At 44.1% G+C, this 72,089-nt stretch overlaps 1 protein-coding gene across 1 annotated transcript; it reads left to right on the forward strand.

Moving 5' to 3' along the window:
• Positions 1 to 5,444: 5,444 nt before the first annotated feature.
• On the forward strand, positions 5,445 to 55,062 carry LOC146829662 (galactose-specific lectin nattectin-like). The gene is made up of 5 exons (XM_085608333.1): positions 5,445 to 5,635; positions 16,616 to 16,785; positions 22,651 to 22,782; positions 44,647 to 44,752; positions 54,478 to 55,062. The coding sequence occupies exons 1-5, from the start codon at positions 5,578 to 5,580 to the stop codon at positions 54,585 to 54,587; spliced, it is 576 nt and encodes a 191-aa protein (XP_085464459.1). The 5' UTR covers positions 5,445 to 5,577; the 3' UTR covers positions 54,588 to 55,062.
• The last annotated feature ends 17,027 nt before the right edge of the window (positions 55,063 to 72,089 follow it).

The raw sequence follows: 72,089 nt of genomic DNA on the forward strand, positions 1-72,089 counted from the left end.
TTAACAGGAGGTGATTATTCAATACGTACATAAAGAATCTGTGATCATACTGCTATATTTATTGTGTTCCTTTGTACTATGAGCTTGCAGTACCAGGCTGTGGCTTCTGTCTTTTTATCTGTTTTTAGTGTGAATATTTGTATTGTAATCTCTTGCACTGTGTTACTGGCTTTATTTAATCCAAATACATGTGGATCTAGTATGTGATTATTAACTGTTTTACTTTGCTTTTATGGATTTTAATACAAATCTGAATAAAGAATTTTGACTCACTTCTTATTTCAGTACCAAGTCCTCTATGACTGAGGAAGGCCGTACTCAATGGAGAGCTCCAGGGACTTCTGTCCAATCAGAGCTGGTGCTTGATGACAGCCAGCTTCCCAGGGATCAGGGGACTTCACCTCTTACCTTGCATTGGTGGAAGAAGCTGTTTGTTAAAACGAAGAATGATGCGCAGGCAAGTCTTGTAGAAAAGGTAATAGATTTATTCTTGAGGTTACTCCATAGGTTACAAGTTACAGGAGGATGTTCTGATCCATAAAAGTGTCCCACCAGGAGCAGCCTCCTCGCTGCTCAGCCCTTCCACACCAACTGATTCTCCCTTCAATCCAAACACACTGAACATTCTATATGACCTCACCATAGGCTGAGTAGCAAGGCAGAGAACCTCTGTAGGGAGAGTGCATCCCCAAGCAGACACCAACTGCGTGAATACAATCACGTCAGAAAAAGGAATCCAACTGAGGCATCACAGCAGGGCTCGAGGCACAGCAGGTAGGATCGCATTTGTAGAGAATCACGCACTGTGTACTTTTTAAATCGCGGGAATACAGTTAAACTGCCGATTGCCCAACTTGCTCAAATTTCTGCTTATTGATGCCCCCAACAGCTTCACTAATAACTTAAACTTACAGCATACTTAGCGGTGCAATCCAAATGCCAAGGGTCAGTCAGTGTGAATAGAATTATGCACAAGATCAAACAGCTCACACAATGAAATATACTGGGGTGAGTTCTCCTGAGGCGGAAAGCCGGGAGAGTGTGTGTTGTGAAACCTTTTAAAAACTTTGAGAGGCACGTATTTTTCTGTGCTTTTATCCTCACAATCCCCCCCCTCTTGGCACTTTGATCCTGGGCATTAGGCTCACCTGGTCAGGCTGTGCAGAGGAGTCGAGCGCTGCCGCCATTCCGGCGTGCAGTGAGGCCACGCCCTCTTTCTCCTACATCCGCAATTATAAATCATGTGCCTCTTCCGGCAGCGCAGCGGACGAGCGCAGCGGGCGCGCCGGTGGCGCGCCGGAGTTGCGCCAGAGGTAAGCCCGTCTGCGCCCGTCCGCGCCAGACAGAGCCAGGAGCAAGGCACTGGCGAGAATTCGAGGCTTACATACTCCAGAGAACACCTACATCATCTCAATCAGCCTCTTATACACTCTGGCTCACACTTATTGAGACCAGATTCTCACTGTACTAATTGCCCCCACTGTCCTTTTAATTTTACCCCCTCGATAAACGAGCACAACCCTCAGACGACTATAAATATGGCTCTGCTTAATTGCAGATCACTCCCCAAACATGCCCACGAAATACATCTGCTTATTGAAGAACATCATCTAGAGATTCTGTTTCTTACCGAAACATGGCTCGCCCCGATTCAGATGCGGATATCGTGCAGACATTGCCCCAAGGTTTTTCCATACAACATCTGAACCGTCCGAAGGGCAGGGGAGGGGGAATAGCCGTCATTTTTAAAGACTTCTTCTCGTGCAGATTTCTCGATAGCCCAATGACGGACTGTGAAAACATCCATTTCACTATTCAAATTTCCCCCTGTAACTCCCTTTCAGGAGTTCTCATTTATCGTCCACCAGGAGCCATGGGACAGTTCCATAATTCACTTTTGGAATGCTCCGTGGCCCTGGCTAGCACTCGTCCCAATTTCCTAATTTTAGGGGATCTTAATGTTCAGTTTGATAACACCAAGGATGCCACTGCCGCTGACTTGATTTTAGATCTTGCTGCCCATCAACTTCACCTATTAAACAATCTTCCTACGCATAATCTGGGACACCTGCTGGATCCTATTTTCTGCAATTTCCCTGATCTTAGGGTGGGAATACCTATACCAGTGCCCTGGACCGACCACCGACTTATTCCTTTCAGCTTGCAGATTAAGATCTACTCTCCGCCCAATCAAGCACCGGGCAGACTCTCTCGCCCCTGGCCGAAACTTGACCGGGATAAATGGATGCATGTACTAGAACGCACCAGGCCACGGCCCGATAGTAATCCGCACTTTGCGGACGTACAGTTTATGTCCTGGATTGAAAATTCCCTCGATGCCGTTTTGCCAAAAAAACCGTATTTAAAACCTAGGAAAAAAGCCTCCTCTCCGTGGTTCTCCCATGAGATCCGCCTCCTAAAAAAAACCTGCAAGAGAGCAGAAAGAATATGGAGGAAAGACTTTGATCCTAACAGCAAAAGGGAATACAAAGGAGCTATTCTTATCTACAAAAAAGCCCTCAAAAATGCGCAAACAGTTTTTTTCAATGATAAAATTAGCAAGGCATCCTGCTCGTCTAGAGAAACGTTTCAAATCATGAAAAAACTTTTAAAAACTCCAGAGCCACCTCTTACATTCAATTTCCCGGATAACCATTGCAATGAGTTAACTGCGTTTTTTGACCAAAAAATTAAAAATATCCTCCTACATCTTCCCCCCCCTTCCTCCCAATGATCCGGCATCCACTCATTCAGAGCAGATTCAGAATTCGCACATAGAACTTGATATGTTCCTCCCCATTTGTGAGGAAACCTTACGGCCCATCCTCCAATCCCTTAAAAGCGGTTCCCCGCTTGACCCAGCACCAGTCAGACATCTTAAACAAGTCACTCCCACCATTCTGGCACCCATGGTGAATTTGATAAACGCATCCATTGAAAGCGGCTTTGTCCCACCAAGCTGGAAGAAAGCGATAGTCAAGGCCTTACTCAAAAAGCCTAATCTCGACCCGAATAACTTTGCCAATTTCAGACCTATTTCCCTGCTCCCATGCGTGAGTAAGATAGCTGAAAAGTTCATCAACAGTCAGCTATCAAATTTCCTGGAAAGCAACAAATTGCTAAAATCTACACAGACAGGATTCCGCCCGGGCCAGGGTACGGAAACAGCGATGGTGGCGGTTGTCGAAGAGGCGAGAAAAATCATTGACGCAGGAGGATCAGTGGCAGTGATCCTTCTGGACCTCAGTGCGGCCTTCGACACCGTCAACCACAGTATCCTGGCCCAGAGACTCCATGACCTTGGTATCTCTGGCCCGGCCCTGTTGTGGCTAAAATCCTTTCTTCACAACCGATCTTTCCAGGTGGCGGAGGGTGATTTCCTCTCCAGGGAGACTCCTATACACTGCGGAGTACCTCAGGGCTCATCTTTAAGCCCTACGCTCTTCAACGTGTATATGTCGCCATTAGAAGGTATTGTCGTCCCGTATGGTATTAAACTTCTGACCTACGCGGATGACACCCAGCTGGTTGTCTCCCTCAGCCGGCAGGATAACCCCGAAATAGATCTGCACTCCTGCCTGAGGGACATAGTCAGCTGGATGAACTTATCCCATCTTAAACTCAATGGCGACAAAACGGAGATTATGGTGATAGGCAACCAATCCCATTTCCGGCCGGAGTCTTTATGGCCTCCATGCATGGGCGCACCTCCAATCCCCAAAGCTGAAATTAAAAGTTTGGGGATTTGGCTCGATCAAAATCTCACCTTAAGCACCCAGGCAAGAAAAACGGCTGGAATATGCCTTGGTCTGCTACGCACCATCCGCAAGATTCTTCCCTTGCTCCCATTCCAATCAAGGAAACTCCTCTTACAGGGTCTTATCCTTTCCAGATTGGATTATGGTAATGCTCTCTATCTCGGGGCTCCAAAAAAAGTGACTGCCAGACTACAGGTGGTGCAAAACGCTGCTGCTCGGATTCTCACAAACACTAAGACCCGCTGCTCTGCCAAACCAGCGATTAGAGCTTTACACTGGTTGCCCGTAGAGCAAAGGGTACATTTTAAGGCTATGTGCCTAACACACAAAATCCTCCAGGGAAAAGCGCCGTCCATTTTAAAGGACCTTGTGGTTCCATATACCACTACCAGAATCCTCCAATCCTCGCACGCCCATCTGATTCAAATTCCCAAGATAAGGAAAGCTCGTTCAGGAGGTCGACGTTTTTCTTTTCATGCGTCCAAGCTTTGGAATTCCCTTCCGCCTGACCTCCGGGCCCAACACAATCTGCTTCCCTTTCGAAAGTCACTAAAGACATGGCTGTTCCCATAACCATCTGCTTCGCTATCGGTTGAACTCTCTGATGCATCTACTAGCGCTGGGACGCTCAAGGGCAGCCATGCGCTCTAGAAATCTCTTTACAATTACAATTACAATTAAGCTTGACATAATCCAACACAGATGGCACACCATACCACGACACTCCTCTTGTGTGTAAAGATCCTCCCAACAACGTGACGCAGTAAGCAAATCAACACAACTTGGCTGAGAAAGAGACAAGTGACAGTAACCAGGGCTGAGGCCTAGTTCCTGCTTGAACTGTGAACCCTCCCAAACGGGGTCTGACAACGCTCTTCTCTTTGTGCCCCTTCTGGATTTAAATCTTTTTTTCTTCTTGCCATTTCGCTCTGAAACTCTTCTTCCCGCTCCTCCAATTCTTTCCACATCGTTGTGCCTCTTTGAAAGCCCATCTTCGAGGTGCATATATCGTTACACTTTCAAATATTACAATTGGCGACGAGGGAAAACATCAAGTTGTTATGCGGGAACAAGATGTATGAAGTCTACACTCCCACTCTTCGAAAGACGATGTACATAACTATACGAAGTAACCTTTTATAGCCACTTAACTGCCACATCTTTCTAAATGTAATACACATACAACGATACCGAAATTCTAGAAGGAAAGTGCTGGAACACGGAGTTTCTTTCTAGGTGAAGTCAGGATCTTTTGAAAATTTAAATACGAAAACAGTGGTATATATTGCATGTTCTATACTTGGGTGCCTATTATATGGTCTATAGCAGTTTAAAAGTGAAACTTAAATTGCGAAAAAAAAATGCTGCAAAACAAATACTAAGTTAACGTACCCAGCTTTTTGCACTGCAAGATTTACACGTTACAGCGGAGATATATTTTTTCGATCACTTTCAGCAATACACAAGAAGACTTGAGCATTTGTCTGGCACCCTATCCTCAGATCTCATCAGATGACATTAAAGACATGGTGATTTCCCCACCATGCCCTGTCCTCAGCGAGGGCTTGAGAAATGCCTCCTGTTGACAACTCTTGGGTGCTTTCAGGGATTGCTCCATATTCAATTAAGCCTGGCGGTGAGGACAGTTTGATAAAGGTGCTGATAAGTATCATAGGTAGCACGTGTAAGTACTTCTGCAAAGTCCTCCTTTAAAGGGACTGCGCCAGAGCAGAGAAGAAGGAAGTCGGTGCTGTGCTTGGTTCAGACTGAGCTTCTGCAGACATTGGCTTTGGGTCAGGAGTCTCCAATTTCGGCCACGATGAAATCTCTGCTCATAGTCTTCTCCCTGCTGGGACTGGTGACCTGCAACGCTCTGGGTAAGTGACTGAGCCAACACATGGTTGAGTCTGAAGCTGGGGCCCTCATAGACATTATCCTGTACTGCCCTGTAAGGACTGAGAGATACTTGGAGGCCTTCCATGCACTGACTGAGGGATTTCTCTATGAAGATTTATGCAAGAGGCGTTGGGTTGTATCTGGTGAGCCTTGGAGGTACAGAGACACTCTGATGAAACAGTCAAGGGGCAGAGAGGGAGTCAATAAGGAAGATGCATGGAGGGGGGGGGATGTTCAGTACAATGTTGAGGTACACCAAGAGCACTGGAGAGAGCAATTCCAGCATGAAGGGCTATACTGAGCGAGCCATGCTTGCACAGAGGGGGTCTTCAGGGAATAAGCTGTGGCACAGTGAGAGTCAATGGGGAGTACTGTGCCTTCCCATATGCGGCTCCATATGGCATGCAATGTAAACACAGAAGAGTCTAGTATGAGACTGCGGTGAAGATACTGGGAAAGGGGTTAAAGGTGAGAGAACCAGGCTGGCAAAAAGAGGCAATCCAGTGAGCCCTACAGACAGCACGTGTTATGTATAGTGAGGGAAACATAAACGTAATGGGTGGATTGCTTGTATTAATCTCTGTGAATGGGAATTACTCTGGGCCACAATTCACTCCACCTTTTTTGCTCACCATGTTACCTCAGACACTAGCGATATGTAAATCAGCCTCAGTCTAGCCATAATACTAACAGTCCAGTCTGAACTGTAAGGCCAGGTCCCGTGTGAAATATAATACAAGCAACCCTAGACGATTTGGCCTTTCTGGACCCCGTCATTACGGCAACAATTGAGTCCTATGGCATATTGAGAATGGGGCCCGCGTCTGGGCATACATACCACACTTTGCGTGTTGTACTGAGAAAAAAGAATAAGCATGCCCAGACATGGGTTCTGTGTTCACTATGCCATGGGATTCAAGTACATTACTAATGAGACCCAACTGGAGTGACAAAGAATCAACAACAAACCTTGTGGTCCAGTCCATGACTTCTCTATGTATGGGGATTGGGCCTGGCTGCACTGCTGCAAAGCCCAGGAATTTAAGATGGGACCTACATTTGTGACTTGGGTCACTCTTCCAGTAATGAGGCTGGTAGACAGCCCGTCTTTGCCCTATTCTGCTCAGAGGATAAGGTACTTGAGGTCGTTCAAGTGGAATGCCAACATTCAGGAAAATGGTTGTTTGTGCTGCATGGGAAAAAGCTAGTCAAGCTTGCTGCAGTTTTCCACTGTCTCTAATGAGGGGTCTCTGGAGGACTTTAATGCACTCCATGCTGCCCCTATAGTCTCTTTGCAGTAGGTCTGGGACTACTCTCGGCCAGCATTGCAAGGCAGCAGACAGCACCAGGGCAAAGGGAAGAACTTCAGGCTCTGATCTCGGCAACCAAGCAGTCTGGCTGAATTTATCAGCCTATCTCCCACAGTTGAGAGTGAGAGATTGACTTGGACTGGATCACTTTGTGTGTCCTACAGCTAAGCCAGATAAGAGGAAAATAAAAGTTTCATCCTACCTTTCCAAGAATGGTAAGAACGGGACAGTCATTGGGCAGAGGATCATAAATGACCTTCTACCTACATTCAATCTTGTTTACAACAGAAGCAAAGTGAAGTAAGGCATGCTTGAATTAATGTTAGCCATTGGCAGTCGCTTTGGACCTGTTTCCAGACCTACGTTTTTCATGCACACTGCCACTGTAGACGAGTACCACCATGATCGAATCAGTCCTGGACCCGCTCCAATAGGAACAGTCCTGCCCAAATTCCTATTGGATCATGGTCAAGACTGTTTGTGTTTGACAGGTCCCTCTCTCTGGAGTGGCGTAGTTGGCAAAAAATAATGGCATGGGAAGCTGCCCGAGCGGTCCCCAGTGGCTGAGATTTATTTATCCATTCCTTCCATTCCCATCCAGGACCAGGTGGGAACGGAGCCTCTATAGAAGGGACTTTGGACCTGATCCACAAACTGCACCTCATAGTATGTGTTGGAGTACTTCAAAATGTACTGCAAGTTGCGATTCTCAAACTAAGTTCAGAGTTCTCCACCTCGACTGCAGAGCCTCTGCATGATAAGTATACATTGTAGTAGTAAATGTGGGTGGGACTGGAGGGTCTGGGTGAGAATAGGGACAGACTTACTTCAAAAGGGGGTTGGGATTAGGGAGGAATAAGAGGGGTTTAGGGATGATCTTAGAGAGGTTGTGGGAGGGTGGTTACTCATCCACACAAGAGTAAGGCAATTGCATTACTCTGGGGGTGGATGTCACAAATATTACACTTACACCAAGGTGTTTGGACAAAGTATCAAGGAAAAAATACTGTGTGGACAAAATATTGTGTCAAGAATATCGAGAACAAAAATATTGTGTATGTAAGTTTTATGGGAAAGTTAGGTTTTACTTTACTTAACTCCACATCTACGTACTTTGGCAATATGTGTGTGTGTATATATATATATATATTTAATGTACATAGCTGTGGAGCTAAAAATAGAAAAATAGTCAATCTCTACTTACCTATTTGTACATACTCTCTCAATATTTTGGGCCTCAACATTCTTGACATGATATTCTGTCCGCACAATATTTTTGTCACATATATTCGATCAGCCATCTTACTCCAAGTGTAAATTTACTCCAAAGTATAAGTTACCTTTGCGAATCAGGCCCAATACCTTTACATATACATCCGACATCTTGTCATAGATCTCAATACACCAGGGACCTTATTATACAAAGTTCCCCGGAGAAGCAACAGGGCATTGGTATTACAGAAGGGGCGGCAGACGCAGGTGCGGCCACTTCTGTAATACAGATAAGGTGGAGGCACATATAGCACCATCACTATAATCAGAGGATGTTCCCTAATTCGCATGGGGGCGTAGCCCCATGCAGATGGGGGAATCTTCTTGCCTCTGAGCCATATTAAAGACGCGGGAGCAAAGTTAAAGAAGATGTCAGGAGGTGTGCTAACAGTGTGCCATCTAAAAGATGGTGCACTCTCAGTGCGCCCCCTGACGGCAGACCTTTGGAAGAGGTGAAGGGGGTCCTATGGATCCCCTAGACAGCCCTTTGCAGGCAGGAAAAGTTACTCACTGCACCTGCCTACAAGGGGATGTCTAATCACCTTTAAAAGTGCAGGCGCGTTGTCGCCTGCATAGTGAAACACTGAGCGACTGCTTCAAAGCCGCTTCATATTTCACTTTAATGGGCTGCCCCCAGGATAGCGTGAGTACGTGGCTCCCCTGTGGGCAGTGCATTCAGCCTGAGTGCATTCTCCTTGTTTGCACTGAGCGTACCTTTTGAAAGATGCGCCCAGGCCTAACACAGAAGATGCGCTGCATTGTATAATACGGCCCCTGGGTTACAAACAGTCTATCCCCACTAAAACAATAATCACTACCCCAGCCTTCTTGAATGCCCACGGTAACGGAGAATGACAATAGCAAAGGAAAGTATTTTGGGGGTATTGTCAGTCCTCTATGTCAGCCTAGGGTGTGGCAGAGTGGGTCAGTAGCATGGAGATTGTTCCTTGAAATTGAGACAACAAGGAAACATCATCACAAAATACAGGGGAATAAATAAATACTAGGATGGGACAGCTGGTACGGCCAGCTTCAGAATGTTCTCCCTAAACTAGGAACCAATTTAAGTAAGATCATGGAATTTACTTTCAACCAAAACTTCTAAATGAGATTTTGGGGACAGGCGTTGATTGTGTTATCTTGATCACACAGGCCATGAGATCTGGGGACAAGTTATGTCACGCATACATGAAGTCCCACTCCGTGTACTGAAAAATATTACATGTTCATTAAGGAAATGTTGGCTACTTTTTAATTAGAAAATTCAATTTTAGAAAAATAATCAACTTACCGCATTCCTCCAGGGGGTTAAATATGATTCTCAACAAATTAAAATAGGACAAAAAGTATGTCAACAGATCATTTTCAGAGCAGTTAGTCTGGAACACATGCTGACCACTCGGACCAGAAATGAAGGTCGTGTGAGAAGGTCTAAGGAAGCACATGCAGGAAGCGGCGTAGCTAGCAGTGGTGCAGCAGGTGCAGTGCACTAGGGTCCAGAGGCCTGAGGGGCCAATTGAGCAGTGGTTTTACTACCTAATTAACAGTTAGTGGGGTTTTTCATTGCTTGCACTGGGGACCATGGCACCCTAGCTATGCCGCTGCATGCAGGTGTGTCGTTCGAATCTTGATCGACATGACAGGAAGACATGGACAACCTATGCATACCAACCATATGTTTTACCCAAAATTCAAAGTCAGTGATCGACGTGCTGGGCTGTCTGGGGTCTTTTCATGAAACGTTGCCTGTCTTTGTAGTAAGATCCTCCAATACAAATGGCCATACTTGACCAATGTTTATTGAGAGTTTTAGATCACAATCTAGCGTCCTAAGGGCATCAGGGCATCGGAGCGCTGTGTGTGTGGGGGGGGGGGGGGGGGGGGTTGGGCCAAAGTACTGAAATGCACATTCAGGGCAGAGAGGCTATGGAAGTTACCATGCATAACATACCCATCTCACATATTAATGCTAGAATGATGTGAGTGCGGAGGGAGCATCGATCGGGGGTGGAGGATGGTGGGGGTATCAACAGTTTTTCTTGTCTAGGTGGGAACCACATACCCATTGTAGCTCAAACTCTTTCCGTACTGCAATGCTGGTGTAGAAGAGCGCATGGAAAAGGGAGATTACATGTTTGGGATTCATACATACATTGTCTGGTCCCTGTCACATAACCTAGAAAGATGCATATTATTTGATAACCTCATGTGAGATCTTAAACGAGATCAAATTATAAGATATTGCATACATCATGGTTCACCGCCATTGCAGTATGAGCGAGGCCTTTAGATTCCTTTGTTCCCACAGGAATGTCATTTAAAATACGAGAATTGTGAAATTCTAGTGCAATTTAGCAATTCTGGAAGCCAGTATGGACATATTTGGCATGTCACAGACCAATGTAATTACAGGGGAGGTGAAGGGCGAGAGGAAGAAGAGACGCCGTTAGCAAAGCAGCTCAAATATATACAGAAGTGATTCAAAGGGCAAGGTAACGCGAGGACCCGCTGTCGGATTGGGGAGTGGGCAGAATATGTTTAGAAGTTTATAGATCGAATATATACACAGAGTGATACTAAAAGACATATATGGTGAAAACGTATCTCAAATCTGAATTATTTTTAAAAAGTGAAATTGTAAGCTTTACTCACTGATCACCAATGATAAGTCTTTGAAGTCAAGCATTCAATGCAGTGAAGTAAGCGTGAGTCAAGCAGGACATTGATACTATGACAGAAAGAGGTACATTATTTTCATGCAAGCAGTAGTGACCTGGCATTAAGGAAGAACTTTTGGCGAGATAGAACTCAGAAGCAGGAATTCAAATGGAAGCACAGATTAATAAGTATTGGCAAAGCAAATAGCTCTAGTATTTTCTGCCAGACTTTTGGCTTTGTTAATGTTTGCTTGGTTCTGTAATGGTTTTTGTAAAACTTTATTGTTGAAGGAGCTGCCGGTCTGCCTCAAAAACATTGCTAAAATCAAAAAATATTTTTGGGTCTCAAAAATCACACATTGCTGTTGCAGTTCTTGGAACGGAAGGGAACTAATTTACATGTGGATGCGCTCCTTGAGAATGAGCAGAATGCAGTCACTCACAGTGAAGTTAGCCAATGACAAATGGGCTGACCCACTGCCCATGCCGACACAACAACAAACCAATGGATGAAAAGAGCTGGCTGAAAGACCCGATCAAGTTAATTATACATATAATTGTAGTGAAATCAAAAGGTCTTGGCTAATATAAGTTCTAAAAGGAGGCACAGGAGGCGCAGGACATGATAGCATTATTCAGACATGTCTGTACTCTCACATGAGAAGTACACAGAAATTTGTAACGCCATTTGTGTATTTTTAAAAAGGATTTGAATGTGAATGATTTTCTGCACCTGGTCTAATTCAGCAAATATAAACAGGCAACATTCAATGAAATACCAAGCTTAAAACCATTTTTAAACTAAAGGAAACATTGGGTCTGATTTAGATCTCGGCGGACGGGTTACTCCGTCACAACGGTGAAAGATATCCCATCCGCTGAAATATAAATCTCATATTACCCTAGGGTATTTATATTTTTCAGCGGACAGGATATCCATCACCGTTGTGACAAAGTAACCCATCCGCCGAGATCTAAATCAGGCCCATTATTTTATACACGTAAGTGCAGGACGTCAGCAGCACAAATACAAGTGGGAACAGTGTGAGGATTTTCACTGTTTCAAGCCTGCTCCACAAATAAACAGACCATTCTTTAGCCTATATGTTGTAGTTCGGTACTACAAACAGGTTGTGCCATAACACACTGATGTTTAACCCTGCTTTACAGAAGCAGAGATGCCATGTGCTCCATGTCCTCATGAACACGATTTCCAATCCCTGGGTATCAATTTACAAATCACTGCTCTATGGTGTGTTAGTCATACTAGTTTAATGGAAACAAATCACAACTACAATACCAAGAAATCATTCATTTCTCACATGAAACAGTGAAACTGTGTCTGCAATGACATGCAGTAAGGTGGCCTCCCTATATAGTGCACATACATGAAGTACTCATAATAATGAAACTAGGCCAACAATGTTACTTCATTTAAATAACTTAGAATCAGTTACCATAATGAAAGATGATCATATTAGTGATATCACTGATGAGGTCATATGCGATGTCATCAATACATTTATTTAAAGTATTAATGATTTCATATGTGAGACCATGGTCAGTTTATGTTGGGAGTTTGATTAGTATATCATATCATAACTGGTGAGTTGTTTATGTTTTGTAATGGAACTTAATTTCTCTCTCTCTCTCTCTCTCTCTCTCTCTCTCTCTATATATATATATATATATATAGGTATAGTAGGTAGTTATATTTAGGACCATGTTTCCACAGGAAAAGTGTTTTTTGACTTGCCTATATCTGTGGCGCTGTTTGACGAATCTTCATGGAAGTTTTTTTCCTAATAAAGTGCCCCGGTGAATCTTGTTGCGCACGGAAGGTTTCGGGGCGATTAATGAAGTGGGGCTGAGAAAAATGGGGTTTACAAAAGGGTGCATTTGCAATGTTAATTCCCATATGACCGATCAACACGTCTACAGCCGGAACCACTGAAAGGAATTACACCAAATTTGGCAGAAAGGAAGATTTAGTTATGCAGATCACACCTTCAGTTATTTAGTGTGAATCCATTGTTGGGAAATTTAAGAAAATAAAGTAAGTGATACCAAATACCACAAAATTGCCATATCGCTAATTTGTAGGAAAAATAATTCAACAAAAGAAGCGAGGGCTCCTGCTCTTCTTTAGTCATCGGCCCCTGGGTGGGCCATGTCCCATGGGCATGTTGATAATTAAGGTAGGGTGGCGCATGGGCCCCCCCCCTCCTGGGGCTTATTAATGCCCCAGGGACCACCACCTGGCCAGGGCTTATTTCTCTTTTAAATGGAGAGGCTCTCTGACTCCCCCAGGTCCCGGGTACCACCACTTCCCTGGGGCCAAATTCTAAAAATGAATCTAGAGGATCTCGTGGACTCTTCACCTTCCTATACGAGAGGTTGTATGGGGGTATTAGTGGGTGTGTGAGTGGTTCTGTGGATGATGTCATCAGGGATGTCTTCAGTGTTGTAAGTTGTGAAAATTCTTCAGTGGTCATCAGTGATGTCACTGACCATGCCATGAGTGTTGTAATATGTGAGATCATAAGCAGTGCATTGCGGGGGCATAGTTATAGTTAGCTCAGGTAAGTATAACTGCTGAATGTCTATAGTTTTGTAAGAGTGAAATCTGAGCCTAACGATAACATCCCTGTAACCTTTGTTTTTTTTCAACGAATGTGTATGTATATATATATATATATATATATATATATATATATATATATATATTTTCTCAAAAAAACATAGGTTTCAGGGTCGTTATAGTTAGAAATTAGCATTTAAAAAACCTTTGAAATTCACTGAAAGAAACATAGGTTTCAGAGACGTTATAGTTAGTTGGAAATTTCACTCATACAAAACCAAAGAAATTCGGCTGTTATAGTTAGTTGAGATAACTATAACTCGCGCCCCCGCAATGCACTGCTGATGACGTCACATATTACATCACTCATGGCATGGTCAGTGACATCCCTGATGACATCTCAAATGACATCACTGGTGACATCATAAAGTGACTGTGTGTTTATGTAAAGTTTAAATATGTTTTATATATATATATATATATATATATATATATATATATATATAGATATAGATAGATAGATATATATATATAGATATATAGATATGCGCCAAGGTGTATTGAAGAATGAGTGGGTGTATAAGTGTCTGAATGGATGATTTAGTAGGTGCGTGACTGACTGTATAAGTGAGTGATTAAACGTGTCTTATTGAATGCATGCGTTAGTGACTAATCTGTGTGAATGTCTGTATCAGTCTGTCAGTTGGTGTGTAAGTGTCTGCCTGGTTTGGTGAGTAGCTACATAAGTGTCTATATGGGTTATTGCTTGGTTGTCTGAGTATCTGTATGGGTGCCTGAGTGTCTGTGTGGGTGGGTGGGGGGGGTGTGACTGTGCATAGATGTGTAAGTTGGTGATTCACTGGGTGTATGGGTACAAGGGTGCATCTGTGCAAGGCTATATGGGTGGGTGAATGTGTGTATGGGTGTATTGGTGAGTGAATGGATGGCTCAGTGGTACTGGTGTGAGTAACTACATATGTGAAAGGCAGTATATGTGAGTGTTGGAGTATATGAATGACTATATGTGAGAGTGATTGTGAGAGTGGCTGTATGGATGAGTGTGTCCTTGTATCAGTGAATGTATAAGAGAGTAAGTATGTGTTAGTATCTGTATGAATAAGTGAGGTGGTTTGTGCATAACTGTATAGGTGAGTAAACAGTGGGCCCCCGCTTATTGTTTGAGCATTGCCCCCGGGACTTGACCCACCCGGGGGCTTAAAGATAATGAAGCGCGGGAGCCTGTGCTTTGTTTTTTGAGTTTTTTTTCGGCCAGATTCGCACACCCAGCGTGAATTTGGCCGATTATTTAAAAAAAATCTTGTTTGGCCCTGGGGGTCCTTGTGGGACCCCTGAGCAGCCCTTTTCTTGTTTTTTCTCTTTGTTTAACTTGTTTCTTCTTACCAGGTTACAGAGTCACAAGATGACTGCCAACGCATTCTGGTTTGGAGTATTGGCAGCCAATCAGAATGAAGCTCATGCTCGGGAGGATTCGCGAACCCTCCTTGGTGCTCAGATATCGATATTTTTATTTTTTGAATTTTTCAGGAACTACTGAACGGATTTACACCATTTAAAGAAAAGGTCACTTTCTGAACAAAGAGCTAGCTTTTTGCCAAATTTGGTGTAATTCCGTTCAGCAGTTCGGGCTGTAGTCTGTTCCAAAATTACCTATGGAAATTAAAACGGGGAAAACGTTTTTTGGGACCCCCTTTTTTTCTCGGGCCCCGCTTGACGAATCACCCCCGACACTTTCAGGACAGGAGCTGACCTGAGTGAACCATTTATTGTGAAAATGTCGCGAAGATTCATCAAACGGCGCCAAAGATATTGACAAAAGGAAAAATGCTTTTGAATAGAAACACGGTCCTGGCGACTGCCCGTAGGTAATATATATATATATATATTCACTTAAAAAACCATAGGTTTCACACATGTTATGTTAGGTGGATATTTCACTCGTAAAAAACCAATGAAATTCCCCTGTTATAGTTACTTCAGATAACTATACCTCGCGCGCCTGCAATCCTCTGCTCATGACGTCACATATTACATCATTCATGACATGGTCAGTGGCATCACTCTTGACATCACTGATGACATCATCCTTGTGATAGAGTGGCGGTCGCGCGAGTTATAGTTATCTGAAGTAACTATAACGGGGGAATTTCATTGGTTTTTTACGAGTGAAATATCCACCTAACTATAACATGTGTGAAACCTATGGTTTTTAAGTGAATTTGCAAGGTTTTTTAAATGCTAATTCCTAACTATAACGTGTGTGAAACCTATGGTTTTTTCAGTAAATTTGTATGGTTTTTTAAATGCTAAGTTATGTATCTATTTTTTTTTAATATATTTATTTTTCAATAAACTACGTATTCAATGTTTTTTTTTTTAATGGTTTTTCACCGTGTGCACACGGTGCGCGCACCCCCGCGATTTAAAAAAAAAAAAACTTAAATGTTTTCTTCTGCCTTCGGGGTCCTTCAGGGACGCCCTGAAAAGGCTAGGGGGTCAGGAACTCTCTACCCTGCCCCCTTTTCACGTTCGCCACCTTCCTTTTCCACTCTCGCACTGAAAACAAACAAAATGGCGGCCAACACTTCCTGATTTCGACCGATTAGAACGTTGACTGACATGTAACAACCAATCAGAATTACGCTTGCGCACGTTAGGGTGCGCGGCTATAGATATGCATGTGCTTTTAAATGCAATTTTCTCTGGAAATACTGAACAGATTGACTCCATATATGCAAAAGGCACTTCCCTGACCTGAGGACTACCTCTCTGCCAAATTTCAAGTAATTCTGTTCAGCCGTTCGGGCTGTACCTTCGACTAAAGGTCCTATGGGAAAATGCATGGGGAAAACGCGTTTTGGGACCCCCCTTTTTTCTCGGCCCCCGCTTGACGAATCCCCCCGAGACTTTCAGGGTAGGAGCTGAGCGGAGCGCCCCATTAGTTTTGAAAATTTCGCGAAGATTCGTCAACCGGCGCCAAAGTTATTCAAAATAGAATTTTCAGATTTCCTAATGAAACACGGCCCTAACTATAACTATCTACTGGTGACCGCCAGTAGATAATATATACACATACATACACAGAGGTGGTCATTCAATTAGGTTGTTTTTTGCTAATTACAGAAATGATGTCTGAAGATTACCTGATGGACTACTCTGGATCTGATCCCTTACCGAAGCTGAACACTTCTGATGGCTACCGGTGCCCAGTGTGTGGAATTCATGACTGGATCAAGTTCGGAACAACCTGTTACAAATTCTTCCCTCAGAAGCTTACATTCGCCAGGGCCGAGGTGTGTACAGCTATATCTTATTTTAATCTATGTTTAATGAGCACGCATTTGTGGACGGAAACACAATCAGGTTGATCAGCTAGGCTACACAGGTTAAGACATTCTGTGAAGGAAGCTGGGAGGAAGTTGGGATCTCGAGACCTGTCCTGAAGATGAGTGATCTGGGATAGGGCTGATGGAAGGTTGTAACAGTCCACGTATCCCACAGCAGAGTGCCACTGGTCATGGGGATGAATAATGTGCTAACACTGGAAGACTGTTCTTTATACTCCACTTGCCAGCAGGTAGACTTCAGAAACGCCAGGTCTCTTGAAGGAACTCAGGGCCTCATTTATGAAAGGTGTTGCATTGCTACATGAAAACAGCGATGCAATACTTTTCAGTGCGCCCTCCTTGAGACACAATGGTTGCGCCGTATTCACTGTACGGCACTCCATGCAAAAAGGATTAGCAGATACGTCAGGGATCCTGACGTATCTGTCGGGGCAAAACCCACATATTGCTGGAGTTATGTCGTAAGCATGATGCAACTCCAGCAATCCATGGGGGAGGCCTATACCTATTGCACTGCGTCATCCTTATGCCTGCTGTGAGGCAGGCGTAAGGTTTTGGTGTAGTGGCGTCCAAGAAATCTGATACATTTCACTGCACCACTTCTATAAGGCTTTTTTACATGGGAACGCCCACCCTGCATACATTATACCTGGTGCAGGTATAATGTAGCGCAGGGGTTTACAAAGTGGCGCATCTGCCTATCACAGAAGAACTGAGCAACTCTTCGGACTGCAGCACTACCTTCCACTGCTTTGCTCTTGCAAGAGTCAGCTCTAACTCAGAGAAGACAGTATTCTTGTCATCCACCATGGCCTCTTGGTTAAGTGCGCTACTCACCCGTGAGGGTCTCAAGGCGCTGTAAGGGGCTAACTTTCTATCTCAATAAAGTACCAATTGAAATGATTAGGAGCAGATCCTAAGATGGTACCTGCTGTATCCTGGCAGACAGGTTTATCGCTTTGACTGAAGGGCAAGGAAGTTGGGGCAGAAACATGTCAACCAGTTTAGGAATGATGAAGGAGGTTTCACAACTTACAGCATACCCCTCACATACATTTTATAAGTGATCTACAACATTAATAAAATGTAATAGGTAGTATTGCTATATACAATTTTAGCAATTATGGGACCAAGATAGGATGCACACATCCCATGCTGGAAGAAAATACATCCAAGAGCTCTGAATGAACCAGCCAAGCAACTTGTTTGCTAACAAGGACGAACGTCTATGATGAAGCATGCCACTTGGAGTGGGTGAAGGGTCCACATCCTTTTTAAATAATATCTGGTCTGAAAATTGCTTTGTTGTACAATCTACAATGCAAGATAATATATTTACATAGGAACAGTATAGCCTTGAGAACGGATGTACTCTGGGAGGAAAAACTGGAATGTTCCCTTAATAAACCTCCCTCTCCCCCATTCTGTCTTGATTAATCAGTAGATTCATGCCAACATGTTTAGGCTGTGGACATATGTAGGGTAGCCACCTGGGCTCTTCCACATACCTTTGTGCAGGTATTGATCTCTCATTGCCTCATCCAGAAGTGATGAGCTGGTCTGTGAAGTGGTTTAATGCAGTATCTTTGTCTAAAGCGTGTTATTTTTTTTCAATGTGGTTTCATCATTTTCTGGGAATGATGTTGAGTTGGGGTGAGCAGAAGAAGGGAAAGGTTTGATGACACTGAGGGGTATATTTACAATCCCTATCGTTACCACAATTTCACTTTTAGTGACGGTGTGGTGGCGATAGGGGCTTCGCCTTATTTACAAGGCAGCATTAAGCCAGGTTAAGTGGCTTAACGGTGCCTTATAAATAAGGTACCTTTTCACGCTGTAGTTAGCGAGAAAAGGGAGGGCAATGAGTGTTACGTGGGCGTTCCACCGCAACACCCATTGATTTTGACACTGCCCCCTATTTACAAGGGTGGCATAAATTGGAGGTAGCGCCAAAATTAAGACCAGGGAATACCTAGTCTTAAACTGGCGAAACGAGGAGAAATGCTATATTTCTCCTTGTTTTTGCTGTTTTTATGTGTACTGCGTTGTGCAGCACACATAGAAACAGCAAAACGCCATTGATTGTTTATGTGCAGGAAGGTGTCCCTGCCTGCACATAAACCATCAAAAAAAAAAAAAACGTTTTGCAACTTCTCTGTGTGCTGCATTAAGCAGAACACATAAAAGTGACAATACGCCATTTAAAGATTGTTTATGTGCAGGAAGGGACACCTTCCTGCACATAAACAATCTTCCCATCAACACAGGCACCCTTGCACTATGGTGCAAGGGTGCCTGCGTCAGAGCTAGGCTGCTAAATTTAGCGCCAGGGCTGCACCATATTGTTGTAAATATGATGCAGCCCTTCGTTTCTGAAGTGGCGGAGCCAAGGAGGCTAACGCTGCGCTCCACCACTTCGTTGTAAATATGCCCCTTAGTGTTGTGCACAGCTTTTGCACTTTAAATTGTGAAAGTTGTGCATGTTATTCAGTGGCAAAGTTATTGATCAAAAAGGTTTTAAATGAGAAAGTTTCTAGCGCGACTTTTGTTGTGCGAAAATCCTTGTGCAAAGGTAAGTAATCTAAAAATACATTTTCGGTGGATTTTGTTTATTTCAAACTTCACAAACTTTCTGTAGCTCACAAAGTCATGCACATTCTCCCACCAACAGTGGTGACCCAGATGGTGGAGTAAGTATAAGTTACCTTCATAGTAATTCTGCTGCTACTAGTCCCTTACTCTCTCCATTTCCAGCAGCATCACTCCATCCTCTATAATCATCAGCCCTGCCAGCCTGTTTATTCCAACATATAACCTAGTGAGGGTGCATGGTGTGGGTACATGCCCCAGCATGGACCTAGGTGCATGTGTATTTTGCGTAAAGCTGGTCCACTACTTGTCAGCTACAAGAGAGACTGAGGCTAACATGTAGTAATACTCATACAGAGCTGCAAGAAAATCAGCAGCAGTGGAAGCGCAAAATGTAAAAATTGTGAATCGTTTTATTTATAAAGGGGTCAGACTCAGGAGCCAAAGATGTTATAGTCAACTGTCGTGTTAAGAAGCCATTTGTTAACTGCAAGCTTTGCGACAAGGTGTAGGGGCATGCACCTGGTGTAGTGCACGAGATTTCTTCTTGAGGGACACCATCCAGGGAAAATGTCAATGTATAGACAACTGGCCACTGGAGGATTGCCCAATATGTATAATTTTCGACAATTACGCAGACTATGCATAGGAAAATCATTTTATTTTCCCTTTTCTTATTGCATTTGCTTTTATTTGATATTGGAATTTCACACAAAGCCAGGCTGTGCTATCTTATCAGATCTGGCTTTGCACAGAATACTAGGGGTGTTTGCAATGTTACCCTCACGTTATGCACGCTTTGCATATGTTATCAAGAGTTTGCCACTACACAACCAAAGCACTGTTTCGGTGCTTTCAAATGAACTTCTAGGCACAGAACCACTTGTGTATGCGCCAGGTGAGGGATTCTGATGTCTGCGCTACTCTGCTGGGGGAAGCGCTGCTACAAAGAGTATTAAATCGGGGTCTGGAGATTGCAACCTTCAGGTTCAGAGCGAATGTTCCTTCCCATGGCATAGATCTTTCAAAGGGATACCACAAGGTTGTTGGTCACCAGAATGCCTGGGTAGTGACGTCATACTGAGTACCCTTTAACCCCTTGATAATGAAATCACAGATCGGACGGCTCGCCTTGGACCGAACTAGGAACATCTTTCAGCGCTGGCACAAGTTTCGTACATGTCCAGCTCCATAATGCACTGCGCGAGTGACCGGAGAGAGTGGACTTCGCCCACTCTAGGAAAGTTTAAGAGGTCTCCGCGCTCAAAGAAATTAAATATAAAAAGACTCAAACTATGTATTTTTCAGCACAATTTTAGTTATATATTGATTAAAAAATACTGTGTTCTAAAAATCGTTGACAAAAATAGTGTCCCATTGGGTGCTGAGTTTCCATTATTAACTCCAATGGAGTGACGTTATTGGAGGCGACAATTAGAACACTATTTTTGTCAGAAGATATTCTGAAAATGATATTCTGGTACTGCAACTTAATGATACCAGCAAATATATCAGTTTTGAATCCTAACAAGATAGGATGCCCATCACGGGTCCTATGCCAGTTAAGAGTTCAGCAAACCTTTCTGTGGTGCCATGCATATGGTGCGAAGGCGCTAGCTTTCAAGTATTCCAAAGAGCTTCTAAAAGTGCGATCTTGTCAGGGGTAATCACGGATGCTCAGCAAGGTCAACGAAGGTCGCGAAGACAGGAAGCAGCAAGCAGCTCCCTTTGTGGGAGGGGGGGCCCTAAAGGTGCCAGGGCCATTGTTCAAGGGACTGGTGCATGTAAATTATCATCGAGTCACAGGAATACGAGTTATTGACTAGGGGGGCTGCCCCAGTAAAAAACACCCATTGCCATTAAGAAACCATCTCGTCAGGAGTGTTTAATGTTCTACTGTCCTAGTAAAATCCACCTTGTACTGGTGTCTAGAGATAACTGTCAAGCCAGAGTACATATTGCAAAGGTATGTGTAATAACACTGCCATGCCCGAGTACATATTGCAAAGGTATATATAGTAACTCTAATGCCAGGGTACACATTGCAAAGGTATATGTAGTAACACTGCCGTGCCCGAGTACATATTGCAAAGGTATATACAGTAACTGTCATGCCAGAGTAAATATTGCATAGGTATGTATAGTAACTCTGTCATGCCATAAACCAATTTGCCCCAGTAAGTAAACCACCATTGCAATGAATGCTTCCTCATTGCCCTGTTTTATACAGCATCATTGACAGCAATGCCAAAATGCCCATTACCCAGAAATGAACAGCAACAGTGTAATGTGAATAATTTAAATTTCCTGTTAAGTAGAAAGAACTCTTTTCATTAGACGCATACTTCCCAACCTACTACCCACCCCAGATACCTTCCCGCTCTTCTCAACCTACTACCCACCCCTGACACCTTCCCGCTCTTCCCAACCTACTACCCACCCCAGATCCCTTCCCGCTCTTGTCCTCTCGCCCCCCCCCCTCTTTTGACATTCTTGCTTAGAGGTCCAGGGCTGCAGCAGGTACCAGGGATTATCTGGCTCGGATTCCGCGCAGCATGAATGGCACCCATCCCTGACCAGTGCGACACCTTCTCAATAGGCTGTTGCAGACACAGATGGAAGTCTGAGCTTCCTTTTCACTTCCCAGTAGTTCTTTTTTCAGTACCACTCCAGCCTTCCACTCAGTTCACCAGCAGAAGGAACCTTCAATACGCATGTGTGTTTAGATGCCTGGTGCCACCATTTTATAGATTGCTGTATTTTCCAGCCTGGAAGAAAAAGCTTCCTCCATAAGGATGTTTCTTTGTGTCAGAAGACCAAGAGAGTTGCTTGGCAGGGGGCAGGCACTGGCAGTCACCTATGGTTAGGATGGGACCTCAGAGGCTTGCAGGGTTGACTCGTAGTCGCATATGGTTTGATGAATATAGAACCCAAGCCTGCAGCTTGGACTAGGGAACTCTCTGGTCCTGCCACTACCTTCATGACCACAGAACACCATGGTAGCAAGGGCAGTGCCAGGAGTCCCTACAGGCAAGCAGCTGCTGCTCCTGGTTACCCCTGATTAATATCCTTCTGATTCATGAAATAAAGTAGGGGAATCTGAGATGTATCCATGAGATGATGGAAATGCATAAATCATATTATGTTTGCTTCTACTGATGTTCTTTCTTTCTCCCACTCTTCCTCTCTGCTCTCTCTTTACTTGAACCCACGTTGATGTAGATGTTCTGCAGGTACAAGATCCGTGGTGGACGCCTGGCCTCTGTTCACTCCCGAAGACAAAATAATCAGCTAAATGCCTTGTTCAAAGCTAAACCCCAACTTGTCTGGTTGGGGGGGCTGTATCTGCAGGAGGTATGTTTCTCAGAGCGACAGGGTGCATTGAGCTGACATTGATGGGAATGGAAAGGACAGGTGCTTTTGACACCAATGAGGGGGAACAGTTGTCTACTCTTGCTAGATCCATTTTAGGAATTTCTTTTGCCATTGATCAAACATAAACAAAGAGAGTGATTTTCATCAATATTACGAACTTTAAGTCTTGAGAACAGAAATCTGAGCTGAAAAGTGTGGTACCACTTTGGCCTTCTGTTTAAGGTCTTCTTACTGAAGAGTATGAAAGGTGTTTTTATTTTTTTTAAGAATTTGCTCTGCCAGAGCCCTAGCTGACCTCCACCGTCCTCTACCCCCAAGTCTCACAAGTACAACCCTCTCAAAGCTACTTCTCACAGCTCTTCAAGTACATGTGGCTTAGTAGTGCCACCACAATTGCACAAAATGCAGGTGACTTATACAATTTCCATGCCTCATTGTTTCACTGTGATCACACCCCGACAAGTACCCTGTACAATAAATCCGCTATGCACCGCCTTCAGACTTTCATAACTTCCTTATGACTCTCCACTTATATCTTTTCCTCTAACTACTCAAAACATCTCAATTCATACCCGCTCTCACTCAGGGAAACCAGTTTCAATTTTCACTGGATTCTGAGCTGCAAGACACGACCTTGGACCAAGGTAACATCTGACCGGAAGTGAGGAACTGAAGCCAAATGGATGCAGTGAAAGACAGGAGGGCAATAGGCTTTATGAAGCCACACAAATTCACCTTGCGTGGGTTTGAGTGGACTCAAATAATGAGTAAGTCGGCTCAGCACAAATCGCTGCATCGCCTTACTCTGCGCTCGGGAGGAGTTCCATGGGCGTTGCGGTGGGTTTTCCCATGCAACAACCATGGAATCCATGGAATCTGATGCTGCTCCAGATTTACAAAGAGATGTGAACCGGGGGCAGCGTCTAATCCATGTGCCTCCTGAGGTGAGGCGTAAGGAGGAGAAATATGTTAATTTCTCCTCGTTTTTCCTCTTTCTGAGAGAAAAGCGCCCTGTAATATTGTTTTTTTGCAGAAAGGTGCTCTGTCCTGCACAAAAACAATCCTGCCTGCAATGGAGGTATCGGGGCAAGGGTGCCTATGTTGGCGCTAGGCTGCCAAAACGGCGCCAGTGAAGGCAGAAAGGGTAGGAATTCATGCTTAAATATAAGGGCAGGAATTCCTGCCCTTTCATTTTGGCGTAGGGCAGTGCTTCAAGGTGCCTTGCCGTGCTGCCCTACTCCAAAATGCAGTAAATTAGGCCCTTTGTGTGAAAACACTGTGTTAAAGGAAGTACTGTTAGATGCAGGGAGGGGCTGGAGGATGGCATTGCAGAACAGAGCAAAAAGGAGCACTGCCAGAGAAATGCAGGCTGCAAGCTGGTGATCTTTGAAAGTGAGGATGCAGCAACGTAGCGAGCACAGCAATGCCCACTTTCACACACATATATATATATATAATTTTTTTTTTTAAGCAATCGGATCCTTTCAGCAGCGCGCTCGAACGACGGGTGCAGTCGCTGTGGTGCTGAATCCAAGCCCAGAATTAATTTTACAAACAAAGATGCGACGCACTCCAATTCCAGTTTTAAGCTTTTATTTCTAGCTGTACTGGCTCACACCAACGCGTTTCAGCCCTGTGAGGCCTTTGTCACGGTCAGTGAGTCTTTCTTTTGTTTCACTATTTATACCAAACACATATTGCCTATAATGCAGCATTGTGGGAAACGTAATGCATGGTTATTTACAATATTTACAAGGTTTTCAGATTTTCAGGTGATAGTTTGTTCCTTTAAATTGCAAGAGTCATTCATTACAAGAATATTTTCAACTTCATTCATTTTATGTTTAGTACATTGACTTAGTCTTTCTTTCGTTTTAGGTTGGATCTTAGTGTCTATTCATTGTAACGATTTTTTAGTGGTTCCCTGTTTCTTTTAAATTTTAAATTTGTGTTATCGGGATCGGTTCCCTTTTCAATGTTTTTCTTTTTCCAGCTTTTGTTTTTCTTTCTTGTGTGCAGCCGGTTATTAAAGTTCCATGGTGTCAGTCCATGTGTACCAATAACTCCTTGTTGTTATTAATCCCATGAGGGGTCTTGGATCTTAATATCCGTGTTTTTAACTGCTCGAATATGTTAAAGTATTCTTTTTTTGAGCATACATATTGTACTTCCTATGTATTGCATGCCACAGTTACATTGGATAATTTATATTACAAACTTTGTGGAGCAGGTGATAGTTTGTTTGATCTCAATCGTCTTTCCTTGGAAGTCCTGTATGGTTTTGCGGTTCTCTCTAATTTTACATGCCTTGCATGCGTTACATTTTACAAATCCGTGTTGTTGGTGTAACCATTTCGTTGGTGTTACTTGTTGAAAGTGACTTCGCACAATTAAATTCTTTATTGATTTGGTTTTCCTGTAGGTCACCATAGGGCGTGATCCAAGTAGGGAGCCAATCTCTGGATCATTGGCTATTAGGGGCCAGTATTTTTGGATGCTTTTTTTTTTAATTATTATTTTATTTTACCCATTTCAATATATTTTTGGATGCTTTTTATAATGAGTCCGCTTTCTTTGCTGTATGTTAAGATACATCTTGGTGGTTCCTGTTGTTTACTTTCTGCTGTCGTTTTCTCCTTTTTAGTAATCAGAGTTTCAGTTTGTGTTTTCTTTTGTACTTTCTGTCTGCCTTCACGCAATGTGGTCTCATTATACCCGCGTGACCTCAATCTCAAAGATGTTTCCATTATTTTTTCTTTTGAATCATTTTATTTTGAGCAGTTTCGTTTCATTCTTGTAAATTCCCCATAGGGGATGCTTTCCAAAATATACTTGGGGTGAAAGCTTCTACCGTGTAATATTTGTTCGTGGACGTTTCCTTTCGGTACAGAGTGGAGTGAATTTGATCATCCTCAGTGTATATCCAGGTGTCAAGGAATGCAATACCTTTGGTACTAGTGGTGCATGTAAACCTTAAACCTAAAGTATTTTCATTCAGTGTGTTGAGGAACTCCATAAAATTTCCCCCTGAACCGTTCCAAATTATAAACAAGTCGTCAATAAATCTGACCCATAAAATTATATTATTCATGTGATCTTGGTTTTGTGTGTTCCAGGCTATCTCTTTTTCCCACCACCCCATCAAGATGTTCGCGTAGTTTGGCGAAAAAGAAATGCCCATGGCAGTTCCACATTCTTGTCAATATAGGTCATGATTAAAGAGGAAAACGTTGTTCGTTAAGCATAGTTCTATTATTGCTAGTAGCATTTTTGTGTGTTCCAACTCTGATATATTGCATTGTTGTAGAAAATGTGTGCATGCTTTCAAACCCACTTTGTGCTCAATTGATGTGTAAAGCAAAACCACGTCTATTGTTGCCATGGTGTACTCTGAGCTCCATGTTATTCCAGTTAGGATTCTTAAAAAGTCTCCAGTGTCGCGTATGTAAGAGCTCAAATTTTGTGCAATGGGGGCTAGAAAATAGTCAACATATTTTCTTATAAAGGGAGTTGCATGAGGAGACAATTGGTCTCACAGGTGGATTTTTTAATGACTTGTGTATTTTGGGTAAAAAATATATTGTGGGTATTGTTGGTAAATCATTTGTCAGGAATTGTAATTCTACCAGATCAAGCAGGTTTTTTTCATGCCAGGATTTCAATTTGACATTCAACTGTATTGTCATGTCATTGATGGGATTATTTCGGAGCTTTCTTTATTTTGAAGTGTCATTTAGCTGCCTGTATGCCTCATTTTTATATGCTTCTATGTCCTGTATGACAATATTCCCACCTTTATCCGCGGGCTTAATTATCAGTGTTTTATTTTCCATTAGACTTTTTAAAGCTTTCCTTTCTTTGCAAGTCAGATTTTCCTTTCGGTTCCGGATGTGTGACCTTTTCCATGTGGTCTAATTCCTCTGTTATTGCTTTCACAAAAAGGTCGAATTTATTTCCAGGTGACATGGCTGGGCAGAATCTAGATTTTTTCTTGAGGCCGGTTGGGGGGTGTTTGGTGGTCTTGAAGGATTTCTTGTTCTGCGATTTCTCCTTCATCTAGATTGAACATTAGTTCAAGCATATTTTGTAGGTCTGGTATTTGATCTATTGTTAGTGCAGGTATTTCATTCTGTGTGATTTCAGGTGGTTGTATTGTATTGTCCCCTGACTTCTTTGTTGCATGTATTTTGGCGAGTTTCAATTTTCTTACATATTTATATAAGTCAATTTTGGTTCAGGTGTAGTCGAAATGATTTTCCGGACAGAAGGATAGTCCCTTATTCAATAAAGTTGTCTCCTCTTGTTATAGTGTATATTTAGATAAATTCACAATTAGGTTTTCCTCCATTACTTCCTCGAACTGCGCAGTGGGTATTTTCTTCTTCCGTCTCCCTCGTCTTCTTTTTCTTGATTTTTTGAGGTTTTCATCTCCCCTCTGCCCTGTCCTCGATATGTGCCTCTCCCCTTGCCTTTTCCTCTTTGTATCGATTGGTCGATGTGCATTATTCTCAGTTCGTCTAAAAAAGTTGGTTTTGCAGTAGTTGTGTCTCCAGTGGTTAGTTCACCCTCACTCACATCTGATTCACTTAAACGTTCCCCTGTGTTTCTATATTTGTTTGGCTGGTAGTTTATTTTTATGGCATCGAATCTTTTGGCAAATGTTAATATTCTTCCGTGTATATAATCCGCCTCATCCCTTTTGAATTTCCTTTGCTTACGTTCTTCAATTTCTGTCTCATATTTCTCTAGGCGCATTTCCATATCTTTGCGCAATTTGTTTAGTTCCTCTATGTTGGTTTGAGCTTTTATTTGTTTTTCCATATCCTCTATGTTTTTTGATATTTCGTCAAGGTCTATCTTGGCGTGTTTAATGAGGATTCTCATCATGTTAATTGAGCACTACATGTTGTTTTGTCCCCATTCCTCCAGTAGCGCTATCTTTGTGTCTGGATGTGTGGGCATGGTAAATATGCGCAGCCCCCTCGGGACTCTCTTTACCTCTATATATTTCTCCAAAGCTATCATCTCCCAACTTTTGTTTATCTCTTCCATTGCTCCACGCCTCTGACACAAAAGGAAAGAGAAAATGTCAAGTTACAAATATCAAGAAATCCTTGTATGCTTGCCAAGAATCAGAATGCGATAAAAGTAGTGCATAATGTGTCAGTATAGTTACTCAAATTGCCTATAATGCGGCATTGTGGGAAACGTACAATATGTGTTTGATATAAATAGCGAAACAAAAGAAAGACTCACTAACCGTGACAAAGGCCTCGCAGGGCTGAAACGCATTGGTGTGAGCCAGTATAGCTGGAAATAAAAGCTTAAAACTGGAATTGGAGTGTGTCGCATCTTTGTTTGTAAAATATATATATATATATGATCCCAGTATTGTTTACATGTTAATAGAGTCACATTAACCCTCTCGGTATAATATCCCTTTTTCTTTTAGGACACCTTTTAAATTTTGAAGAGTATTTTGTATTCGTTATTTCTCTTATTATGATTGCATATATTAATTATGTATTTAATAACTAATGTTTTCTATAGGCTTATGTTAACCTAAATTATCCATTAAATTATTTAAGGATTTTAGATGGGAATGTTTTAGCTGAGAGAGATGGCATTCTATGCCACAAATATACCAATTGCAACAGTATTTCTTTTAATGTGACCTAGACTGAGACATATGCTTCACTGAACTGAGAAGTATTTTTTCTTGTTCCATTGCACTTCACCCATCACGTGGCAAAATGTAGCACCATAAATGGTCTGTCAATACTCTCAGCGTTGTCATGTGATCAAAGTCCACTTCGGACTGAAACGCATAATGGCCGTCATTAAAATGCGATCTTAAAGCACAATACTCTGGGCCGGTGTCTGCTTTGCCGAAAGAAAACTGTGCGAAGGCGAGAAGCAGCTGTTTTATATATATATATATATATATGAAGGCGAGAAGCAGCTGATATATATATATATATATATATATTCACTGAAAAAACCATAGGTTTCACACACGTTATAGTTAGGAATTAGCATTTAAAAAACCTTGCTAATTCAATGAAAAAACCATAGGTTTCACACATGTTATAGTTAGCTGGAAATTTTACTGATAAAAAACCAATGAAATTCCCCCGTTATAGTTACTGTAGGCAACTATAACTCACGCGACCGCAATCCTCTGCTGATGCTAATACTGTATTTAGACACTTATTTGCCCATGTCTTCTTCCATTAAATTTTAGCTATACATATATTACAAATATTTTTTTTTCATAAAGACACATATGTCATCAGCAGAGGATTGCGGTCGCGTGAGTTATAGTTGCCTACAGTAACTATAACGGGGGAATTTCATTGGTTTTTTATCAGTAAAATTTCCAGCTAACTATAACATGTGTGAAACCTATGGTTTTTTCATTGAATTAGCAAGGTTTTTTAAATGCTAATTCCTAACTATAACGTGTGTGAAACCTATGGTTTTTTCAGTGAATTTGTACGGTTTTTTAAATGCTAAGTTACTTTACGCCATTCGTGGCGTGCACGCCCACTTAACGCAGTTCGTTCCGTGCACGCACGGTGCGCTTCGCGCACCGTGCGCGCACATTAAGCACGCGGTGCGCTTCGCGCACCGCGCGCCCACTTTACGCAGTTAGTGCCGTACACGCAAGGTCGGCACGCAGTGCGCTACGCGCACCGCGTGCCCACGTTACGCACCGTGCGCACATGGAGGACATATTATGCGCTTCCTTGTGATAGGTAATCTGTTAAATTTAATTTGTAAGTGATGACAATAATATGCCATGCACAGAGAGTGTTTTTTTTTTTTTATTAAAATTTTTAGCGTAAGCGCACCGTACGCGTACGGTAAGCGTAATCGGCGAAATTTTCAAAAAAAAAATATTTACCGTTTTTGGCCTTGGGGGATCTTTGAGGACTCAACTAACATGGCTATGTGCATGGGCGCTGTCTAAACAGCCCCTTTATATGTTTTTTGCCTTTGTTTACAGCCCCCCCCTCAGAGTGCGAGAGAGAAAATGGCGGCCGCCGCTTCCTGGTTTCGACCGATTCGAATGTTTACTTAGATGTAACAGCCAATCAGAATCGCGCTCGCGCACGCCACCGTACGCGTACGGTAAGCTTACGGTAAGCGTACCGTAAGCTGGCTCAGATATATATATTGATTTAAAGGCTATTTTCTCAGAATCTACTGAACAGATTTACACCAAACCTACAAAAGGCACTTCCTTGACCTGAGGACTACCTCTCTGCCAAATTTCTAGTAATTCTGTTCAGCCGTTCGGGCTATAGCCCTGTCTAAAGGTCCTATGGAAAAATGCATGGGAAAAACGCGTTTTGGGACCCCCCTTTTATCTCAGCCCCCGCTTGACGAATCCCCCCGAGACTTTCAGGGTAGGAGCGGAGCGTAGCGCCCCACCTATTTTGAGAAATTCGCGAGGATTCGTCGACCGGCGCCAAAGTTATTCAAAATAGAATGTTGCGGATTTCCTATGGAAACAGGGTCCTAACTATAACTACCTACTGGCGACCGCCAGTAGGTAATATATATATATATATATATATATATATATAGTTAGTACCAGTATATATATATATATATATATATATATATATATATATATATATAGTTAGTACCAGTAGTGGTCGGCACTGGGGAGTTATAGTTAGGACCACATTTCCATAGGAAAAGCATATACCTTTGGTGCCATTTGATGAATCTTCATGAAACTTTCCAAAAAAGTGTCTCATCCACGTCAGCTCCTTCCTGGAACATTTTGTGGTGATCCATCAAAAGTGGGAGCTGAGAAAAGTGGGGTCTCAAAGCACGATTTCCTCATATATTTTCCATAGGATATTTAGACACTAGCTACAACCAAAACAGTAGAACGGAATTACACACAATTTTGAAAAAAGCTAGATCTTTGTCTAGTAAATGTGCTTTTTGTGTGTAATTCTGTTCACAAGCTTTAGAGATATTGAGGTGCAAAATATATGGAGGATCTGCAGAGCCAACAGATCTTAAGATCTGATTGGCTGCCACCACATCAACAAAGATGTGGCGACAGCCATTTAGGACTCAGGGTCTAAATCCCAGTCCTGCAAAAAGTTTAGAAATTCATTCAAGGGGGCAGGGACAGAAGAAACAACAATTTAAGGTACGTTATAGTTAGGTAAAAATGTCAGTTAAAACATCACATTTTAAGTTAACAAAACCTTTGAAATTCACCAGTGTTAATTATCGCAAGTAACTATAACTTGTGCCCTAATGTAAGTATAACTTGTGCCCCCGCCATGCACTGTGTTGTTATCAGTGTATCAGTGTTGTTGTCAAAGTTGCCATTTTGGATATCATTAAGGATGTTTTCAAGAATATGTCATGAGTGATTTAATATGTGAGTGAGGGTAAAATGTAAATCGTTGTCACAGATTCTGTGGCATCAGCACTTGGACCAGCCAGCCAGGACCTTGTGTGTGTCCCCTTTTGGCCCATGGCACTAACATGGGGTCTGGGAGCAAGTAACCCTAACATGGAACAGTGGTTCTCTGCAAGCCACAGTACTTTGGTGAGGATACTCGCTCACAAGGAACCCCGGTTCCTAGGGACTGTGGTTAACAACAAATTTAAACCAGTTTCTGTGTGAAGCAAGGTTCGAAATCCGCAGAGTGCAGGGCTCTCCACTGCTCCCTCTGTGCACTGCCTTTGGGAATGGGTGTCTCAAAGCGTGGGGTGCGGGTCTGGCTGCAGGTGAGGCTTTTTTCCAGCTGGACACGGCCTAATGGTGTCCGTAGCGGGGCATCCGCGAAGCGTGGGACACAAGGCCTGACCACAAGCCAGGTCTTGTGCTTTTCCTTCACTGCTCACGGCTGAAGGCTGTGCAAAGTGGAGACAGATCCTCACGGACAGAGGGGCAGAGGTCCAGCTTGTTCTGTGCCCCACCACTGCTGTACACAGGCCTAGGGGTAAGGGCATCCATAAAAGGTGTTGGGCAGGGCGTGGCCAGATATTAGTCATAAAAAGAGCAGAGCTCCCCCAAAAAGTCGGGTTAGAGTATGATTTTAAAAAAATACTGAAATTTGCTGAAAAAAACAAAAGATAAAGTGCAGTTGTATTGGTAATAGGATGTCCATGTACCTTCAAAAACTGAAATTTAATCGAAAAACAAAAAGTTAACGCGATGCTATGGTTAGGTTTGGTTATTTCATCTAAACTCACCCATGTAATGCAATGCTTATTGTGAGAAGTTGGCCTGATGTATGATGTCACTAGTTCTAGTGTACACCTTATATCAGTCCAAACAACCCTTATGGTGATTGGTTGTAAAGTCAACCTTATAGACCAGCTATCCTAGTGGTAGCATGGACAAGAGCAGTCTTAGGCTAAACTCTGAATGGCATGTGAAGCCAGCTGTTATACCATTTATAACCCCTTGAATACCAAATGAAAGGACACCACTACAGATATACATATAAAATAAAGTGTATTTATTCTAGCCAAACCCTCAGCACTCTTTATGAGATTCGAGGTAAGTACAACACAGTCTTATTCAAGCATACATTAAGTCACACAGGTAAGTAATACAGTTAGGCCCTAGGGGCCACGCAAACCATATACTAAGTAAGTGGTATAAGGACCACTGTCACGGAAAAAGGATAGGCCTAGGCCTAGGGAATCGCTGGGGCTACACTATACTACCAACAGTTAGGAAGTGGGAGGCCCACGGGATTCAGGTGCAGAGTGGAAACACTCACGCGTAATGCGTATAATCGATAGAAATAGTACAGTTTAGAATTAATAAGATTTAGGACACTTCTGGAGTAGCTAGGAAGTCGAGACTTGAGAACTAGACACTAGGATAGTCAATACCCTGATGAGCACCGGAGTACCCAAGTTACCTAGCCCACGGGCTGCGGGTGCATAGGTGTGAACTTGCCTCGGGTTTCGTCGTCGACTCCTATGGATGCCTGAAGGAAAGATGCTGACAGGCAGTCAGTGAAGAGTGTCCGGTGGATCCCAAGGCCGGGATCAAGAAGGAAGGATACCTGCAAGCAGAAGGGACAGAGTCTGGGTCACTAGCCAGTGACCACGTGGAACCAGGAAGGAACCAGGCGATGTCGGGAGATTGCAGGTGAAGAGGTGAAGCTTGTTGCAGCAGCCACGGGTACCAGGAGACGTCGAGGACGACCAGGACCAGGAGGCGAGCTGTCCAACGAAGGCTCGTGCTGTCGGCGGCGTCGAAGTCGAACTAGGACTCACCAAGCCTTTGCAAGCGGAACCCACGAAGAATGGAGGACTTGCTTCTGGTGCAGACCAGGAAGGTCTGGGGTGCTTCTCTTTCACAGAGGAGCAGGAGCCAGTCTGGAGGAGCGAAACCAGCAGTGGAAAATTGAAGGTGTGTCGTCACAGAGGTTACTAGCCAACGGGCAAGTAACCGGACAGACGCGGCAAGCAGGAAAATGCAGAAGGGCCCCACGCAGGACTCGTGGAGTGTGGGGGGCTGATCTTCGGTGCAGATGGTGCTTGGGGTTGGGGCTTCTCAATCCCCAGTGCACAACCTCGAGGGTGCCTCAGAAGCTGCGTTGGAAGATACTCGCCACTTTTCCCAGGTAGCCGGTCCCACGTCTCTCGTCGCCTCCACGGATCTCAGCTCGGCTGTGGATGTGGATCAGGGTCGGAGAAGTCTGGAAGTCAAGGCTCTGGTCAGGCTCTGCAGTCGGTCCCTCGTAGAACTTCAGCAAAGCAAAGGGTAAGTCTCTTGATGGTGCCTGTTCGCACAGGGTGGCCACTCCTTGGCCACAAGGGAGATTCTTCAGTCTTCTTCTTTCGTCGAATGTCGAAGGTCCAGGGTTTCTGTTCAAGTTGCAGGTTCAGGATAATCTAATTTAGCAGGGCCCAACTAGCTACTAATATACTGGGCTAGTGGGCTGGGCTACCTGCAAGGTCCCTCCTATGGGTGGGACCAGGAAGGGAAGTGGCTACACCCCCTTTCCTTTGTCCAGTTTCGCGCCAGAGCTGGGGCTGGAGTGCCCGAGCACCGGTTTGAACTGGACTATGCATGGAGCACCTTGTGTGCCCCAGGCATGTCTCATTCCTTTCAGCCCTCCCTGCCCCAATACACTAAAGTCTGTCTGGGGAGGTGCTAGCACCTCCCCAAGCAGGAAACCTATTGTACAGGCCTCCCTGTCTGGGAGGGCTCCCAGCAGCAGGAGGTCAGACTCGTGTCTGTGGCAGCAGCATCCATTTTGTGATGCTGAGGCTTTGGTGAGAGTTAAACAGCAAAGTAGGATTTTAACATGTCTCTCCCTCTAGAAGGGAGGAATAATATCCTCATCACCAGAAATGGTATGGGGGTATTATCCCAAAGTGTTAGACACCTTACACGACATGTTTTGATAAAGCCAAACTATACTTACCATAACCGTTTAAGATTATAAGGCACCTTAAGAGTATATGGTAGGCTATATCATAGAACAGCTATAAGGACATGGTTCCGAAAGCTGCAGACAGGCTCAGCTCAGGCTAGAGCACCATCTCACATGTTACCAAGCACTCTGCCTCCAGGATGGTTAAGGCCTGCCATAGGAGTGGCTGATAGGTACACATGTGTCTATATATAAGGGTAGATATAGGTATACTATATCTAAGCAAGGGGTGATTACACAACCTTGCCCCAGCTGAGTGATCAGCCAGTTGTGTCTGATTGGAAGGCCAGACCAGGGGTGGCATAATACATGCTGCAGCCCCTGGGAGGCCTAGGGTACACTTATGCCCTGGGTACCTAGGTTACACTGTACAGGGTGCAACAAGGTGATCCTTACCAATTGGGTATGTACCTAGGGTACATGGAGTCCATTTTAAAGAGAGAGCAGACAGCCTGAGACCCTGAATGGCAGGATCTCAGGCCAACTAAGTCGAAAAACCAGCTAGACACTAGGCAAAAAGTTGGGGGTAACCATAGTCAGATATCCACCTTCCTACACAACCCCCCCCCCCCCAAACGAAAGGAGATAAGGCTGTCCTTGACAAGGTAAGCCTCTATTGCCTAAGTGGCCATATAAGGAAGAACCAGCACTGGCATGGTTACCCCCTGTCTCATGGTCCACTAAGCAATCCCTCACCCTAAAGGTATCATAGGGTCTCCACCATAGGGAATCTCTACCTTTGGTGTGTCTTTGCAAAGTAAAAGGCTGGTGTTGAGATGGAGAACTGAAGTGAGGGTCCTCAAAGTGAGGCCTCAGCTTCATCCAATCATCCTCTACCATGGATGCCTTTCTTTCTTTAACTGAGTTGCACTGTGCTCTCAGGGTCAGCCTCTGGCTACCTAAAGCTGGAGGCTGGGTCCCTTTTGTGGGCTTACTGGAGGGACAGGTCAGGTTTGGGGCCCTAAGGTCCCATGTTTGCCTGTGCCCAACAGAATCCCTCTGGGGGAGGTTCTTAACTACCTATAACGGGGATCCCTCAGGAATGTTTTTAATCATCACCTGGCTAGGGCTACTAGCCAGGCAATCCTCATTCTTTTGATGGGGGAGTTCTTGTGGACAGGGGCCCTCTTGGGGTCCACTGGCCTCCCTGACCTCTGCAGCCCTGGGCTGACTGAGGCAGGGTAGAGAGAGGCAGGCTACCTGCACCAGACTGGGTCCCACCTTGGAAGGGGCCACTGACATCAGAGGCTCTGCCAGGCCAGGCCTGGCTACCTCTGGGGCAGTTCCTTCACAAGGGGTGAGGTCAGATCCCTGAGGAGGCTGACCTTTTCCTAATATCTGGGGAGAGGGAGACTTTTCTTCCTCCCCACTACTCTCTGTTTGTGTGGAGTGATCCATAGTTTCAGGCTTCACTACACCTATGTCAGTCTGAGTATGGGCTGAGACCATTACAGCCTTGCCAACCTTTTCAGGGAGGCACTCAGTTTGGGTTTGAGCTGTGACTGTCACAGCTCTGCCAATCTCTACAGGGAAGTCTGTCTTTTCCTGGGCTGTGGCTACCACTGCCCTTCCAACCTTTTCAGGGAGGAAATCTATTTGGACAGGGGTTGTGGCTGGCACAACCCCACTACCCTTTTGTGAAAGGCCTACCATTTTAGAATGGGTGTCTTGTTCAACTCCAGCCCAAGCTGAGAGTTCTAAGTCATTCCCCAGTAAGCAGTCTACAGGCAAGGTTGGGGACACTGCCACCCTTTTAGGGCCAGTGACACCTCCCCAGCTGAGACATACCTCTGCCATGGGATGACTGTTCTGTTTGCCATCAATGTTAGTTACCTGGTATGAGAAACCAGGCAAAAGCTGCTCAGAGGGAACTAGCCTATGGGCCACCATAGTGATGCTAGCTCCAGTGTCTCTGTAGGCCTCAGCATTTCTACCATTGATGTAGGGTTCCTGTCTGTACCTACCCAAAGTGTTGGGACTGGCAGTGAAGTTGGCAAACCCCATGCCACCATCACAGACAAGAGTAGCTGCTGTAGGGGAATTGGCTAAGCCAGGGTCCCCCTGTGTTCCCCAAGAAAACCCAACCAAATTTTTGGGGGCACTCCCACCACCTGGGGGATTACTGCTGACAGTAATAGGTGGTGTGACAGGAGTAATTGGAGGAACAGTTTTGTTTTTAGCCTTTGGGCAACTGCTGTCAGTTTTCCAATGCACAGGAATTTTACATTCATGGCAGTAAGGCTTTTTAACTGTGGTAGAGGAGGGAGCTTGGGACCCACCACCCTGTGTGGAGTTTTGGGGCCCTGAGGAAGATTTCTCTTTTGTTTTATCCCCACCCTTCTCTTGAGGCTTGGTGGTATCTTTCTTTTGGTCACCACCCTGATTTTTAGGCCTAATCCTGGTCCTGACCCATTTATCTGCCCTCTTTCCCAATTCTTGGGGAGAGGTCAAATCTGAGTCTACCAGGTGTTGATGGAGAATCTGGTTCTGACAATTACTAAGGATCTGCTCCCTCATAATCAAGTTGTACAATCCTGTATAGTCCTGCACCTTGCTGCCAGTTAACCAACCCTCCAAAGCCTTAGTGGCACAATCCACAAAATCAGACCAGTCCTGTGTCTGTGTCTTCTGGGTGTCTCTGAACAACAACCTATATTGCTCAGTGGTTAAGCCAAACCCATCTATCAGAGCACTCTTCAGGACTTTGTAATTGTTAGCATCCTCATCACTGACTGTGAGGAGCTTGTCTCACCTTTGTCAGAAAAGGAGAGCCACAAGATAGCTGCCCACTGACTCTGGGGTACCTGCTGTACTTTGCAGGCCCTCTCCAAAGCAGTCATCCACTTGTGGATGTCATCCCCATTCTGATATGGGGGACTATCTTGCTTAGGTTTCCATGGTCATAAGACCTATCCCTATCTCTAGGAATGTTGCTGCCACCAGTGGGTTCTGACCCACACAATTTTTGCTCTCTGGCCAGAGCAAGCTTCTCTTTAGCAAGGGCAAGTTCTTCCCTTTCAATCCTCAGATTAGCTTCCCTCATTCTGGCCTCATGCTCTTTTCTCTGTGGGGAAGTCATTCCCCTGTGAGATGAAGCATTGGAGCTTCTTGAGTGATAGGAGTGGAGAGAGTCCCCTGAGGGAGATCTACCCCTTCACCTTCTTTTTAAGATTACTTGGGGGCCTGTAAGGGAAGCTCCCATGCAAGCTCCCATGCAAGCTTAAGTTAGCCTGACTAAGTCTTCTGACTGGGGTCTTGCTACCTCCCTCTTCTTCTGAAGTCTCTTCTGCCTCATCTGTATCAGTTAAGTAAGGGGTCTCTTCTGTGGAGGGGAGGCCCTTATCTACAGCTATGGCACCATACTTGGCAACTCTTTCAGCATCATAGGCCTCCAGAAGCTCCACTAGCTGTCTAAGGGTAGGGTTGGAACCCTGTTTTAATCTCCTGGAGGTACACAGTTGTCTCATCTCCTGGAAAGTGAATGCATCATATCTAGAGGGAATCTGTCTAGGATTCTCCTCTCCTGAGGGAGTATCAGTGTGATCTCCATTCAGGGACATGATTCTAGTGAGGGTGTGGTGTGTGCACCTACCTACACTAGTTGTATCTACTAAACCTCTCTAGTAGTTGTAGTCAGGGTGTGCTAGGCCCTTCAACCTACAACAACTAAGTCCAGTAGGACTTAAGTATTTATAATCTATGTTATATGTACCTAAACAATATCTGAGTGATCTTTCAATTTAGTATCTCAAGATTACAATGGTATTACAACAGCAAGCTCAGATCCCAACCGCTGCTCACCAATGTGAGAAGTTGGCCTGATGTATGATGTCACTAGTTCTAGTGTACACCCTTATGGTGATTGGTTGTAAAGTCAACCTTATAGACCAGCTATCCTAGTGGTAGCATGGACAAGAGCAGTCTTAGGCTAAACTCTGAATGTCATGTGAAGCCAGCTGTTATACCATTTGTAACCCCTTGAATACCAAATGAAAGGACACCACAACAGATATATATATAAAATAAAGTGTATTTATTCTAGCCAAACCCTCAGCACTCTTTATGAGATTCGAGGTAAGTACAACACAGTCTTATTCAAGCATACATTAAGTCACACAGGTAAGTAATACAGTTAGGCCCTAGGGGCCACGCAAACCATATACTAAGTAAGTGGTATAAGGACCACTGTCACGGAAATAGGATAGGCCTAGGCCTAGGGAATCGCTGGGGCTACACTATACTACCAAGAGTTAGGAAGTGGGAGGCCCACGGGATTCAGGTGCAGAGTGGAAACACTCACGCGTAATGCGTATAATCGATAGAAATAGTACAGTTTAGAATTAATAAGATTTAGGACACTTCTGGAGTAGCTAGGAAGTCGAGACTTGAGAACTAGACACTAGGATAGTCAATACCCTGATGAGCACCGGAGTACCCAAGTTACCTAGCCCACGGGCTGCGGGTGCATAGGTGTGAACTTGCGTCGGGTTTCGTCGTCGACTCCTATGGTTGCCTGAAGGAAAGATGCTGACAGGCAGTCAGTGAAGAGTGTCCGGTGGATCCCAAGGCCGGGATCAAGAAGGAAGGATACCTGCAAGCAGAAGGGACAGAGTCTGGGTCACTAGCCAGTGACCACGTGGAACCAGGAAGGAACCAAGCGATGTCGGGAGATTGCAGGTGAAGAGGTGAAGCTTGTCGCAGCAGCCATGGGTACCAGGAGACGTCGAGGACGACCAGGACCAGGAGGCGAGCTGTCCCACGAAGGCTCGTGCTGTCGGCGGCGTCAAAGTCGAACTAGGACTCACCAAGCCTAGGCAAGCGGAACCCACGAAGAATGGAGGACTTGCTTCTGGTGCAGACCAGGAAGGTCTGGGGTGCTTCTCTTTCACAGAGGAGCAGGAGCCAGTCTGGAGGAGCCAAACCAGCAGTGGAAAATTGAAGGTGTGTCGTCACAGAGGTTACTAGCCAACGGGCAAGTAACCGGACAGACGCGGCAAGCAGGAAAAGGCAGAAGGGCCCCACGCAGGACTTGTGGAGTGTGGGGGGCTGATCTTCGGTGCAGATGGTGCTTGGGGTTGGGGCTTCTCAATCCCCGGTGCACAACCTCGAGGGTGCCTCAGAAGCTGCGCTGGAAGATACTCGCCACTTTTCCCAGGTAGCCGGTCCCATGTCTCTCGTCGCCTCCACGGATCTCAGCTTGGCTGTGGATGTGGATCAGGGTCGGAGAAGTCTGGAAGTCAAGGCTCTGGTCAGGCTCTGCAGTCGGTCCCTCGTAGAACTTCAGCAAAGCAAAGGGTAAGTCTCTTGATGGTGCCTGTTCGCACAGGGTGGCCACTCCTTGGCCACAAGGGAGATTCTTCAGTCTTCTTCTTTCGTCGAATGTCGAAGGTCCAGAGTTTCTGTTCAAGTTGCAGGTATAGGATAATCTAATTTAGCAGGGCCCAACTAGCTACTAATATACTGGGCTAGTGGGCTGGGCTACCTGCAAGGTCCCTCCTATGGGTGGGACCAGGAAGGGGAGTGGCTACACCCCCTTTCCTTTGTCCAGTTTCGCGCCAGAGCTGGGGCTGGAGTGCCCCAGCACCGGTTTGAACTGGACTATGCATGGAGCACCTTGTGTGCCCCAGGCATGTCTCATTCCTTTCAGCCCTCCCTGCCCCAATACACTAAAGTCTGTCTGGGGAGGTGCTAGCACCTCCCCAAGCAGGAAACCTATTGTAGAGGCCTCCCTGGCTAGGAGGGCTCCCAGCAGCAGGAGGTCAGACTCGTGTCTGTGGCAGCAGCATCCATTTTGTGATGCTGAGGCTTTGGTGAGAGTTAAACAGCAAAGTAGGATTTTAACATGTCTCTCCCTCTAGAAGGGAGGAATAATATCCTCATCACCAGAAATGGTATGGGGGTATTATCCCAAAGTGTTAGACACCTTACACGACATGTTTTGATAAAGCCAAACCATAGTTACCATAACCGTTTAAGATTATAAGGCACCTTAAGAGTATATGGTAGGCTATATCATAGAACAGCTATAAGGACATGGTTCCGAAAGCTGCAGACAGGCTCAGCTCAGGCTAGAGCACCATCTCACATGTTACCAAGCACTCTGCCTCCAGGATGGTTAAGGCCTGCCATAGGAGTGGCTGATAGGTACACATGTGTCTATATATAAGGGTAGATATAGGTATACTATATCTAAGCAAGGGGTGATTACACGACCTTGCCCCAGCTGAGTGATCAGCCAGTTGTGTCTGATTGGAAGGCCAGACCAGGGGTGGCATAATACATGCTGCAGCCCCTGGGAGGCCTAGGGTACACCTATGCCCTGGGTACCTAGGGTACACTGTACAGGGTCCAACAAGGTGATCCTTACCAATTCGGTATGTACCTAGGGTACATGGAGTCCATTTTAAAGAGAGAGCAGACAGCCTGAGACACTGAATGGCAGGATCTCAGGCCAACTAAGTCGAAAAACCAGCTAGACACTAGGCAAAAAGTTGGGGGTAACCATAGTCAGATATCCACCTTCCTACACTTATGATCACACATATTACAACATTCAGGACATGTTAAACAAAATCATGGATGACATCACTAATGATATCTCAAATGGCATCATTAATGACATCACAGATGACATCACTTACACCATTCATGATACTGCTATTAACATCTAACCATAAACCCTTGCATCAATTAAAAAAATGGCAGTAATAAAAGTTGGCAGTAAAAGACCTACAGTCATATAGAACATGTACATATGTGGGTGCATAGAATGGATTTAGGGTAGGCCTCAAGCCACGCCTAGTTGTTTATTGCAAACGTTATATAGGTGCACTACTTAGCTACCATTAAAGTTTTGGGTACAAGCAATACATCTTCTTATTCAAGGTCTTGCCTCTGCACACCTGGTGAGTGTTGCAGACACATGTTTCTAAGTAGATTGTCACTTAAAGCAAAGCCTGTTGCAAAGAATCTGTGAGAAAAGCCAAAGCTTGTGTTCATAACAGATTGTCCACCAGTGGATATGTGGAGGTGTGCCAATGTTAATTGGCTGTTATGCAGCACCATAGACAAATTATATATAAAGTGGACGTTTATAAGTGGTTGTTTTTTTCCAGAACTTCCCTGAAGATTTGAGGCTCTGCAGATTGTTAAAAAATGTAGAAGGTAGGCGTGATCCACTTAGAGGTGGTTTAAACCACACTGGGGTTCTAAGAATGCCTCTATGGTTGTATGTTGCACGCCATTGTGCTCATTCAAGAAATATGTGCAGTGTGTTTTTCCGAACTCTGGAAGGGTGTACATAGGGCCTTGCTGAAGTGCCTTATCAAAGGCTAATGCATGCCTGTCAACCTTTTGACTCAAAATTACGGACCTTGTGAAGTCTTTAAGAGGGTGATCCAATTAAGGTATATAGAGAGCCAACACTTTTTTAGAAGGTGTTCTAGGTTTAAAAAGTGTGTGCCCCATAAAATTAACTAAACTATAACTGGTGAATTATAGTGTTTTTTCATTTTTTTAACATTAGGTCATATCTCATTTCAACACCTACTTGTAATGTCACTTTAACCTTTGGTCTATCTTAAATATAATAAAGCGTAAAAGGTCAAGAAAATTATAATAATCCCAAAAATGATTTGAGATACATCAAAGGTTGACAAAGGGGTTCACTGTCCCCCACGATCACCCTGAATTTAGGGGACTTCATCCCCCATCGAGCCCTGCACCAGGAGGCGCACCTACTGACTGGTACATGAAGGGGGTAGGGTCTTGCATAGCGCTCTCAGCGCTCTCAGCAATCCTGCTGCGTGGAACGCATGCGGGCCGCACGCGGGCAAAGCCCAAGCCAAGGGCATACCCGCCAGCGACTGGAAGAGGCAGGGCAGGTCCACCCTCCCCCCCGGTTCTCTTAATACTGACACCAAGTACGAGCCTACCCCGAGGAGAATGTCCTGCAAATCCAGTCAGTAGCCTAAAAATGTGACTATAAATGAGGAAAAGGAAGGCCACTGAGCCTTTTAGGGGATCTGGAAAAAAATTAAAACAAGCAAAAACACACGCTGCAGAGAACTATACCTTGGCCGACATTAGCAATCTAATTGGAGAAATCGAGGATCTGTTAGCTCAGGGTAAAGCGAGAGTGGAGGGTAAGGGCGCCAAGGCTGAAATAACCTATTTTCTGAAAAGTGAATAACGTAAGACTGGCATTACCACCACTGACCTGACTCAAGAGTTGGCAGCTTCAAATGCTCCTGAATGCGTCAGCTTAACACTACCCTCTGAAACCCAGTTAACTTTTACCAATGGAAAATCACCTGTGGCCAAGCCTTCGGATAAACAACTAGCCCTCACTCTCAACATCTTATGATCAAACCGTTATGCCCCATTGATCAACTTGTTCCCTGAACATACTACATAAACTACCCAACCTACATCATCTTCATCTAAAAGCATGCCAGCCAACAATCTGGGAGTTATGATCTTGCTTATTGGTACATTAAAGAAGGACATAGCCGATATGAAGGCCATCATGAAGTTGACAAATTAAAGAGTACTAGAGCTCTCCAAGACAAATGCAAATCTCCTTAAAAAAATAAAAACCCACATATCGGGACCTTGTGCATTACAATATTGCTGTCATGGCCGTGGACAAACCCCCATTTCACAAGTCTAATAAGAATGGGGCAAAGCCCTCCTATAATCCATCGTATGTACCCCAAGCCTGGAGCGTACCTGACCATTCCGCAAGTATTGACCAACAAAGCGGGGGGTAGGGTTAAATACCTGCACCTCAGGTTACATCTAGAGCACCTAGAGGGTACGTGCTCAACAAAGGGATCTGTTACACCTTTGCCCACACCTGTGAGCCTTCTAACCAAAGAGCTGCGGTAAATAACTCTTGTTGTCTCCCAAATCGAATATCATCCAGGGATCAGAACATTTTTCCTCAGGCTATAACACAAAGGCCTCTTCCTATAAGTAGGCAGAGTAATCACTCCTTAGTATAAATGTCAAAAGTTCCAAGACTCATACCCCATCTACTCCTATTTTGTTATCTTCCCTGCTGACACCCATACTACAACGCTTTAGGAAAGGGACCTTAGTGTGGTGTTCTGCTCCAGCACCCTAACTGTGCCTTTGGTCTCCACCCCTGCTACTTACACCGGCTCTCAGGTAACTTGCCCATTTGCTTCTAGCACACAAGGGAATATGTTACCAATCTGTATCACTAACTTGAACGTAATTAAATTACATTAAATCTAGCTTGATGTAAAATATCTCCCTACAACTCCCTCAACATCCATTAGCATTAATCATGTCTTTTGTAAAGACAATATCGACAATTGCAAAAAACCTCATGGTTGGTCTCCCACATTACTCAGTCTTCCCTTTGACCTTTTAACCTTATGCTCTGACACTTTCTTGCCAATAGTCCAAACTTCAGCAGATGGGGCCTCACTCAATATACTCCAGATCAGTATCTCCACTCTGCTAATCTGCCCCTCCTCTCCATCCTGAAAACCAGCCTGTGCTTTGTATGAATTCCAAATTTAAGTCTATTAGGATACATCCACTAGAAATCTCTTCCCATTTACCAGAGGTCCACCTCATTCTTCTCTTTATTAAAAGAAGCCCTAAAAGATCTCCCCCCTATGCTGGTGAAGCAGTAGCCTGATTTACCCAACACTGTCAGAACTTTGTGGCTCAAACTGGACCCCCACTCCAATGCCCAGCAGGCACCCTTCCAAATGACTTCTAGTTTAATCAAAATAGGGAACGTACACAATTGTTATACTCCCTTTGTAGGTGCCTAACTTACTATCTACATTATCTTGGCGATGTCTCTAAATGTGTCATACCAAAGCAAGGGCTTGGTGTCAAGATGGTGGGCTGGATTAAATGGTTGCTGCTAACAGGTCAAAATTTTTAATTTCGACACAGCACACCCTTCGATCCATCGAGGGTGGGTAAATTTACTATTCAGCATACAGTCAGTAAAATTAGTACTGTTACATTGGTTAATAGTGATATCTGTGATTTACAGCATTTAGATATATAACTAACCGAAGCATGGAATTAAGACCTTTATGAAAAACATTATTCACGTGCTGCACACACCAGGTTCAGGCTCTGAACTAATGTAAAATCTGTCCCCACATCTCCTACAACACCCAAAAGCATTAATCGGGTTACTAATGACACACTTTACTTTTGTAACAGCCTCCTGGTTGATCTTCCATAATTCTCATTAGAAACAATTCCCTACTCAATAAATAAAAATGCAAACAAAACATAAAATACATCTCATGAGTGATGTTAGGGAGTTATGTTCTCTTTCTTTACATCTTTCCCCTCACCTGATCTCTCTCTAACTCAGGTTTGAACTACATTTCTCTCTCTCCAGGCCAAAATTTTTATTTGGTCAGACGGTTCTGAATTCAACTACAAGAACTGGGCTCCAGGACAGCCAGATTTCTACGGCAGATATGAACATTGTGTTCAAATGCATGGTAAGAAAAAATACACACCACCATTACCCATCATTTAACCTGTTTTATAATATCATAAGAGTGAATGAATGAGAGAATTTAAAGACTGTATCCACTAGGATGAAATCCATCAGTACACCTAAGTATCAGACGGCATTCCACCTAAATATCAGCTCAAAAATACCATTTGACAGTAATATTGTGGTCAAAATACTGTGACTACAAAAATTGCATGGAATAAAATATCAAAGATAGTTTTTTTACTGTTTTATGATAATATTGAAGCTTAAAATGGTTTACTTTAATATCTTTTTAATATGATGTTTAATTGTAAATTATTACGTTTTTATTTTACAGCAACAACTATGCTCAAGTGCGATGGGGCAGGGAGGGCAAACTGATGGACTGCATTAGTATTGAGAAATGGAATCCGTCAGGGATGTGTACTAGCCCCCATCTGATTTACATTATATATTAACAGGCAATTGATATGCTCCATAACTGCACTGTCACCCCTCCATAAATTGGCCGGCCGAAGGATCCCTGCTCTGCGGTTCGCATAAGTTATGTTATGAATCTCAAAAACTTCAATGGGATTACAGAGGTTCCCTATCACCTCAGCCACAGTTTGGCTTTTAAATAATGTCACTAAATCCAAATGTATGGCTTTTATTGTGCATAGATCCTTCAGCGGGAAGGTAAAGTAGTGACCCACTGATTTGGAGCAATTCAAGGATTTTGTATATCTGTGTGTGCGGCTTCTGAACACACTGTCATGGACACCCTAAATATTGAAAAGCCTAATGACATTGCTCTACAAAGGGTCAGCTTTCGTGAAGAAATCAAATTCATCTCATTTCTGACTGATATCACCAGCATTGGTGCAAGAGGGCTTGGTGCAGTCTCACATCCTCCAATCCCTCAAAAGTGCACACATTCCCCACTTATTATTTGGATTGGGGTTAGAATACTAAGTCTGCCCCACACCCATGCATGCACTTTCCCCAATGTTTGTTAGAATGGTGTAAGAACAGTAAATATGACCCCAGGCAATGTATGCACTGTCATCAACAATTGGTGATCCAGAGTTAGAATAGTAAATCTTCCGGCACCAAATGTATGCATTTTCCATTATGTTTCTTAGACTCGTATTAGAATAGCAAATCCCCCTCCCCCCAACGTGTGCACTTTCCTTAACATTTGTTGGACTGGCTCCGCTTTGTTTATGCACTTTCCACAGTGTTTGTTAAACTAGAGTTGGAATACTGTATCTGAAACCCACAAAGTATGCAGCTGTTGAACTGTAATTAGAATAGTAAATCTGGACCCCAAGCAGCCTCCACTCCGAATATATGTATTTAAAAAAATAATTACATGGTTGCTTTTGAATTGTTTATTATTTTTTTCTAACTTTGGGGGGGGGATTGGTGTTATATTACTATTATTTATTTAATCCGAGACTTTGTCAGATATGTTGAGGATACTAATGTAAAAACATATTATTTTTTTAATTATGTGATTTCTTTTATTTCTTTTTATTGTGTTTTTGTCATTAGTTTCTATTTTTTGTTGAGTGTTTTAGTGTTTATAAAATATGCGTTTTTGTTACATATTTTTAAATATATTTGTCGTGAAGAAATCAAATTAATCTAATTTCTGAACGATATCACCAGCATTGGTGCAAGAGGACTTGGTGGAGTCTCACATCCTAAGATAAACAAATGGGAGAGCTAGGACCTTGTGTGGGCCGTCCTTGTCCCTCGGTAACTATTAATAATCAACTGGGACGGACCTGTCTAGCAGTATGTCCAACACTGCAGTGCCTGGCACCGCAAGGGTTTTGTAGAAGAACCCTCACACACCAACCTAGTTGGTGCCATGCTTCATCATCGGGTTCCCAGCTGAGTAGCCGGATGCTACTCAGCCGTGCTGCGACACCTGATTACAGTGGAGCTGTTTTTTTTTGTGTGTGTAAGTGTGATGAAGTGGTGTGTTAAAAATACCTCTGGGTCTCTAACTGATATTACTTTATTCCCAGTGGTCCAGGGTATATTAAAAATAGACGAATGGATAACAAAGAACACTATTAGTAAGAGGCTGTTATTACCCTGTGATTGTTTACTCAGAGGGAGTTTCTTGTTTGCAGATCTTAACCTATTTCTGAGTGGTTGTATAGCAGAGAGGTCTGCCGGTCAGGGTGTGGGCCGGGTCATTTATTTAGGCTGTTCCATGGAATATTATCGTTCAGCCCATGGAGATGGGTGGACAATCGATATATCCATCGCTGTTCTTTGTCCAGAAGTTGTTGTTGGGCGTTGTTGGTATTGATTTCCAGGTGTTCAATAATGGACCATTCCATGTCATTTGTGGTGTGGCCCTTCTCTAGGAAGTGGTTTGTCATCGGCGTTGTGTTTCGCTCACACCGAATATTACTCTTGTGTTCGCAGATACGTGTCTTCACTTTCCGACTGGCCATGCCAACATAATTTAAATTACAGGGGCACGTGATTAGGTATATTGCATTGGTGGTGGTGCAATTTGTGTGTTTACGTATTTCCCACACTTTGCCAGGTTCCAGTTTCAGAGTTTTTGTGGAATTTGTTAAGTGGCACACGCTGCAATCCCCGCAGGGGAAATGACCTGTTATTCTTGGAAGACCCCATGCATTCTGTATGGTGTTGGTTTGTTTGGTCTGTTGTGGCGGTCTGATCGAGTCCAAACTATCCTTGAGGCTTCTTCCTTTTCGGTATGAAAACAAACGTTTTTCCCATTGTTGGTTGCCTGAATTAAGTATTTTCCAATGTTTTTGAACGATGTTGGATACTTTGTTAGATACGGCATTGAAAGTAGTCACGCAGGTGAGAGGAATAGATTGAGCTGTTGATGGTTTTGGGTCAAGGATTGCCTCTCTGTTCTGATTGTGCACCGTTTTCCTTGCCCTTTCAGTGATCTTTTTAGGATAACCTCTTTCTTTCAGCTTGTGTGAGAGAGTTTCTGCTTGATCATTGTAATCATGGAGATTGCTACAATTCCTACGTAGCCTGAAATACTGTCCATATGGCAGATTTTCTCAGAGAGTCCGAGCATGGAAACTGGTATAATGTAACAGAGAATTTTTTGCAGTGGTCTTGAAGTGTGTTTTTGTGTCCAGCTTTCCATTGGCAAGGAAAATATCTAAGTCTAGGAATGTGATTGTTCTCCGGCTCTTGGTGTGGGTAAATTTAAGGTTGGGATCTCGACCATTTATCCACATGAAAAAAGACTCAAGAGATTCCTCAGTACCTTCCCAGATGAGAAGGACATCGTCGATAAATCTCTTGTAGAATCGTATATTGGTTATTGGTGAATTGTTGGGATTGAATAGGTGCATGGTTTGAAAGTTATAGACATACAACCCCGCCACACTAGGGGCGAAGGTGCTGCCCATTGATGTACCGTATGTTTGGCGGTACAGCTGTCCCTCGAATTCAAAATAGTTTTCTTTTAATGCCAGATTTGCACATTCCAGGATGAAGGATTTTGGAGTTTTGTGTTCCCAGTTGATGGTATCTAGTGAAACTTCCAACACCCTGAGTGTGTTGTCTTGCAGTAGGCTCATGTATAGACTTTCTATGTCCAGACTTACCAGGAAAGATGTATTGGGATCAAAGGTGAGACTTTTGATTTGTCCGAGAAGATCTTTGGTAGCTTTAAGATAGGTGGTGGTAGCCTGTACAATAGGTTGTAGGTAGAAGTCGCAAAATTTAGACAGTGGTTCGAGGACAGAGCCAATGTCCGATACTATAGGGCATCCTGGTGGTGGTATTCTGTTTTTATGTATTTTGGGGAAGGTACAGAAATATGGAATTCTGCCTGTAGAAGTTGTGAGAAATTGTGCCTCTTTTTTGCTGATGTGTCCGCTCTCTTCTGCTTCCTTCACCATCTCTTGAATTGTGATCTTTAGTCTGCCCTTCGGGTCGTCTTGCAGTGGTAAGTAATTACATATGTCACTAAGAAGGCGTAGACATTCAGCTCTGTAGGCGGGTTTGTCCTGGAGTACTACCCCCCGCCTTTGTCAGCCGTCTTGATCATGATCTTTTCGTTGTTTTTCAGAGTCACTAGTGCTTCAAACTCTTTTTTATTGGTATTCATGAATACCTTTTCTTCTTCGAGGACTTCAATGTCCTTGAACATTGCCTGCTCAAATACAGCAACCTCGATCGGTATGGTGTTAGGTGATGGAATGAAATTGGATTTTGTTTTCAGTCCTGTGTCACCATTTTCCTGGCCCTTGTTCGGTAGGTCTCTTTCTGTTGGTGTTAAGATGTGTTCCGAATAGTGGGGTGGTGGTGGACGTGGTGGTGGACGCAGTGGTGGACGTGGTGATGGACGTGGTGGTGGTGGACGTGGTGGTGGATGTGGTGGATGTGGTGATGGTGGAGGACGTGGTGGTGGAGGACGTGGTGGAGGTGGTGGACGTGGTGGATGTGGTGGTGGTGGTGGACATGGTGGTGGAGGTGGTGGTGGTGGAGGTGGTGGACATGGTGGTGGTGGTGGACGTGGTGGTGGATGTGGTGGTGGTGAACGTGGTGCTGGTGGATGTGGTGGTGGTGGACGTGGTGGCGCTGGTGGTTGACGTGGTGGTGGATGTGGTGGTGTCGGATGTGGTGGTGGTGGACATGGTGGAGGTGGTGGTGGACATGGTGGTGGTGGACGTGGTGGTGGTGGTAGTGGACGTGGTGGTGGTGGACATGGTGGTAGTGGTGGCGGTGGACGTAGTGGACATGGTGGTGGTGGACATGGTGGTGGTGGACGTGGTGGTGGACGTGGTGGTGGTGGACGTGGTGGTGGTGGTGGTGGTGGACATGGTGGTGGTGGTGGACGTGTTGGTGGATGTGGTGGTGGTGGACATGGTGGTGGTGGGCGTGGTGGTGGTGCTGGTGGATGTGGTGGTGGAGGACGTGGGGGATGTGGTGGTGGTGGTGTAGGTGGTGGTGGGGGACGTGGTGGTGGTGGACATGGTGGTGAACGTGGTGGTGTTGGTGGACGTGGTGGTGGTGGACGTGGTGGTGTACATGGTGGTGGTGGTGGACGTGGTGGTGGTGGACATGGTGGTGGTGGACATGGTGGTGGTGTTGGCGGTGGACGTGGTGGTGGAGGACATGGTGGTGGACTTGGTGGTGTGTTGGTGGTGGTGGACGTGGTGGTGGTGGTGGACGTGGCGGTGGTGGTGGACGTGGTGGTGCAAGGAGGATACAAGTTCCCCTGCAGTCCCTTCCCACTGGTGGCAAACGTTTTAAGGCAGTGATGTCTCACTACAGCTGTATCCGCAAGCGTAGAAAAAACGCCTAGAGGGTTCGGATCAGGTGGCTGGGTTCTAAGGTGGCAAGGGGTGCAAAGCTCTTACAGCCCATCGCAGGGACTATTTCTAGTTCGCTTAGGCTCAGGCCGTCTGGGAAAGCTGCATGGACTGATTTAACACGAGGACAAACACAATCATATTTGCCAAGTGCTTTTCTGAAAGTAGGCAAAAAAATACATTAATTGACATGTGAAAATGCTAACAATGACAAATCCCTTATAGAACCGCTCAGCAAGTCACCCTGTCTGGGTCAGGCAGGCCAGGGATAAACAATGAGGCAGTGTGAGTAAAAGGTACACCACACGATTAAGAGAGGCTAACGAAGCGGCCTTGGCATTTTCTTCGTTTTTTAGAAGGGTCGAAAAAGAAGGACTGTAATGAAAGAGAATATTTAAAATGCAATAATATTTGAAAGATAACGAACACCGTGACTGTCTCTGGCTGAGTTTTCAGACAATGTAGTGCGTTGCTGCTTTATTTGTCACAGTAGGGATGTATGAAACATCACAACAAGGCCCCCTGCACTCTTCGCTGGGGTTGGGGGCGTGTCCTGAAAGTGACGTGCAATAAGTTGAACAGTAAAACGTCTTTTATTTATAGTAGACCTTTGTGAGCTGCAGATTTACGGCGGAAATACATTTTTGCTGACTTGTTTCGCCGCGGCCACTCGCTGAGACAACACATTGAACCTTTTAGAAACTAAAAACACAAGAACGCTTGGCTATTATTTTGGTTAACGCACGTGACAACCGTTTCACGTAGCCAAAAATAGATCTCAGTGACAACAGACCTTAAAAAAAAGCATGCAAACACTCGCTCCAATGAGCACAATCAAACATTGCCGACTCTTAATGTGCACGCGGGGACTGGATGCTTTACTGGCGGCATGCCAAAAAAAAAAGTAGCTAGAGTGTCACGCCGCCAGGAAAGCATCCAGTCCCCGCGTGCACATCTTCTGCCCCACCGCGTGCACGCTTGGAATCCGTATCGATTCCAAAAGGCCCTCACCATGACGAGAGCAGCGCATGCACGCTTCTAACGCCAGGCGAGACCTAAACATATTATTTTTTTAATTATATGATTTATTTTATTTCTTTTTATTGTGTTTTTGTCATTAGTTTCTATTTTTTGTTAAGTGCTTTAGTGTTTATAAAATATGTGTTTTAGTTACATATTTTTAAAATATATTTGTCATGAAGAAATCAAATTCATCTAATTTCTGAACAATATCACCAGCATTGGTGCAAGAGGACTTGGAGGAGTCTCACACCCTCCAATTCCTCAAAAGTACGCAAATTCCCCACCATTTTTTTGATTGAGGTTAGACTACTAATGTTTTAAAATATATTTCTAATGATTTAATAAATGTAAAATGTTTTTCACATTTTAAATTATTCATAATTACTCATAACACAGTGTTTTAGTTTTTGATGTAAATCAATTATATATTTTTTTATTTGGGAATTATATTTGTTTGCATAATACATTTATTGGAATGTATAATTTAATATTAGAATTAGTTTTTATTTATTAATTGCTATAATTATTTTAAAGATACATGTATTCTTAAGAATACATAGTTTTAAGTTAATACACTAATGTTCACGTGTTTTTAATATAGGACATTTAAAACAAATAATTTACCTTTATTTTTAAACTGCAATAATGTTTATTACAATTAAATAAATGTAATGTCGATATTTTGGATCATTATTTTTTTTTGTCGATATTCTTTTACTTTATGTTACTATATGTAAAGTCGACATTTTGGGTGTCAATCTTTTAACTGTGATATTTTTGTAGAACAATAATGTTGTGGTTGATATCCTGGCATGCAACCATATCACGTACACAATAGTAAAAAGTTATCTGATGAAGAACTCAAAGAGACTTCAGCACTTTTCACTACTCTGGCAAATTCCAGCCCGACTGGCCTAATCATCCTCTTTATTTAACTTCAGTTCACTTGTAACACAAACAATGTGACAGCACTTGGGGTGAGATTTTGTTTTTATTATTTTTATTTAAAACTCGCATTTTTCTTTGCAAGGGCAACAAACATGGAACAATAACTCGAAGAAATAGTTTATAGCACCTAGCAGCAAGAGTACCTTATTCCATACACCAATCAGCAGATAGAGGAGTCGGGGAGACAATACGGGTCATCGAGCTTTTTAATCAGCTCAACCCTCTCCATGTAATGTTCTATTGTTGTAATTGTGGGTAACTGTTCCTATTTCATCCTCCAGTCTGAAATGTTCTCTTCAGGGCGTGCAAATCTTCTGGAATTTGCAAGGACAAACTCTGCAGTCATAAACCACCTTCTCTCCCATGCATTGCTCCATGCCAACAGACCTCCTTCAGCTTGAAAACTGTGACTTGTCTGTCCTTCAGTGCTTGATTTGTAAAATATTAAGTGCCAGGTCTCTGGCGAGGAGGCCACTGCAGCTTGCACCACCCATCGTCCTTGTCATCGCTGCCAAAACAACTACTAAATATCTCTCTTGCATGTAAATGCGACAGTTCAGATTATTCCAGGTCACCAAAGCTAAAGGAATGGCTGGGGAGGCAGGAATCAGCAATTTTAATCTATATTGTATTCCTAAACAACCGTTGTTCTGCTAATCCCTAAATTAGATGAGCAGCGCCAACATGTGGTAGACTGTTCTAAGAATAGTGGTGACAATTAGGTGCCAGTGTTGAGCACCGGAAACCAATTAAGTGCTGGTGCTGAGCACTGGAAAGCACCGGCTCAAATTAAGCACTGCTGTGATTGGAGGTGTTGTCTGATTGAGGTGGCCAGCTTGAATCGCGAAGCCGGTGAATTATTGGCTCTAGTATGCAAGGCTGTGTTACTTTACTGCTTTGTTGCTTTGCCTTTTCTGAATGTCTGTATTTTGAGTTTGAGTCTGTAGGGTACACTAACCGTTGGCAGAATAGCTGGCATACTAGAAGGATTTCGGAGCTGCCAGTAATCTGGAATTAATTTGAGTAGGGCTGGAAAGACGTTTGGGGCATATCAACAAGCGGCAGCGATAATTATCGATGGGCGCCCTTAGCGTAAGGAATTCTATCGCCGGCTATCGCAGATAATTATCGCCATGCTAGCGCTGTATTACCAACGCATAGCGCAATGGCGATAATTATTCCTGTGATAGCGATGTTTTCCATGGAACATTGCTGGTTTTCCAGCGATGTTCCATGGAAAGTGGCGATATCCTTGTTGATAGGGCTGGGTGGTCTCAGCCCTATAATCCACCACCCATTGACTAACATTGTTTAGTCAAAGGAAAAGCAGGTGTAAGGAAAGTAGCGGTAACCAAGGTTAGCGCTACTTTTCTTATTGCGATGCTTGTTAGCGTGCCCATTGATAATTGGAGATTTGTCAGTTAGCGACATTTCTCCAGTTATTTTGGGACGGAACGCCCACTTTGCATCTCATTAGAGATGCAAAGGTGGGCGTTACAGGAAAGGGCGTGAGGCAAGGATTCACGCGATAGCGTGACCTTGCTGATAAAGCGATAAAATTATCGCAGCTTTTCGACTGAAAACGGACGCAAAAGCGGCAATAATTTTTTATCGCCGCCTTGTTGATATGCCCCTTTGTCTTGGTACACTCCTCTTGTTGAAATGCAGTTCTAGAATAAACAGAGGTTACAGATGCATAGTCAGAGGATTTAACTGTAACTGATTCATAAATCCTTCCCCTAGATAATGCAATGGTAGCACCCACAGCCACTTACCACGGGTTCCCTCAAAGGAGTGTGTGCTTCTCTTGTTTTCCGTAGGTTTGTTGACTGGATGCATGCCACAATCAATGGCAGATTGACAAGTCTGTCTGTGATAACACGAAGACACATACCCTCTCAGCATTCATGTGGGACATTTATAAAGAGCAAACCTACCTACAGAAGAACAGGACCATGCACAGAATATGGCCTTGGAACTGTATGTACAGAAAGGGTACGGGCAGGCAGGTGGGGATGTGGGCAGGGTACAGATGTCAGAGGTGAGAGGAAGTACAGTAGTTTAGACGAGAGAGGTGGAGAAAGTAGGGGACTCCAGTAGGGTACTTTTGTGTGTACTTTCTATATTTTATATTTAGGGATGAGCACCTAAACATAGAATTGATGGTAGGTATGAATTGTTGGACAATTCTAGCTTGCCGATTTTATGGTCCTCATCGCTACTCTTACTTCCTGAACACTCTCCGGGTCACTGCCAGTCTTTTCTTTAAATCACTGACTCTTTGTGCATCCATCACCTTATTTTCAGTGATGCTGTTCCATTTAGTCCTTACCGTAGCAAATTCCAGGCTTCTGTTCCCTTCTCCATCCATTACAACCTTCTCAAGCCTTAAATCCCTCTTCCCTCCATCACATGACACTATGGCTTTCTCTTCCAGCAACCGGCACGTGGAACGACCTGAGTTGTGCATCGAAGCTTGCCTTCATGTGCGAGTACCGCCTATCAAAACAGGAGCAGGTCAGAGGAGAAGAGAAGCTGCTCTGTTAATCATCCGCTCCGTGGATGCTGAAAGCCCTCATGCTGATGCTTCAACTATCAACCACTTTCCTGAATGCACTCCCACCACAGGGCAGTAAAAACTCCGCAAAGAACTACAGATACCGCGCAGTCGAGCCATTTCCAGTGGTACTTTCCAATACAAATCTGAACTTTTCCTGTCCAAATGGGGAATAACATGCAATTTTGGCCTTACTAATCTGTAAAACAATGTGGTATCCCACTTTCAGCATTGATTCCCCACGCAGATGTCTCCATCTCATGCGTGGAGGAATTTGTGTGGAGAAAAACCCCAGGTCTGAGCACAATTTGCACTCAAGAGGCAATCTTAAATTCTAGATTTACCACAAACTTAGAAAGCGCTCTTCTCTGTGAGAGGAAAAGATCAAATCTGTCTGCGCACATTGCTTTTTTTTCTCCTGTTTGCATTGCATATTCTCTTAATAAAATGCTTGCTAGCATCTCATCATCCTTTCAATTTGATTTTTATTTGCCATAAATGGGAAACTTTCTTGAGCCAGTACAAATGAAAGTATTGTCTGAAAATAGAAAACGAATATGCGAGGAACAATTTAATTATTTATAGGATAGAATTATTTCACTGATGTAGATAACGGTGGTACACTCCTGACATGAGAGCATGACTTCAATGGTAGCTCAAGAGTAAAAACTAGAAAAGGAAAGATTTGTCAAAACAATACTAGGAGGACGTCTTGTCAATCGTGTTGTTTCATTGTAGCAGGGCCACTGCAATTATGCAGCAGGAAAGATCCAAACTATACGGCAAGGCTGAGTTAATTATGTGGCCAGAAAATGCAAATTATGCGGCACAACGCAGCACATTTTGTAATAGCATTACTTCATTATTTTGTGATTTTTATGCTTGTTAACACTGTCTGGGCATTGGTTGCATCTCATTAGTATCAGTTTAACACCCAAACATATAGCAACAACTAAAGAAAGGTGACCAGTCAACCTCTGCAAAGAGCGTTCCACTGCGCGACAAAACAGGTCGCTGCATTTTTAGCAACTGTTAAACCGTTTGAGCTAGAAACATGTTTTTGTTAAAATCTGCAGATAAGGCAGCAGATGATGAATTATGTGGCAAATGTAGCCAATCTTTAATTATGTGAAAAACATCACAGCTGCACAATCCCATAATTCCTAAAGTTCTGGTTGTAAGTCAGAAAATCGAGGGCAAAAATATTATGGGGCAAAATTATCAAGGCCTGAAATATTGAGAAGGTAAGAACTTACAGGTAAGTTTAAGTTCACTATTCTTAACTCTACAGATATAAATATTGTTACGGTACATATGTGGATTCATGTATAGTAAACATAATTAGCTGCACATACTTACTTTCATGATATTTTCGTGCTCCATATTTTGGTCGCATGACATTTCGTACTCGATTTTCTGGTGGACAGCCTTGTTGCTCTATCCATGAAACTGATGTGGGTGCTATGTCCCATTAGGAGGGGTACCACAATTATGCCATTTCCAGTTAGCAAGGAGACAGATCCAATAGCAAGATGTCAAAGTCCAAATTCAATTCCAGTTTGAAGATAATCTGCATGCAGTGGGGGTAGCTGTAGTAGAGAGATCGAAGGATTCAATTAGACAGAGCACGGTTTAGAGGTAGAAGGTAAATAGATTTGGAGTAATGGCAAAACGCTCCAGTGACATGCGTAATAGGGGCCTGGGGGTGGGCAACATGGTCTATGTTAGAAAGAAAACATATAATCCAAGGTCATATACTGAAGATGAGCCAAGTCAAAACAAATGTGGTAGTAAAGCAGCACAGAAATCATCTTGTCAAGATTTGATGACAAGATTCAGCTTTAGACTGACGGAGCACCTGAAGGATGCCTTGGCTTGGAAGTATTTACCAGCAATGATTACATGCATCGGTTTGCCTGGACTCAACCTTAACATTGGAAAGATAGAGGCCTAGATGAACAATAGTTACTTACCTATAATCTGTGGTTCTCCAGTATTGGTGTCTTTCATAGATTCACATGCCTGAGTCATTCCCCGTCGTCGGAGTGGGAGTCCCACGGTACATAAAAAAGCAATAATTATGCATATAATAACCAAAAAATCTTGGTAACATGAAACCAGGAAGTAAAGTAGCCTAAGCAACAGGGAAAAACTTCCACACTTATGACTATCATAGTCATTACATACAGTCCAAACTGCAGCTAATCAGGCGACAGCACCCACCAGAATGTTCTCCTCAGAGGCTCAGGCTCTCAGATTTTCTCGCACAGGAGTGAACCAAAGCATAATAGCCTAACCAGTCTCTGAGGGGAGGTGGGCGGGTTGCATGTGAATCTATGAAAGACACCAATACTGGAGAACCACAGATTACAGGTAAGTAACTATTGTTCTTCTCCAGTATTTAGGGTGTCTTTCATAGATTCACATGCCTGAATCAGAGTAGATAGCACTACAGAACATAATGCTCATAAGACGCTCTTTTTGTACCATAGTAAATATACATCATCAAAATGTATAATCATAGATAAATACATCTGTGTTCAACATATGCAGAACAATTTTAAGATATAGAACAGTATGTAATAAGCGTCTTATAGAAAAGAGCATAGTGGAGGAGGGAGAACAGAGGCTCACCTTATTTGAAAAGATTGCGGAGAACAGCTTGTCCCACTGATGCATCTGCATCGCTTGAGGCTTCCAAACAGTAGTGCCTGGTAAAAATGTGTCTGTTGGACCAGGTTGCCGCTTTACAGATCTGGTGATGAGGCACACCGGCAAAAAGAGCGGTAGATGAAGAAATTGCTCTTGTAGAGTGCGCTCTTGGGGTTGCCTGCAATGGTCTTCCCGCTTGTTCACGGCATACGCAAATTGCAGCAGAAATCCAACGAGCTATGGTTGGTTTGGAAACAGAATGTCCTTGGCGCAATCTACCATATGCGACAAACAGTTGGTCTGATTTGCGTATTGCTGCTGTTCTTTGTAAGTAGAACTTGAGACATCGTTTGATGTCAAGGGAATGCAAGGCCCTTTCCGCAGCTGTGAGCAGATTTGGGAAAAATGTCTTTAAAATTATAGGTTCATTAAGATGGAAATCCGCAGGGACTTTTGGCATGAACTTTGGGTTAGTGCGCAGCACTACAGATTTCGATGTAAATTGCAGAAAAGGTGGATGAATAGTGAACACTTGAAGGTCACTAACTCTCCTTGTTGACGTCAGAGCCAATAGCAAAGAAACCTTCCAAGAAAGGAACTTTAAGTCCACTTTATGAATAGGTTTGAAGGGGTGTTGTATTAGTTGTGTAAGCACTACATTAAGGTGCCAAGATGGAGGTGGACGTCGAACTGGGGGGAACATCCGAAACAACCCCTTGAAGAATTGCTGAATGACTCTATTCGAATAAAGAGAATTAGCACCATCCTGCCGAAACCTTGAAATTGCCGCCAAGAACCTTTAAAGTACAATGGGAGAGGCCGGATCTCGCTAAATGAAGAAAGAACGGTAAAATGTGTTCTGGTGTTGCCTGAATAGGGCAGAGATTGACAGATTGACACCACATGCAAAACCTCTTCCATTTTAGTTTGTAAGTTTTAATCGTAGCAGGTGCTTGAGCATTAGCCAAAACTTCCTGACAGTCCGCAGGGATATTTAGGTGTGCGAATTCAAGGTGTTGAGGAGTCATGCCGCTAATCTCAGCGATGCTGGGTCCGGGTGACAGATTTGTCCGTTCTGGATGGACAGAAGGTTCGATATTGGCCAAGGCTAGATGGGTTCGCACTCCGAGAGGAGGAGAAGTTCCGTAAACCAGTATTGGCGAGGCCACCTGGGAGCTATGAGGATCATGCGGCAAGGTTGTTTCTTGATCTTGCGGAGGACTTGTGGAACCAACGGAATCGGTGGAAAAGCGGAGGCATATATCTGCGACCAATTCATCGAAAACGCATTTCCGTGTGAGTCTTTGCGGGGAACCCAACTTACAAAGGATGGACATTTGTGGTTCTGGCTGGTCGCAAACAGGTCTAGACCGGGGTGCCCCCACTCTCGAAAGACTCTGCTTAAGGTTGGTTGATGTAGTTCCCACTCGTGGTTGGATGTTGTGGACCTGCTGAGGGAATCCGCCAGAACATTGGTGACTCCTGGGACATGAATGGCTGTAAGGCTGATTTTGTGACAAATCGCCCAGTCCCAAATCTCTTGTGCTTGCTGAGGTAGTAGGGCTGACTTTGTCCCGCCTTGTTTTTTCAAGTAATGCATACTTGTCATATTGTCTGTTCGTATTAGTACAGAGGTTCCTCTGATGATGGTTCGAAATTATTTCAGAGCCAAGAAAATGGCTCGTAACTCCAGAAAGGTTGATATGCCACCTCTTTTGCTGGAGAGTCCACCTGCCGTTGACTGTCATCCCTTGAAAGTGCGCCCCCATCCCTCGAGGGAAGCATCTGTGGTTATGGTGAAATTCGGCATTTCGACCAGAAAAGCACAACCTTCTCTTAAGTTCTTTATTTGGCTCCACCAATGAAAGGTTTCCCGCATCCGAAGAGTGATGCGAACAATGTCCTCGAAAGATCCCGAAGTCTGGAGCCATTGAAGGTTGAGTTCCTCTTGCAGTGGTCTCATCCTGTAACGGCAGTTGGGTATCAGAGGGATGCAAGAAGAAATCATCCCTAGGAAGGACTTGTACAAACGGACTGAAACGCACTCTTTTGACAGCAAGAAACGAGCAAGATTGCAGATCTTGAGTTGTCTTTCTTTTGAGACAAAGGCCTGGGTCAGCTTTGTGTCCAGTGTAGCTCCTAGAAAAGTCTTTCTCTGTGATGGCGTCAGATGAGATTTTTCGAAATTTATGGAGAGACACAGAGACTGGAAAAGTAGCAGACACTTTTGAACATGTGCGGTTGTGGCTTGATAACAATTCGCCTTGATAAGGCAGTCGTCTAAGTAAGGGAACATTTGAATGCCCTGCAGATGAAGGTCTGCGGTCACTGGCGCTATGACCTTTGTAAATACCCAGGGTGCTGAACGAAGACCAAACGGAAGGACTCTGAATTGAAAGTCTCTGCCAGCACTCTGAACCGTAGAAATTTTCTGTATCTGGATAGGATCGGTACATGAAAATAAGCTTCTTGGAGGTCGAGGGTGGCCATGTGATCCCCCGCCGAAAGCAATTGTAGAATTTCTTGAAGTGTTAACATTCGGAAGGATAACTTCTTTAGGTATTTGTTGAGGGCGCGAAGGTCGAGATTGGGGCACCATTCTCCTGACTTTTTTCGAATGAGGAAAAATCTCAAATAAAATCCTGTTCCTCTCTGTAACGGAAGGACCTTTTCGATTGCTCCCTTCCAAATCATCAGATTTATTTGGGAAAAAAGCTCATTGAGATGAGCAGGAGGTGGTCCTTTGGGAGGAGAGTTTGGGGAATCGTTGTGAACTCCATAGCATGGCCTCTGGCTACTATATCCAAAACCAACTTGTCTGTAGTAATTCTGGACCAGTTCGAGTAAAAGTGGGATATTCTTCCTCCGATTTTTGAGTGGGGCAACGGCAGAGATGGTGGCAGTTGGCTGACCTCATGGTTTTTTATTTGAGTCCCGTCCACTAAAGGATTGCTTCCTTCTTGACTGCGAATAGGAGTTACCTCGCTGTCCATAAGATTGCTGTCTGTAGGGTTGGAACCTTTGATTAGTTTGAGAGGATTGATAAGATCGTTGTTGATTATAACCTCCCCTGTTGGAGAACGATCCACGATCTTTGGCACCACGAAAGGATGGCTTACGAAACTGCAGGCTTTCAAGAGACCTCGCTGTCTCTGTGTCTTTTTTAATAGCCTGAAGGGCCTCATCTACATGTTGCCCGAACAGTGACTCCCCATCGAACGGCATGTCGATAATCTTGGTCTGGACCTCTTGGCGAAAAGATGTTGATTTCAGTCAACCTTGTCTCCTCAATACTGCTGCACCCACTAATTGTCTAAATCCTGTGGATGCCACATCCACGGGTGCGTCGATGATTTCCGCAGAGGTATATTCTCCCTCCTGGAGAATCTTCAAGGCCTCGGACATGGAAGGCTCCAACAGCATGTTAATGTAGGGGGAGATGTCGGACCACATTTGCCGATCGTATCTCCCTAATATGGCTAGGGAATTTGCAGCCCGAACTGTCATTGCAGCCATAGTGGAAACCTTCTTTCCAATCGAATCCAACCGTCTGCCAACCCTGTCAGGCGGAGCTGATATAGGTGTAGAGGGGTTCCTGGCCCGTCTCTGCGCCGCTTGGGCGATGACAGAGTCAGCTTTCGGCTGGCTGATGAGGCATGCAGGTGAATCACTTGGCGCCCTATATTTTTTGTCCAACCTAGGCAGGACTGCTGGAAGAGAATTTGGTGTTGCCATGATTTTTAATCCTTCCTTCCAGATAAAATCTATTATGGGAACTGTCCTGATCTGCTTTCTCGGTTGGTCTTTGAAATCATAAAGAAAGCAGTCATCTTTCTTTGTCTCCAAAGGGATGAGAAACCTCTTCGTTGCCCTCTCAATAAGGAGATGAAAACTTCTGATATCCACCGGAGGAGAGTCCACGGGCCGGAGCTGACGGTGATGGAGTTTGGATTTGGTATTCGTCCCACTCAGACAGCACTGACTGGTCATCCACCTCTACCTCTTCCCTGTCATCATCTGTTGTATTTGCATCATGGGAATGACGAGATGGCAGTGGAGAAGGTGGTCTGGGAGATTGTAAAGAGTTTATAGGAACCCTTGGCATTGGAGTGGATGGAAGAGACTCCGCCGATTCCGATGGAGGAAAACAACGATAATAGTCCTGTAACATATATTGCAAATTGTTAAGCAATTCCAAAGGCATGTGTGCTGAAGTAACTGTGGCAGGAGTTGGAGCTTGAGGCTCAGGACATGGTTCTTCCTCCTGGTCGTCATCTTGGTATTTTATAAACAGTTCTGATGGACTCCTAGCAGTGCGGAATCTATCATCCTCTCCAGATTCGTCTTCCTCTTCTTCCTCCTCAGAATCTAATAATTGTTCAGGCAGCTTTAATGGTGACAGGGCTTCCAATGAGGAGCCACAACGTTGTAGTAGAGAAGCCGCCGTTGAAGGCAGAGCGGATGAAGCAGTAGCCGATGTCGCAGACCAAACTTGTAAATCCGTGCAGGAAGACAAAAGAGGCGTCGACGAGTGTGCCATCGACGAGATCGTCGACAATGGTGTTGGCGTCAAAAAAGTAAGCGTCGATGAGGAAGCTGTTTTCGACGACGAGGCAATTTTCGCCGATGAGAAGGTCGTCGATGTCGAGGTAATCTTCGTCGACGAGGCAATTTTCGTCGACGACGAGGCAGCCGTCAACGACGCGGCAGTCTTCGACGACAAGGTGGCCGTCGGCGAGGAAGTCTTCGTCGACGAGGTGGCCGTCGACGCAGCAGTCGACGAGATCTTTTTGCCCTTACCGTCGACAGAGCGCTGACGAGAGATGTAATCTCCTTCGTCGACGAGATGGGTCTAACTGCAAAGGAGTCCAGCGTCGACGGAGACGAAGCCGATGTCATGATCATCTTCGGTCTCGGAGATGAGAATGTAACCGTCGACGTAGATGTAGCGTCGACGATGATAATCGTCGACGAAGGAGTCGTCGACGACGGCATTTTCTGCTGAGGTAATTCCTTGTCAGGAAGTCTTTTAGATGTTAGAGACTTTCCAGTTTTTCTCGGGGGCGTAGCAGGCTTAGACTTGGAAGGTGGAGAAGCCTTTTTTGAAGAAGAAGAAGTAGGAGGCAAGCCAGAGCCTTTAGCAGGCTGACCTTTTCTCAACACCTTAGCCCCGGGAGATGTTAAGTCTTCCTCAGCTATCCTCTTTCTAGAGGACATAGAAGACCAAGAGGCTGCACTTTCCACCTCAGATAAAGGATTAGCAAAAAAACAGAAAAAAACTGTGAAGTACTGAGCAGAGTTCAGGGAGACTCCCTTCAAACGACGTGCGGTAGAAAATCTGAGAGCCTGAGCCTCTGAGGAGAACATTCTGGTGGGTGCTGTCGCCTGATTGGCTGTAGTTTGGACTGTACATAAATGACTATGATAGTCATAAGTGTGGAAGTTTTCCCTGTAGCTTAGGCTACTTTACTTCCTGGTTTCATGTTACCAAGGTTTTTTGGTTATTATATGCATAATTATTGCTTTTTTATGTACTGTGGGACTCCCACTCTGACGACGGGGAATGATTCAGGCATGTGAATTTATGAAAGACACCCTAAATACTGGAGAACACTGGCTGTCTTCATCCCCTCTTCAAATCTAGCTCATGGCCAGCAGATTTAGGCTATTATTCTACTCCAGTTAAGAGCCTTGAAATAAACATACATAGCATGCAACAAATGGTGTTGTTTCGGGTGGCCACACTTCCTTTCCATTCTCTGGAAAGTAGAAAGCTGGCTGTGGATGACCTTACTGTTTGGGATAATGCCACAGTCTTAATCTGGATACCAAAAGACCATTTTTGTCCATTTGCAATCAATGTAAAACCAACCCAGCCTCAGCTCCTAGGTCCCACATTCTTAAATTGCTACAGTGGCTCTCTATTCAAACCTGTGTTTAATTTAAGGCGATGTACCTTCTACACAGACCTATTTACAGGAGAATCCCTCAGGTTCTGTCTAAACATCTTGTTACTACTATCCAGCTAGACCCCTCCAGTCCGCCAAACTCCAACTGTTTTAAGATGTTGTAGATGTCACTTGGATAGATGCACTTTTTGCAGGATTCACTTGCACTTCTCTTTGGGGAATGTTGCCTACCAAACTGTAATTGATTCACTGTCTCCTTTAGTTGAGGAGAGCTCTTAAAATGTGACTGTTCTCATATATGTTCCACCACTTCTCTCCGCTGCATCAGTTCTAGTGCCAAGGGACCATCCTTGTGTTAGCTATAAGTCCTTTATAGCATAAAATAAAAATGTAGACAAATGATCTAACCCTATCCACTTGGTTCTGGAGATTATCTCACGTAACGATAGAAGAAGACTATACCCAATTGCAGGTGTGGAATGCAGTCATGAGTTCTGGCAGTTGAATGTATTTAACGAGCTGTATAGATAGTTTACCTAGTAAGGGCCTGTTCACATCTGGTATGAACTTGTCAGAGCCTTTTGTATCAACAGAGTGTTTCTTTAGGGGTGCATTGATGTAAATGATTTGAGGTTATTTAGATAGATTTCATCTTGAAAGTAAGCAGTAAGAATGATTCCCGTTACTAGCGATGTTGAAGGGAAGGTAAGGAGCTCCTTCAAATTCAATGAAGTTCAATGATTATCAACAGATCTCAATTTCTGAAAAGTGCATCCAGCCTAGAAACAGTACAACCAGACAACTGAGAATAGGGGTGGAGCATTGCAAAGGGATTCAGCGATAGAGGCAACAAGGAGGTCAACAACTCTTGTCCAGTGTCATCTCCTTTCAATCATCCAGCCTAGAAACACCACAACCAAACAACTGAGAATAGGGGTGGAGCATAGCAAAAGGACTTAGTGATAGAGGGGACACGGATGTCAACAGCTATTGTACAGAGCCATTACCTGTTCAATGATGTGAGACTTAAGCTACATAATTGTATTCACTAAGTTGTCTGCCAAAGTATTGCAGAAAAATTGTGAGGGATTTCATTTAGTGCCATTTGATTATAGATTATGCAGTTAGGAAACTGGCATTGGTAAGGAAGGTGGCAAAGTACCTATTCTTTGTATTCTAGGTCAAGATTCCCATAACATCTGCTATGTATATTTGCTTGTTGGCGGGATACCAAATGTTCCTTCATTTATGCTTATTTTAATGTCTTTTTCTATTTCTATTAATATAGCTCATGTATACCAACAGTCTTTCTAAGCATCAACGGACAGGAATGTATGAGTTTACCATAGGTCTTCATAAAGAACTAAGGGCCTGATTACGAGTTTGGCAGACAGGGTTATTCAGTCACAAACGTAACAAATACCCACCCACCAAATTACAATTCCGTTATATCCCGTGGAACTTGCAATTTAGTGGACGGGATATCCGTGGCATTTGTGACGAGGTGTCCCTTCCACCAAACTTGTAATCAGGCCATAAGTTTTGATGCCACATCTGAATTGGAGAATGATTTAGGGGAAAATATTGTATCTCACTAAATAATGGGAGCCCCAGGATTTGGCAATGAAGCATTACTCAGATCTATTATCAAGAAGATTGTGTTTTTAGTATCAATGTTTTGACTTAGATCTAGCATTGATGAGGGTACAAGGGATGGGTGGAGAACGCTCAGTCTGACAAGAGTGGGAAGAAGATGGAGGTGAGGGTGTAAGACATGGAGCTGGCAAGATTAAAAATTGGGAAAAGGGGTTGGCTGTCTCAAAAGAGACAGAAACTGAATCTTTTTCAATGGGGTGTGTAAAAAAGGAGGTGTTTGGACATTCAAGAGTGAAAGCCTGAGAAAAGTTATTAGTGGTGAGGTGCAAGGGTGAGCGAGAGGCGATAAATGAGTAGATAACAGACTATGGAATTGTGGGTCCTAGTGAATGTTTTAGGGGCAGAAGGGGTGGGAGAAGTCAGAGAAGAGTGCAAGCTGGAGTGTAGGTTGAAGTAACTAAGACTGGTGAAGAGTTTGAGATGATGTTAACTGTAGGGATAATTTGGGGAGGCTGGAAGTGTTCCTAGGCTGAGTCGGTGGATTTGGAGAAGGTATTGTAGAGGCATGTGGTAAGAGCAAACAAAGCAGGAAGGGGCAAGGTTTTAGAATGACATTATCAGGGAGTGAAGGAAAGGAGGACAAAGAAGGGGACAGGAGTCTGTAAGGGAAGCATGGGTAGAAGAAGCTTTAGGAATAGAAGGAGCAACACATGGGAAACTGTTGTAAGGATGGGTGAAATTTAATGGGAAGGGGGACATTGTGAGACATGAAAGGAGGTTGAGGTGTGTTCGTAGGGGAAGAGAGGGTACACAATGTATGTAGAAGTTGTGAAAAGGAGTGGCAAGGTGGCTGACATAAGATTGGAATGGTCATGATGTGGGTGAGTTGAGCTTGGAGAAGACTAGATTAATAGCTTAAGCGCCTGGTTACTCCAAACGGAGTGTCCCAGAGCTAGAAATTCTCCTCTCTGTAGAGTGGCACCCAAAGATAAAAGATCAAAAACTTTCCTTAGCCTTCTTAATACGCCAAAGCAGGTGCCGGCCAAAGCTGATATCTGATCCGCAAAAGAAAGGGTATTGTCGAACCATACTCCTAAATTTTTAATCTTTAGTATGGGAACCAGGGTCGGACCTAATTCTTCCGGCCACCAGATGTGAGACCAAATGGAAAGTTGTTTACCAACTACCATAATGTCCGTTATTCTGCATTTAGTTGGAGGCAACTGCGATTCATCCAGTTGACTAGGTCAATTAAGCAAGTTTTAAACTAAGGCGCAGCCTCTACATCCCTCTGTTCTAACGTGATAATCAGCTGCGCTTCATCAGCATAGGACACCAGCTTCACCCCGTGTTTTAGGACTATGTTGGCTAGTGGGCGCATATAGAAGTTAAATAACGTTGGGCTGAGGGTAGAACCCTGTGGCAGCCCTGTAACAGGGGGCAAATTTCCGACTTAAAAGGCTGTTGTAGGACTTGGAAGGATTTGTCCTGTAGGAAATGCTTGATCCATTCCCAAGTGCAACCTCTGATTCTGACATCCCACAACCGTTCCAGGAAAAGGCCATGGGATACTGTATCAAATGTCGCGCTTAGATCCAGCAGGATCAGTGCTGCTGTCCTCCCTTCATCTGCTGCCATTCCTAGCAGTTCAGAGCCCAAAAGTAAGACGGATTCAATACTATAGAGAGCTCTGAAACCTGACAGGGTTTCGTGAAGTACCTGGTTTTCTTCCATAAATTTGATAAGTTGGAGATTGAGAAATTTTCCTGCTACTTTAGTGAAGAAAGGTAGCAGTGATCTGGTCTCAAATTTTCTGGGAGAGCAGAGTCCAAAGACGGTTTCTTCAATAAAGGTACCACCACTGCATGTTTCCAGTGGCTTGGAACTTGCCCAGAGCTAAAAGATGAGTTCAGCAAATTTGAAAGTACCGGCACAATAGCATCTTTCCCTCGAGGCAGCATGTTTGGGGGGATAATATCCGTGGGAAAACCTGATTTCACTTCTGAAATGAGCTTTGCTATATTTCTTTCAACAGGAGGTTGAAAGGTGAACAAACCCTGATGAGATGTTTCACTCTTGGGGGGGGGGAGGGGGATTTGGAAATCCTGCTGGCTTCTGGGAAAGTGGCATAGATCTTGTCAAATTTTTTCCGAAAAGTAACTAGCCACTTTAATCCATAGATGACTGCATCCCTGCTGTAACTCACTCCAAGAGGGTAAGTTCTTTAACTACACGGAAGATGTTTTTGGGGCGTTCTTAGCAGATTCGATTTTATGTACATAAAGGATAAAAGAGTGGTAGTGAAGACGAAGGATAAATGGGGTGGAAGAGGTAAAGAGCTCAAATTAACCCACTCACATGTAATGCTGATGGAGTGGATGTGGGCATGCCAAAGTGGAATCCAACTTTGAATTAGGAACAGGATTTGACAGTGGCAAACAAGTGAGAGTAGGATCAGTGTAATGAGTAGCATCCAGGGGCAGGTAGTCCCAAAAAATGTTAATCAATCTACAAGTACATTAATATACATTGTTAGCACCCAGCTGAGATAAAACAGGTGCCATACAATTGTTTGCCTTTTTCTGAACCCTATTTTTTTCAGGACTTAGACCTCTGTGCACTGCTACTACTGATTAATGAGTAAAGTGCCTGTGCTCCACCTTTAAATATGACTAAATTGGCTTACCACTAATTGACATATTCAACTTGCCTATAAGTCTCAAATAAATGGTATTGAAAATGTACCCATGGCCCAGAAGTTAAATGCCATTTATGGAGTGTAGCACCTATTGCGCCAACCACATAGCGGGCCTGTTAAGCATGGCTTCGTGACTATCATATGTAGAACTGAAAGTAGCGCAAAGTTACTTTCATTGAGGTAGATTGAAAGACACATGCAAGAACTGAGGCTAATGGAAAATGCAGCCGGACACATGAATTTCAGATGCAACAGTGGTAAGAAAAATATAAAAGAAAAAGACAAGAGAAATGTGTGGCCTAACAAATTCACTTTCACAATGAGAACAGGTGAAATTGATTATTATTTGTATCCAACTATCTTTTCCCCATGTAAAGGCCATTTGAGTAGCTGGACTCCTAATTCTCTTCGAGCAGTGTCTAATGATTCATAACTCTTGTTGCATTGATCTAATCCTAATAGGTTTTACATTTTTAATAGTCATTAAATACATTTGTAGGTTAAGTTTGGCTCTTAAAGTTCTTTACTTCTAATGAAAATGTTGCTGTGTAAACTATGACACATGCACACTTCTTCCCCTAAAGGATAGCTTGGCTTCAAAGGTCAAGTTGACAAAGGGGAGGCAAGGATATCTAATGGACTGTTGGGCTGTTCAGGAATGGATGCTGGAAGTACCCCATGAAGGGAGTTCCTTCCAGATGAGAAAGAATAAGATAGAGGCAAATAACACAAGGACTCTAAGAAGAGGTGGGAACCATGGGGAGTGAGTCAAAGTGAAGTCCATGGGGCATTGCTGTAAGCTCAGGTCAATCAATTAGTAGGAAGCTGTTTCGCCATTATACGAACTTTGCGAAAGATCCTTCCGTTAATGCCTTCCCAGGCACGAGCGCTAGTAGTACAAAGTACTATACTAAGCAGATTAGATTATTGTAATGTGCTGCTACTTGGGTCCCCGAAATATCTTTTAGGTAGACTGCAGCGGATTCAGTCTACAGCGGCCAAGCTAGTACTAGGCTGGCCTAGAGATGCATCATCTTCACTGGCCATGTCGGAGTTGCATTGGCTCCCAATTAGACAAAGAATCCAGTTTAAATCTCTCTGCTTGGTGTTCAAGGCCCTGCACGAGATCGGGCCCGTCTCCATGCAGAGAAAGTTTGAATGGTACACTCCAGGGAGATGCCTGCGATCTGCATCTGCCAGATTGGTGAAAACACCTAGAGTTAACCCCTTCGGTGCTCATGACGGAACGGTTCCGTCATGAGCCACGGTTGAGCTGTGCTCATGACGGAACCGTTCCGTCATGACCACGCCCGCGCAAGATTCCGTCAGCACAGCGGCGGAATCTGCGCAGCATGGAAGGGGTTAAGAAAGTCAGTTCAGGAGGTAGAGCCTTCGGTGTATCAGCTGCCAGACTATGGAATGCGCTCCCGCTGGAACTGAGACAAGTCAGGGATCTTTTCCTTTTTAGGAAAAGATTAAAAACCTGGCTATTTCCCAGTATCTAAGATGCTGTCTGTTCCTAGGTGGTCTACCCACATTATGTGCCCTCGTGTTGTTTAGCGCCAGGATGCCTGCAAGGTGATAGTGCGCTCTATAAGTGTAATAAATAAAATAAATAAATTGCCAAATGACACTGGATGTCATATATCAAAGGTGTAATAAGACTTCAGGTAACAGTAAATGTTAGAATGAACCAGACACTCAAAGAAGGACAAAGAGACACAGGAAGTGCGGCACAGAGATTGATGAACACACAGATACAGGCCATAGCAGTGAAACACAGTATAAATACAGAGGGCCTCATTTACAAGGAATTAACACAGCAAGGTGCAGCAAGCCATTTAGCTCTGCTGCGCTGCTTTAATTCCGAAGCACAGGGATGCATCACATCTACAACAATATGACTGATCCCTTTGCTCGCCCCTGCGCTGGCGCACAATTTGTTGCTATGCGCTGACGCAGGCACCCTTGCACCATAGTGCAGGGGTGCCTGCGTTGGGGGAAATGATTGTTTATGTGCAGGAAGGTGTCTCTTCCTGCACATAAACAATCTAAAATGGCTGTTTGGAATTTGCTTAATGCAGCACACATGGAAGCTGAAAAACATCATTTGTTTTTATGACTGTTTATATGCAGGAAGGGAACACCTTCATGCACATAAACCACACCCACTCTACTCACTATTCTATGCCACTCTACCCCCACTTATAGGGCATCCTGGCATGTTCATCAAAAGACCTCCGGCAAAGAGCCCCCCTCAGGGGCCCGCTGGGCATTGCAGCGCCGGCCCAACGAGGAGCTGCCTTATGATGAAGCATGACACCTCTTGGGGTGTGTGAGGGCCCTTGCTCCTAATTGGAGATCTCCCCTCTCTGATCCTTTTTTCACCTGGGTTCCTCCTTCATTTCCTATTTCCAATCCCCCCCCCCCCACACTTCTTTTGCCTCTTCCCATTAGGAACTGCATACCACTTTTGAACCATGTGTCCTGTAGGCCCCAGTGCCAGAGGAGATTGTTGAGATCTCATCAGAAATTGCCAGCTTGAGCACAATAAAAGAAGTGTAGCATGGCACTGGTCAGCGCTGCGGCAGGAGCGACACAGGCACAAGCTGGGCTGTGAAACTAAAGACAGGCACAAGTGTTCAAAACTCCCTTTCATTGGAAGTCACCTGACCTGGTGAAAATGTATGAGGGGACGAGTTTATCATAGGTGAATTCCAGCCATCCAAGAGAGGGCGCTGTCCTAAGAGCATGTCTTTGTGAGCATAACATTACTGCATATGGAGATGCCGCAGCATCTCTGAGTGACTATAATCTTCATGAAGTTTACTGTTACTGAACCACAGGCCCACAATAAGTCCTCTTTCCCTTTGGTTTGGCGACAAGACTTATATATTTGTGTGGGTTTTCCTTTGAGTTTTATCCTGGTTTGCCCAGACAATATAGTTCCAGTGGAGGAGGTAGGGAGAGCTTTAACATTGAAAACAAAACATGCCAAGAGCTAATGCAAATGGTTCAAGAAGAAACCAAGCTGGCAGGAAACACCGTCCTCCCAAGAAGAGAAGCAACCCTGGCACTCCTGGGCCTGCGCTCCCTGAAATATACCCCTGGACCAGCGCCCCTGGCGTATAACCCAGGACCTGGCATGTACACTAAGTGGCGCGGCCTTCTGCAGCTTCATATTTCTGCCTGCAAATAATATTATTACCGTCTTAAAAAATGAGTGAGGAGAGGACATCTGGGGTGAGCAAGTTTTGAAAGGAATGATATTTTCCGTGAAATCATATGCGAAGGAGTTACCATAAATCCCACAAAGAAATTAAGAAGAAGAAAAATGGCTTCTGGCCGCCTTTCTAAGAGCTTCAAATCCAAACTCTGCCAGGGGAAATTCCAGGGGATTATGAGACATTTGAAATGGAAGCATTGCCCGTTTCCTGTATTCTGATCACAGTGAGACTTGGCATGCTGACCCAAAGGGCTTCCGGCTACCTCTGGTGGTCAATGCCAGCCAGGTCACGCAGTGATTGGGAGCATGTGCCACAGGCCAGTATCTCTGAAGGACAGTGAGACAGGAGCAGAGTTAGTCCCATGTAAAGAATGGACCAGCCCTACCGTACTACTCCTTGGCTTCCCATGCTCCCACCACATTTATTCAACAGCCCTCCATGTAGGAGAGCAGAGTATGGTGTGCCGCACTGCGATACACCTTGGTTTAGGGGGCATAATTTGGCCCAACGTCAACTAAGTGAAGTTGTAGGGTTCCTTCAACACATTTTGTAGGAGATTCACATAATTTTGAATGATATCACTCTCCCATGTCTCTCCCTGAGCTCATCATGTCTCGCTAGCCAGTTCCCAGCTTTTACTCTACCCCCTTTGTCTCTCTCCGCAATCAGTGTCCGTGTTATGCAAAGTGCCTCGGGATGACAAGGCCATGTGCGCGTGCTTTTTGTGCGACCGGGGCAGTCCAGTATCAACAAAGGGGTTGCAGGGGTTTCCGCTGCCCTTCCTGTCATATGGGCTGCTCTGGCATCAGATGTGCGCCACTATTATCAGGGAGGTCTTCCCCGCATGCCACCATGCAACTGAGGGTACTATTTCCCTTTGCATTATTTCTATATTACGGATGCGGGCACAGAGGCAAAGAGGCCGTCAGCAGGCACCCTGTCTGTGCGCCACCAAGAAGTTCTGCTCAGTCATGCCTGGAGTAGTCACAGGGGGCCACCTAGGCATCACCCTGCAGGCGGGTGCCATCACACATTGCTCAACCTGCAGAGGGATTCCTGCCTACACAGGCACTGTGAACAGCACAATTGCTGTGAAAGAGCAGACTGTCCCGATCTGCGGTTTGCGCGCACACTAAAGGGTACACGGACGTAGAGTAGGACAGTGCTTTAAGGTATGAGCCAGGGGTCTCTATGAAAGGTCTAATGTGTGTAAGCAGCTGAGCTGGGAAGCACCCATGGGCGTCAATTCACCAAAATTTCAGGAGTAGGAGAAACATCATCACATGCCATTTGACGTTACTTTCACCCACACACACTGCCTCTCGCATAAACACACTCTCACCCAGAAGCACACACACAACATTCATTAAAAGCATGTTTGCTTACCTTAGCTGACAAGCAGAGTCACAT

Source organism: Triturus cristatus, chromosome 5_2 (genome assembly GCF_964204655.1).
Source record: "Triturus cristatus chromosome 5_2, aTriCri1.1, whole genome shotgun sequence".
Taxonomy (NCBI): domain Eukaryota; kingdom Metazoa; phylum Chordata; class Amphibia; order Caudata; family Salamandridae; genus Triturus; species Triturus cristatus.

Bases quoted from the DNA above. Each gene is read 5' to 3' on its own strand.
- LOC146829662 (XM_085608333.1), top strand. From the start codon at position 5,578: ATGAAATCTCTGCTCATAGTCTTCTCCCTGCTGGGACTGGTGACCTGC. The intron at 22,783-44,646 runs GTATGTTTCTCA...CTCTCTCTCCAG, and splicing joins GGGGGCTGTATCTGCAGGAG to GCCAAAATTTTTATTTGGTC. The intron at 44,753-54,477 runs GTAAGAAAAAAT...TTTCTCTTCCAG, and splicing joins ACATTGTGTTCAAATGCATG to CAACCGGCACGTGGAACGAC.